Below are 72089 nucleotides of genomic sequence, written 5' to 3' on the forward strand. Positions count from 1 at the left end.
TGCCATAATTTATTGAACAAAATTTCAGTTATATACTAAATTGTACCATACACTTACGGTGTGGCTTACGTCTGTAATTTCCAGAAACTATATAATAATGGGGTACACCCCTCCATTCCGAAACATCGCCTTTTCGAAGATTGACTTCCATTATTCGAAATGGCGGGGTTTACCCCTTTTCGGTAACACCCTGGCATTCCGAATAGGCCTATAGCCAATTATTTATTATTATCTAATATTTTGGGTGTTTTAAATCCCTCTTAACCCCCCCTTTTTTTTCTTTTTTTTTTACAGTATAAAGCTGACAGGAAATTCTGTTTTTGTTATAGAAGTGTATATTTGTACGTCTCTAAATGTTCTGATTAATTGAAAATGGCCCTTGTGTAAACAATGCTTAATTCACTAGTAGGAATAAACACACCATTGGGGAGGTTTAAGGGATTTATTGACAGTGAAGAAATGGAGGGATGAAGGAAGGATGTGCAGATGTGTAGGTTCCGGGGGGGGGGGGGGGGGGAGTCTTTGGGGAGGAGGTCGTATGGCACTCGTCGTATGGCGTTCGTCTTACGGTGGACGATATCCCCCAGCGGGAACCTGAGAAGGAGAGGAGAGAGTTTTGTTTTAATCGTTTGATCCACTTTTGGCGAGGTGAATGTAGTAGTTCTAGTGCCGAAAAAGCTCCTTTGGGGGGAGCGGGGAGAGGAGCTGCTATGGAGGTGAAGGGATGGGGGTGGGTTGCGAGAAGCCTGTAGGAAGGCGGCTAGTGTGCGACGCAGCAAGGCGGGCGAAACATGGAGGATTCTGGGTGGTACTGGGCAGGTATAAATGGGGACAGGTAGATTGACGTGGAGGGCGGAGACTGGCATGAAGGGCAGGGCCAATGAGCGTTTCTCCTCCTCCTGAACATATGTTGTTCCAACTCCATTCATGGTGTCGTCCACAGTTCTTGTATTGAATTGTGCTTTCGTTTCAAATAAAATTACCCAAAAAAAGTACCCAGTATGCATACCGTGAATACCATTTTCAATCAATCAATCAATCAAATGGGAGGAGAGAGATGTGGAGTGACATGCAGCAAAGGCCGTCTGGATCGGGAGTCGAACCCGCGACACTGTCAGGCTGAATTAGCAGCCTAGGTGCCCGGACCGCTAGGCCGGCCCGGGCACCTAGGCTTTTTTTTTTTATCTCCTTGAATTTTGTTGTTTGATTACCGTTTTTGATTGTTCAAGCACTTTGTAGCATTGTTTAAAAAAGTGCTAAACAAATAAAGTTTTATTATTATTATTATATGTATTTAGCAGAGGAGGGTATACGACACGTCACACAACAGCATTTGTGTGTGTGTGTGTGTGTGTGTGTGTGTGTGTGTGTGTGTGTGTGTGTGTGTGTGTGTGTGTGTGTGTGTGTGTGTGTGTGTGTGTGTGTGTGTGTGTGTGTGTGTGTGTGTGTGTGTGTGTGTGTGTGTGTGTGTGTGTGTGTGTGTGTGTGTGGTGACGTCAACATGCCATTACATCGTCGTAAGGCTGTCTGATGATACCTACTGTAGACAGAAACCAGCGCATATCTCTTCCCTGTCTCTTTCCGTACCCCCCCCACCACCACCACCCCCGTCTTCCTCTTCAGTTGTTTACTTTTGACATCTGTATTATGTGTAGCTTCTACACACCGCCTCTGCTTTTCATGACTCATCCTCTGTAGGAATGCAAATACTGTAGTGGGTTATACTGAAGGGCTTCCCTTTCTGTTATCTTCTGGTTATTTTTAGACCACTGGGCTGCTTTTCATTCATACTGTATGACTTTAGGTAAAGCGTATGCCTTATTTTACCTGTAAATCAGGGTGTATTTATTGAGTAAATAATTTAGCAGTAATAATTTAGCAGTTTATTCACGGTCTGCAGTATGTAGGTGGACATATCATTAAATAGCATTAAATCATTCAATTATAGTCACTGTATATTTGACTATTTATCTCTTGGTTTATATACGTTAACTGGTGTTAGTGGACCTGTAGAGCCCTGGGTGGGGGGAAGGCTCTGTACTATCTACACACATTTTACCAATGATAGCAGATCTACCAGTAAGAGGGTGAGAAGCGACCTCATCCGCCTGATGGATGACGGCAGGGTTTGATGAGGTCAGATCAACATATGGAATGTCAGAAGAGGTCAGCTCCATATATGGAGATCTACGGGTGGCAGCAGGGGCAGTGTCTTGAGTGTACAGGGTTTGATGAGCTCTGGTCATATATGGAGTGTTTTGAGTGTACAGGGTTTGATGAGGTCAAATCAATTATGTAATGTCAGAACAGGTCAGCTCCATATATGGAGATCTAAGGTGGAGGTGGCAGCGGGAGCAGTGTCTTGAGTGTACAGGGTTTGATTAGGCCCCAGGTAGGACCAGGCCTGTTGAGAACTCTACTAATAACTGGGGCGGGCCCATCTAGAGTTTGAATGGACAGGTATCAGTCAAAAGGCAGACATCGAAGAGTAAGGACGCGTGGGGTAGTGATCTTCATATACAGTCTTCTCCATGTATGGCTATCCAGGGTTAGATGAGGTCATTGTCGTGATCAAGCTCACAATGCATCACAAGTTCACAACACACAACATGTCACGTTGTAATGGGGCTACTATACCGCTTGCGTAATGAGACTCATGGAAAGCGTATGCTGGAACATGTTTATGTCTGTAATAACAAATATCAAGCAGAGCATATACAGTTGAATCATAGTCCCAGTAAACAAAACATAAAGCATAATGCGTATTGCGTGGTGGTGATGGTGTGGGAGTGTTTGGACAATCATGCTGGGTTTCCTTGGGGATATTTTGCACTGACAGGGAAGTGGAATCTATGGATACATTTTGTTTTCCTTATTCATGTATCGAGCATTGTTTTACTCATCTCATTCTGTAAGTTGATAAAAGAACTTCGCTAATATATTAAAGTCTAACTCATGTTGATTAGGTGATGATGTAATGGTGATGTAAAACAAACCCAAACATTAAACGCCATTAACAATAAAGAGACAATATGACGTAAATGACACATTATGACGTAAAATTTCCCTTCATTGTCAATGCGTTTACAAAACAAACATTGAACTAAAGACAAACATTAAACATGTGTATAGGAGGAGCTGGCGCCCCTCAAAAATATATGTATATTTAATATTTATTTAAGAATGCATGATTGCCCCCTCCCCCCCTCGCTGGAAATCAACACATAATTGTGGATGGTTATGGTGTGTTCAGAACAAGCACTTTACTTTCAAAAGCTACATACAGCATACAAAACTAACTACAAGTAATAGTGAAATTGAAATTTTGACTTGTGATTAATGAACAATTCATTTATACAATTTTGTTCTCATAGTTCTCTGACAAGGTCTGTTAAATAAAGATGTTTTAGTGTACTTTTCACACTAAACAGTTTGTTACTTTAAAAAAAAATCGAATTGCTGTCAAAGTGTAATAATTTCATTATAATGCTTGTCCGATAATGTTGGTGGGAATCCATGCACTACAGTACGTTGAGATATTTTGTTTACAATCAGACAGACAAGGGCTGACGTCAAATTAATACTATAATGAGACTGCCTTTGGTAATGTGGGTGATTCACCTTAAATCATATTTAGTCAAAGCTTGTGCACGCACGCACGCACGCACGCACGCACGCACGCACGCACGCACGCACACACACACACACACACACACACACACACACACACATACACACACACACACGTTAATTGAAGTTACATGCCGAACTTTGCCCCAAATTAAGCATCAGTTTGCTGCTTGTGGATGCTGAGGCACTCACTCTGAGCCAGTCTACTGCATTACTGCCAAATGCTCAACCTCCAGGGATTTCTAACAGAGCCAAATGCGTAATTTCAGTCAGAGGGGCCAAGAGAAAAAAACAAGTCTTACACTGAGAAAAGGAAAAATACTGTGAATTGTGAGAAAAGGAAAAATACTGGTAGTGGGGGGTTATTTATTTGTGTTTGTGTAGAGCAGTGTTGTTTTTGGCAGCAAATTTTATTTTAGTTTTAGTCATAGTCTCTTGAATAGTTTTCATTTAGTTTTAGTCACATTTTAGTCACCTGGAATGTCTTAGTGTTAGTCTAGTTTTAGTCAACTAAATATCATAGGATTTTAGTCAAATAAATCTACAGTTGATTAGTCTGAATCAGGAAACTGGGGGTGTCAAGTTTTTGTCAGTGTGCATTTACTGTAGATCATGTTTCATCTTTGTCCTATATTCCAATGTGTGAGCTGCCTGTTACCTTGAATTACTTTAACATAAGTTACCATTGAATCAGCTGCTGTGTCTTGATTTTATTCATATCAACTATATATGTGCAAACAGTACAGTATACTGATACCGGGTGAAATCTTATCTCTGTTGGTGACTGTGGTTGTCATAATAAAGTACAGTATAAACAAAGGATACATTATTCATACAGTAGAGCGGAAGAGTGCTATTAGCAAGGTGTGAATTGTTAATGATGTATGTGCCAATGACATGACAGCTCACAGAGACACGGTATTAGTATCATGTGAAATATTTAGAGCCAGCACCATTAAATGACCTGTAGCTGATAAGATCACTGTCCATATCATTACTCACTTGTGTGAGAAAAAGGTAGGGCACCGCGATTTTGTGTGTGTGTGTGTGTGTGTGTGTGTGTGTGTGTGTGTGTGTGTGTGTGTGTGTGTGTGTGTGTGTGTGTGTGTGTGTGTGTGTGTGTGTGTGTGTGTGTGTGTGTGTGTGTGTGTGTGTGACTGTGTGCGTACAGTTGTATGTCATGTGATGTGAAATTAAATGGAGTCACATAAATGTATCCTTAGGCTAAATCTGACACCAAGTCATTACGTTGGTGTCAGTAGGATGGCTGAGCTTGAAGAATTCCTACAGCATCTAAAAGTGAAGAGCGAGACAATGCCAGTGGTATGCCATTGTGAAGATGCTCATCGCTGGGTGGCACATTATCACTTTATACGACTATGAATACCGGTACACTCCATTGCTGTTGTACTACTGTACATGTTTGATTATCTACTGCTAAGGGAAGTCTACTTGCACAAGAGACTGTTAATTCAGCTCATTTTTATTTTCATTTTCTTATGACTATATTTTGTAACAGAAATATATTTTTTGTGTTTGTGACAATAAACCTGAAGTTGAAGCATGCTTATGAATTATATGACACAACATGATAACAAATTGGAATTCATACTCCTGACGGTAGTTTCTTGTTTTTCGGAACTACATATTAGTCTGACTATATTTGGTATCTATGCAATATGCATCAAAGGCGTGACCAGCACTGAAACAACTTACCAGTATTTTAGTTATTAATAAGGGAATGATTTTGAGCTCACAGCTCAGTAATTTCTCAATGATGACAATCCTAATCCCAGTGTTTATCTATCCCTTTGTCTTGTCTGTGGTGTTAGCTAAATATAAATCCAGCTCTAATATCTTTGGAATGCATCTTCTCTACTCATCTTCACTTCTTCTTTAGGTCTTCAAATGAGTTTGTATGAAACAGGTGCATATATTTATTATGATGTAGTTGTGACCTGTGACATAGGTAAGTGTGATGCACAGGTGTGTATCACAGTATCACCATCTGTTTGTATGTCATCCAGTGGCAGTGACACATGGCATAGTGAGTGGAGAAGGCCCAATACTCTGTAAGACCATACATGGTACCTCAACCAGAAAGGTAATACTTGTCCTTCGAACGCTCAATGTACAGTTGTACACGTCACACAACATGGGTTGAATGGAAATTATAAACACAGAATCAGATGCCAGGCATTCCTGTTTGGAAAACGCTATGGGGCATTTTAAACAACCACACTGTGGGTGACACAACACAACCTCCCCTGTCTCTTTCTTTCTTACTTTGTGAGTATTCACTGAGATGACACGTGGGTTAACACCTTTACTCATGCTTCCTTCCTGAGCGGACTTCTTTTTAAAATGAGTTAAAATTAGTATGAATTATTGATGTCATATACAATCCATATACAGGGATTTGTGGCTGTATCTATTATTTTTGGGAGATCAGTCTCGGCCCATGACTTCCACAATAAAAACAGCAGAGCCTATTCAACCAGTGTGCAGACTTTATTTATCGTTATCTTGAACTGTTTGTCCTGAGACTCCTGAACCTTTGGTGGGCACTAGTGGATGTGAGTGGAATCCGTGCATGCCTTTTGTGACAGAAGTCAAAATTACATACAGTAGGGTAAAGATTGTCAGGACGTGATGAGACTGGTAGTTCATTACCGGGATGTTGCGTCTTCCGTGCATCTTTTGTTTAAACTTCGCTACAAACACACCTTTTACTATAAGAACCTATGACCTAACCAGTCATTGTATAGCCTGCCATACAACATGCAATCCTTTCATTGCTTCTGGGCTTTTTTTTGTCCAGATTGGCAATCCGGTAATTCAAACTATGCCGTTTTTGTGTTGTTACCAAATATTACCCATATTCTTATATTTGCCTGAAAACATTCCAGCGGTTTCTGGAAGTATCTCTCGCTCTGTCTGTTGAGTTGAATTATCCCTATTAATTGAGCCAGTTGGTGCCAGTGGTCCCTCGTTTCTAGGAAAAAACACAGGGCAATCTTCTGATACTCTCCCACATCAGGGCCCACGGACCTGCTCATGCTCATTACACAGGCACAAAGTGAGATGTGTTCCCCTGCTCCATGCATCTCATACCGCTTGATCCGAGCATACCACACATTGCTGCACAAGAACAGAATAATACTTACCCTCGGTCATGGATGGTGGGGAAAACAAATAATGTACGCCGCTATGCGCACAATTAGGTCACTTTCCTTCTAGGCAAAGTGTCTCTGACAGGCCATCTTACGCCAGTCCTTTAAAATGGACAACAACAATGATGAGAGGGACTGTCCATCAGGTTCAGTTGAGATGACAACTGATCCACATAACTCAATTAATCCCATTTACCGGCACTGTTGACTTGTGCTGCTCTGTACTTATATGACTATTTACTGTACTGTATTGTTTGTTGACTAGGGATCATGCATACTCTACTTACTCTGATCTCGCACTTGTAAGTCGCTCTGCATAAGAGCATCTGCTAAATGGCTAAATTATACATTGTATTTTGTGTGTGTGCATGCATGCGTGCGTGCGCGAGTGTGTGCGTGCGTGTGCGTGTTTGTGTACATGTCATGCATGTGTGCGTGTGCGAGTGTGTGTGTGTGTGTGTGTGTGTGTGTGTGTGTGCGTGTGTGCGTGCGTGCGTGCGTGCATTTGTGCGTAATGTGTATAAACTATTCCATGGGAGGTGACAGAACATTCTTTGTCTTTGCCCCTGTGTGGACAGAGAAGTTGATGCTTTCTCTCTTGATCAGTGTGAGATGTGTGAATGGATGGGAAAGTTTGCCTTGTCATTGTCTGTGTTTAGAGCGGATGATGCACAGCTCTCTGACACACCACTCACTGTGCCTCTAAGCACGTAAGCCTTTCTTCAGGGGGTCTGCCAACCTCTGCTGTGCCGCCATGTTTGTTTTGGATGCAAAAATAACCATGATCCAATTCCTCTGTTGAACTTAACCACTGAGGCAGGATTTCCTCTCTAGCAGTAATGTGCTATGCATTGCTTTTACGCCAAGTGCTGTTCTCCTCACTATATTAATTTTCCTCCCGTACTACTGTATTCCCGACAAAGTCGACGTCAGTCCTGCATATGGAACGTTTTTTTCACAGCTTATTTTCACTCAGCATGCTCACCACAGCATTTCCCATAAGCACTTTGTCATTTCTTGTACTGTACGCGCAGCGTCATATTTGAGTGTTAACCAAAATATCTATGAAGGAATAACAAAACAATCCTGAATATTAATTTATTTTACACTACTACTACACACACACACACACCTGTACACAAGATGTAACATTGAAGCACAACCTTGGGCAATATCTGGTTGAATGTTAATGTGCTCTATATAAAGTTGTCTGGTAAAGTATACAGAAATACGTAATTATTTATTCAGATAATTAAATTAAAGAAATGCACATTGTTTGCACATCAAGCTCCCAATAGGCAATAGGCAAATTGCCTATTGCCTATTCTTTCTCTGCCAGTGGGCTCTGCTCTGCTATGGCAACAACATAAAAATAATAAAAGATTTATAAAAAAGGAGAAAAAGGACACTTTCATGGTCAGTATTTCTGGGCTACCAGGCTACCAGGTTGCTACTAGGTAGCAACCAGGTTGCTAATGATTGTGAAAACTATGGAAAGTTAAAAGGATAGTATTTATGCTATGCCATTGTCATCAATGCCAAAAGTTTATTTGCAATAATAATAATAATAATAACTTGGATTTATATAGCGCCTTTCAAGAAACCCAAGGACGCTTAACAAGACAAAAAACAAAAAACAAAACTAGTTGCCAAAAGCCAAAGTGAACAAATGTCTTTTCAGTGCAGACTTGAAAGAGTTTAATGTGGGAGTCTGGCGGATCTCTAAGGGGAGAGAGTTCCAGAGGGCAGGGGCTGCCACGTAGAAGGCTCTATCGCCGAGAGTCCGCCGTTTTGCGTGACGGATGGTGAGGAGTTCCATGTCTGAAGACCTCAGGTTCCGCTCAGGGGTGTAGTCCTTGAGGAGGTCCGTCAAGTACTGTGGGGCAAGGGCATGGAGGGATTTGTAGGTGAGGAGGAGCAGTTTGTAATGAATGCGGAACTTAACCGGGAGCCAGTGGAGGTGTTTGACAATATTATTGATGATTGATGGCACAGTTTCTATCTGCCTCAGTATACCTCTAATATACCTGTAACTATAGTGCTGATGAGGTCTGGCCCAAAACGTCCACACTCTTTTAAATAAAATATATGTTTTTGCATCCCAAGAGCCTCAACCTTTGTCTGTCAGTATGTCAGATATTTTTCCCAGTTTTTTTGTGGACTTGCTTAGTTGCTGGCATCTCGCACCTTATTCTTGAATTTAGAGCTCAAACGTTTGTACTTTATTAACCAGGACAATTCTACAAATCAAATTATTCTAAATCCTGACAGTTGTCTGAAAAACCCTATGTGTCTATGTCAGTGGTTCTCAAAGAATGTTCATGTCACGGACCACCAAAAATATATATGTAATTGACCACCGACCCCCATCTGAAAATATGTTGTTCCAGAAGGGGTTCCCATCCTGAATGGGTTAAAATTAATACTATGTTTTTATAGTTATAATAATTTATCAATTGGAACACAGGAGGAGAACAATCAAGTTACAATGTACTTTATTGTAGATAATATCAGACAAGAACAGTCTAAAAGTTTACTCAGCAATTCAAGTTTAGGTAGGATTAAAAAAAGAAAGCGGTACAGTTACATTCTAATTCAACATTGAGACTGAAGGTATTATGTGAGTGAAATTGTAAACTAAGGCATGTTCAAATTCAAGTATCGAGTCATTCAAAATATCAGTGCGATTTCTGAGGTCATCAGTTAACGTAGAAATAACATGAAACACATGAAACAAGCCTTTTCAATAAATAAAAAACAAGGTCTTCTTACAAAACGTACGAAAATATACAAAATTCCTTATAAAATAAAGTTGTTTCCAGTACATAATAAATAGAATAATAAATATGACAAATAAATAAATATATAAATAGAATACATATACTGCCCAAAATGTAACAGTAAATTAGAGCTCAGTAGCCCTTTCTTTCAGAATGACGGTGGGGTTAACATCACTGCGAGAGTGTGATGTGCTTGAGTTGATGGTAAACGACCCTGTGTCTTCTATGTCAGGCACATGGAAGGACGCCACAGGGCAGGGGCCTTTGACGTTGTTACACACCAGCCTTTGTAAGGAGGCGGTGTTCACTATGTCGAAACCAACATTGCCACCAAAGGTGCTGGGCTTCCAGTACTCTGGGGAACAAATGGCGTTTCCCATGAGGCCCTTGAGAGAGTACGGGGCTCCCATCTCCACCATTGTCTCCCCAAATATGGCATTGGGCCTGGGCTTCTCCACCAGCAGACCAGGGTAGAGTTCCACAGCATCGACATGTCCGTACATCTCTTCCAGTATTGCTGCCATCTCCTTCTCTCCTAGTGGAACACACAAGAGGAAACAGGTTAGTTCCTCAGCCTGGCTTCTCTCACTGCCTCAGCAGTTATACAAATTGCATGAGCTCTAAATATGTCCACCTGTATTTTGTCTAAGTGGAATCCAGAAAACACATACTGAGCTCTCTTCCAGCCTCTTCCTTTTCCCTCACTCTCACTCACAAACTATTATTCCCTCATAAATCACAGATCATATTAAAAAACAAAACTCTTCCGGAGGAATGCAAGTTTCCCTCTCTGAAGCAGTACATGTTTGTGGATCCTCCAGGAGGCCACTGTGCCTGTTTATATGGTACTCTCTTCCATGCTAAACTGCTTACACTATCTCAAGCTGAAGTGAACATCTGTTTCGTGCAGGAGGCATGGTGCCGAATTCCTAACTACATGTAGCGGAAACCAAGAGCTGAAGGGAATAAATGCTTGTTGAGACCAGTTTAATGGTTTTTCAACATGACCCATCCATATATTATGCCCATATTTTATAGCCAGGCACTACGCAACTTAAAAACTACACTACAAGTACCCGGTGTACATGCCAGAGACAGTTCCCCGTTGTGTTTTTTGCATCTGTCTTAATTGTTGTGTGTGTAATCTCGACAGCATTGCAAGTGAGGGTAAACCCCAATGCTCTTTCGAGAATAAATAAAGGTTTTAATCAATAACATGTCAATAACATGTCATGTGTGTTAACATCTATCTTTGGTAGATCTATACTTTTTCTTACCTGTGAGGTCTTCAAATGAGCTGTAGGGCTTCATGTTGAAACGTTTCTTGTAGGCATTGAGAGACTGATAGCGCATTTTTCTGCTGTTCTCAATTGACTGGATGGCCACAGGCATCAAAGCCCCAGGGACATTTCTACCACCAGCAACCTAAACAAAGGACAGGAGGTCAGTTGAAGGGTCTTTATGCAACAATACTACTACGTCTTTAGGAAAATACTGCTCCTATTACAATTAATAGTAGTTCTTACCCGTCCTGCAATCTGCGTGCTGAAGGAATGCACCAGATGGCTGATACCATGTTCTGTGACCACAGAAGTGTTGAAGACAAACTGCTTATAGTTGTATTCTTTATCCTCAATGTGAAAGGTGTCAGGCATCAGTGGGTGCCAGTGGTACAGGGTGTTGAACTCTGATGCGATGCGGTTCTGGTACTGAAAGCGCTGGTTGAATAGCAGCTCAGGATCGAACTTGAGCTTGAAGTTATAGCCACTTAGATGCTGCACGTAGTCCTCAATAACTATCTTAATGGTCTCGCCTACAGGACAAATAACATTCTGATTAGATGACAGAATATTACAGGAATTTTCATTCAGACTATTTGACATTCAACTCCATAAGAAATTGTGCTTCCCCTAATCCCCTCTCTGAGTTCTACCATGTATTTAGGGTAATTTTAAACTTTACTGCAATCATTCTAAAATGTCCTTTTTTCCTTTTAGATTTATTTTCACCTTAGCGAGCAGCTGAGTTTTAAACGTTCTGTTGTATTTTTGGCCTCATACACTCAATACAAATATCATCATCTCGCACACACTCACCAATCAGGATGAGTCGTGTGGTCTGGAAGAGTCTCTCGTCGTTCCAGTCGGGGTGGATCTCCTTCAGGATACCACAAACCCTGTTGTGCTCCCGGAGGAAGATGGTTGCGTACATCATGAGACCGGGGACCAGTCCAAAGGCCTCATGGCCCACGGCGAAGCGGTGTGAGTCAGGAACGTGAGGAGGGTAGTGCATCTCGGCGCCAACGTCCTTCACTGTTGGAGGGTACACCTCTCCATCCAGAACCTGTAAACGGAGCCATGGGAAGGATAGAGAGGAGGAACCACTTGTCAGAAGGTGTTGTGGTCTTCAAGATACATGTACCAAAACATGAATAAGAAAGACCTGTGTCTGCATTCTGAACAACAATAATATGTCCTGTACCTGGAACTTCATCTTGCCGTCCTTGAAAAGCCTGAGCTTGTGTTGTCTCTCTAGTGTGTCTCCGTAGACGTGGGAGAGGTCCACCTGATTGCGTAAGCACAGTCACATTAATACAGTGGTTCATTTCAGTTCATCTCATAACATCAACTATACATCTACCCTCTATAGGCTACCTCTCAGCTTTCGCTCACATTACCATAAATAATGCCCGTGATCTGCACTCACCCCGTGGCCTTGAGCTTTGGTGAAGGCAGGTCCTTTCTTCATGTCAGATTTGAAGAATTGATGAGTGAAGTGCTGTGCGAAGAACCCGAACATCAAGCTGGTACCCTGAGGATCAGGAATAAACTGCCTCCTCATCAGAAGCTTCTCAGCCAACAACTTGGCATCAGGCAATTCCTTTTTACCTGGAAAAGTCATACAGAAAAATAAATTGTCACGCTGAAATAAATGTGCTAGATCAACATAGAGCCTTTTTTAATGTAATATTGATAAATACAGCTTTTTAGCTGTATTTTCTATGTGAAATGTTCGGAAAGAAAATCTAACTTTAAGTTTCAAGAGCTGTTTTTTTTGGCCGGGGCCAGTTTTGTGAGTAGTTTAACAAGAGAGACAGAGACTGATATACACTTCCTCTTGTGAAAGTTTTGGCTGTTGAGAGTCAGTTTGGACTGTGGTGAATCCAGCGCAATGCATTGCATAAGTAAGCTAACTCAAGAGTCAAGACGGAGTCTTTGGCATGTTCTCACCATGGTGTAATGGGACCATTCGATTCCTGCTCAGTATTCAAGAATCTAAGAAAACAGGTTTCCCAGAGGCAGTAAGACTTTTGCACTCACCTACTACTCCCATAGGGGTTGGGCAATCCTTTGGCACTGGGGGTAGGGTGCGTGTATAGTAGGAGAGGTTGGAGTAGGCTTCCCAGCTTTTGTATTCATAGTCTGCATTGAAGGTAGGTGGACTGTCTATCAGATGGGATCGGGCTGGAAAGAAATGAACATAATTAATTAGGCCTGTTGTACTTGTTTCATAATTAACATTTGATTGTTTCAATTAATCAATAATTAATGCATGGAAGGTTTCATATACTGTTTGGGTTCCATTTCACATTGTTAGCTTACATGAGGTTTCAGTTAATTCATGTATAGGCCTACTTACATGTCAGTACATATCTCATGATAGCGTCCCTAAGAAATGAGATGTTGTTGACAATGTTCCAAAATCCCTTGAAGTGTGTAAGAATGTGATGAATGGTGTTTGGGGATGGCTTCAGGGACACTTTCAGCCATGTGGAGAATTCAGCTGTAAGACAACATATTATTGATCATCATTGATAAATGTAATACATTTAAATAGATTAATCAAAAGAGACATATTAAAATGATAATTTTTATATATAGGCTACACGTTTTAAAACAAATTTTACTTACGGACTGTGCAATTTGATCCATGATATCCAGTTCGTGTGCAATCACATTCAAACGTCTCTCCAAGAGTTGTACATACACCCCTGTTCTGGCATGGCTCCGAACAACACGGATTACCTGTTCAGACAAGTTGTGGCGTTAACTGGAGTAGTAAATTAAATATGCCTATATAATGTATAGCCCTACTAAATGTATTCTAAAATCTAAACATTCTGTAGTATAACCCAACATAGATTATTGACCAGTACGCATGCCTACCCTCAACTTTATGATGTTCTACATAGTCCTACTACTACACAAGAATAACCAGGCTATACTAAGCAGCTTCTCTTTCATGCTTACCTCCTTCGCAGACAAGTAAACCCGCCAGTGCCAAAAGTAAAACCACAGCTATTCTCGTGTTCATACTCCTCTGCCTTTGAGTGGTCCTGATTGTAGTTTTTTTTTCTCCGCTTCTCTTCAGAAGGATGCAACTCAGGTTGTGAATGATCTTAGCGGTGCGCGCAGCAACTTATATACATTCGAGGTGTGAGGCAGAACGTGACGTAGGCTAAGCCTCCCCCATTCAGCCGGTGCCAAGCACGGCAGTCTGAGGATGAAAAGCAATGCCGAGAATCTTTATTCTTACCCAATCTAGAAGTCTAAAAATAGTCTGTTTATATCAGTCATATTTGTTGGTCACGCACAGTCATTTCAGGTTCACAACCCCTATATGAACAGATAGGCCTAGAGGCTATAGGAGTTCTATAACCCATATGTTTATATTTTTAGTTGGTGATTCCATCCTGCTCAAGTAGGTTTTTGGCCTAGGACATATTCAAATAATGCTGTTTTGGATAGAAAATAAACACGTAGCAAATATAGTCTACAATATAAGCCCAATGGCCTATACTACTATGCCTACTACTACTAGGCTGCTGCTGCTGTTACTACTACTACTACTACTACTACTAATAATAATAATATTAATTATATTTTAATGATATTCTATATGTAACCTAAACACGGACCCATCAGTGCCTGGCATAAAGTTTTAATTTAAATGAATTTTCGTGAGGGCAAACACTATTATTATATTAGGAACACTTCTAGATTATTATAATGTAGAACTGATGTAGCCAGTTGCATTATTGTTGTTGGCTAAACTAAAATTATAGTCAAAACTAAAGAAATGTGATTTAAGAAGACAAATCTTGAATACCGGTAGGTTTGCGTCAGTATGGTAAAGCTGAGTAGTCTTTCAAATCACTACTCAAATCAATGATTGGTCACCACATGGCAACTCAACTCTGACTAATTGATAAATAAACTATAGTCTCCGCTTGTACGCAGGTTTCAGTGATTCGTCCGTCTGCGCCCTCAGGTGGAAACGCCACGCACGGCCCTGTGGCATGTAGGCTATACCCTGCAGCGCATCACGGAAACTGGAGTGCGCCTGGGGAGAGCAGTGTCTCTCTAATGGAATGCGGTGCAGTCAGATACAGGTTCTCTATCTAAGATCTAAGTCCTTTAGAAATTCACTTTTTTGCGACTCGCCCTTTTATTGTCGGAATTTTAACGCGGTATATAGCCTACATATAGCCAGCCCATTTTATTTATTACAGACGTCAGATAGGCTACTCCGTTTCCTTGGAGCTTGAGTTTTTAGACCAGTTTCTTAACTTCCTATTCCTGCATGTCCTGCTTGTGTGAGCGTCTTTCTGGAGTAGCACCACAGCGCGGAACCGTTCTAACTTTTCGCACAGCATGTCACATTTTTCAAACTTTGTCTGAATTGGTAGCAAAACGTCTGTAAAGGTATGTAGGCATTTTATTTTGTTCAAAATGAATCGAAAAAGCCTATTCGTGTCATCGTGTGGTTGGTGCTGCATAGCCTTCGTCTCGAGTCTGACTGTGAGAGGGTCGTGCGTAACGCGCTCCGACAATTTATTTAATCTGCATTTTGCAGATATAGGCCTTCATCATATGTAGGCAGTAGGCTATAGTCACCTATACATATTTCAGCAGGAGCCGACAGTCTCCATGGAGCTGTATGTGACTGGTACAAAAAGTTAAAGCACCTACAGCTAGAAGAAGTAGCCTATAAACTGCCCTGGCTGGCTAATAGTGGCTAACCCATCCCAGATAAGTTTATTGCTTTCTGCTTATTGCAGACTCATAGCTTATTGTGCATGCCTGGTCACTGATCTGTTTTTTAATGAAGCTATAACAAACGCCATAACCGGTTACATAAAGCCAATCCACTGTTCGATGGTAGCTAGCTAGCCTACTAATGCACAATTTAGCACCATGTTAAGTGTCAGAATGTCCCTTTACATAGAGCTATTTAGCAATACTTTCATGTGTCATACCATTCAATTGACTAATGTGGGGAAAAACAAAAATTCTATAGGCCTAGTGCAGCAGTGGTAAAAATCTATATGAATCCCATGTCTATATATGCATTATAATCCACGTATAACACTATCTAACTGCAATTATACAGTGCTAAATATAGGCTAGTGCAAACATTACCACTTAAATCGTTATACAATGCATGGGCTACTTTATAATGTGCTATAGAATTATTGTTATAAAGAATTTGAGTAGCCTACTTGAGAGTGCTTATTATATAACTGTAGGCTATACTTATACAGTTTTATAAGCAGTTAATGCTTATAAAACATAAGCATTAAGCATTATCATAAGCATTTATAACTTATAGTTATAAATGGTCATCATAGTAAGTGTTACTAAATAGTCTCCCCACAAGTCTAAAATGGAATGTTTTACAGAGCAGCCTGTGGACTTGCAGAAATGCTTACATTGCATGTAATTCAATTAAAATGTAAACCTTTTCTGACCAACAAAGCATATAGCACTTTGACATAACCTGCTGCCTGCTGTTTACTGTATATGTTGTTGTATTGCCTTCCATTGCTTGTTGTTGTTTTGTGTTTATCTTGTGTGTGTTAGACTAGAGGACCACAATGGTTTCATTCTCCATATTAAAGTTTTTGATGTAATGTTAATGTATGTAATGACTCTACCACAGTCTTATATATATTCTAATCATCAATTAAATAAATGAAAGAATGAATTCATTCATTCATCCAAATCTACTGTTCTATACATATTAGTTCCTTATTCACATTCACATTATCTAATTAGGCGACAAATTTTATTTTGATCTAGGTTTATAAAGTAAACATTTTGGCCTATTTTTTATTGCTGTTATTTTAATAATAACATGCAGATTCATATTTCCCACCACGCACAGGCCTACTCACAAAGAAAATACTATAAGCTTTTGTTTTCACAGTAAACCTTCATGTATTATAGTTCAAGGAATATGCTGGTGCATCAAAATGAAAATTCTAATGACAATGAATGACCTCCACAAAAGCAGCTTCTGTGAGTTTTTTTTGTCATTCATCACAAGTGACCTGATGGTTTCGAGGGTGACCGGAATTGGCACATTCAGAAGTTGGACCATTTATGCAAACTACGTGACCAGTGCTGCGAACACACTACGTGCCTCAAGTCCTCTCACTCGCAGTGTTGTTATGCTTTGCTGAACAACAGAGACAATCATTTTTAACCGTGTGATATCAGCTTCAGAGGACATCAAAGTTTAAAAATACATTACATTTTACCCCCTTTCCCCGTTTTTCACACAAACACAAAAGCCTGAGATATATTTAGTTGCACAGAAGTCATTCTCTGAAAATAGCCTACTAGCTTACAACGCCTTGACTCTCTCTATAACAGATAAAACAAACAAACAAAAAAACAAAAATACACACACTATCTGCCACGACTCTGGACTGACTATATCTATTGTCTGTGGCGCCACACACTTCCCCTGTACATTACCACAAACGCCAAGATGTCAAAATGTTTGAAATTATTTCCCCCCCCAATGAACTGTGTGTATAGTTCACATTGAGGCCATGCTATGTTTATGCAAAGTCTGACTCATCAGACTTTGGTGTGTTAATCTATGGTATGGCAGTTTTACTGATGTTAAATGCTTTGTTTCTTTCACCAGTCTTTTAATGCTTCCTTTAATAACGGAAGGATCTTCCTGAGTTCAAGTTCGCATCTGGACCAAGGCTTTTTTCCTGGAAGCTGAGAATTACCACCACGACAGCCCCCAATGGCGTCCATAGACCCTTACCAGTACATCATTGTAAGTACACTGACAACAACCCGTTCTGACTATGTGGAAATTGGGGATTCTATCTTTGGGCTTGATCTAGGCTTGAGAGTGTTTATCTAATGTTAAGAATGTATGTGTTTATGACCTTGCCCTTTATATTTTGTACCAGTTGCCGGATCTGGCAGCAATAACTCAAACAAATGATAACTAGTAAAGGCCAATTGTACTAGTACGACAGTGTCACTTCAGTGAGTTCTTGTTGGCAAGCAACACTGTCATGCTGCAATGGATTATAAACCAGTGGTTCTCAAATGTTCTCAAACTGATGGACCCCTAAAATTATATGGATTTGGACAGGGACACCCATCTGAACCTGTTTTGACGCTCTATAAACTAAGCTTTTTGTTCACGCCCATTGAGGAAGTAGGAAGTAAAAAATGTTAATGCAAACTAATGGGTAATGGTTGCGAAACAAAAGCTCCTTGTCATTTTTACAAAATACTTTTATCGTGGAGACAGATGACGTGTGGAAATCAGTCAAGTCAGCAGTGTAATGATTCATGAGTGGATTGCGCAGACTAGAGAGTGTATTGTAACATACATGATGGAAAAGATGCAGAAGTGGGTGAGGTGCAAAAATCTAAGCAACTGAGCAAAGGACTGGGGAGACAGGCTTTTAAAGTGGTGTGAGCACTCGGGCCAATTCATGGCCAAGACCTGAAAACCAATCAGAAAGGATAAATGAGGGGTAAAGCAACAGTCAACACCTGACTCCATTATTATGCAGCCACAGTGAGAATCTAAGGTACAGTCACTCAATTATTTTATTTGCACAAGTATCTGAATTATAATTCATGCCGAACACGTCCATCTGTCCTTCCATCTTCAACCGCTTATCCGGGGTGGGGTCGTGGGGGAGAACAGTTCCAGCAGAGAGCTCTAGAGTAGACTTATCCGGGGTGGGGTCGTGGGGGAGAACAGTTCCAGCAGAGAGCTCTAGAGTAGACTTCCCATTCCCGGGCAACATTAGCCACTTCCTCCTGGGGGATTCCGAGGCGGTCCAAGGCCAGCATGGAGATCCTTGGTCTGTCCGGGGGTCTCCTCCCAGTGGAACACAAACACAAAAGCTGGGATCAAAAAATTGAAAAAAATAAAATAAAAACATTATTGCAAATATCACAGTCAACGCTGATCTGACAATCACAATACTCAGAGAGGGAAGCTACCGTATGAACTCCAGCATGATTGTCCCTCACTGCAGAGTGAGCTATCAGCTGTCCTTGAGAAATATATATTTTATTTAGACTGGGGGAAGTTAAGAGATACCACAGTATGCTCACTTAGACATAATTTGTTACTACTGTACTGTATTTCTTTATTTCTGCAGTTTATGATTTATGGGTCATTATGAGCTGAAAAATGTGTTTATGTTTCTCCGCAGGTGGAACAACAGTTTTCTCACACTTTCAGAGTGACTGTAGCGCGGGCTGAAGGTGTCACCAAGGGAACTCTGGGTGACCTGTGTGAGTGTTGATGCTCTTGATCCACTTACCCCATGTTATTCTGGTTGCTACCATGTGTAATGAGTACGACACACTCTGCATTCATACTGTTTTCTGACCAATTGTCCACAACAGAAAGGTGTTTGTATGCATGTCTGCATTAACAAAACATTTATAAGGCTAAATGGAAACTGACGTTTCCCTAATACAAGCCCCTAATAGCGATAAGACCAGCATAGTAGTGGTCAGATTTATGGTTGTTACAGTCTGATATACACATTACTGTGGTACATGAATAAATAAAAACATAAAAAGTCTAGAATATATATCAAATAGATAGATTACGTGGTAGAGATTAGAGAAACAGACAGAAATGAAAATAATATAATAATAAATATATATATTGATACATCCATCCAAGGACCCATGTACAGGCCCATTTCATCCATTCAATGATCAGGAATCAATGTGTATTGTTCTCCTTACAGTGGACACCCCAGACCCATATGTGGAGCTGTTAATTCCCACGGCCCCAGAGAGCAGAAAGAGAACTCGGCATATAGACAACAACATAAATCCACAATGGAACGAGACCTTTACCTTCATACTGGACCCCAACCAACAGAACGTCCTGGAGGTGAGAACTCCATCTGATCAGAGTCCGTTTTGCATAGGATGATGATTGGATATAAGGGTGATACTCGACATCAAGACTGTAAACCATGCATATTGAGAAAGTGTTTATATATATAATTATACAATGATCTATTGATGTAATTTTATTTATTGCTTTAAATGAGTGAACATACACAAAATACCCATGATGGTTCTCCATGTTTTATTATACACATTGCTTATGTTTGTTTCAATCAGTTGACATTGATGGACGCCAACTTTGTGATGGATGAGACTCTTGGAACTGCCACCTATGACATAAACAAGCGCATTAAAGTGGCTCATCCAGAGACGGTGATTTTCCCATTTGGCAAAGTAAGACATCAGATTTGTTTCCCCATTAATATTTTGTTAATATTAATATTAAGTTATCCTTCACCAGTTTAGGCTCTGAGTGCCAATTCTCCCATTATAAAGAAAGACGTCCTCCAAAAAAATAATATATATATATATATATATATATATTATAAAAAAAAAATTATATATATATATATATATTTCTTTTTATTACGTCTTGTCGTCTGTGGCACCCATTGCAAAGACGTCCATAAGACGGGATTACGGTCCTGGCACTTAAAGGTCAATAGCATACAGTAAAATGGATGAGAATATTAATTTTAATATGAAGTAAGAATGCTGAGAGTTGGAGTTGTTTAGCAACATGCTAAAAATAAAAGAGTGTCTCAAAAATACCTGCTAATTATAACTAACTGTTGATTGTGTGGTGCAATGTGTGGCTTCGTCTTTCATTGCCATTTTACACTTTTATTATGTGCGCTGCCACTCCTTGTTATCAATTATCCTACATTACCTCTAATCCTTTGCCTCTCTGTAGTCCCTGCTCTCTTCCATCTTTACTCATTCTTGTATTGTTGTGGATTCTTCAGTGTGACCCCGGGGGTTAACAGTCGACAGGATAATCAACATTTATCAGCAGTCACTACACTGTAAATTAACCACACATTGTTTCAACAGAAAACCAAAGTGTACTTGGAGATGTCCCTGGAGGTGTGGTACGTACAACTTTTTAATCTGCACTTTCCCACACCGTAGCTTCTCACCGTGGCTGCATAATAATGGAGTCAGATGTTGAACAATGCACAGGAATTCACCCTGAGGAGGACAACCTTAACGCTTGCATAGCAGTGCTTATCTCTATTGAGATGTTTGTTGGCCCAATGTATTGTATTATGAAGCTTGCTTCGGATAATGTAGGGTTTTAAGTAAAATGAAGTGCTGTTCAGTGGGAGGACAAGAGAATGTCTTTTATTGTTGTAGATTAGGCATCATTTCAAAGGTGAAGGCTTAGAGATGAAAGGTTAAGTGTTTGTCTGTTTACTGTTTGTCACAGAGGACAAATCACCTCACAGATTACTGTGCAAATGACATGAATCTATTTTGCGTCTGAGCATAGACATGGTAACACCTCGCCTGCCTCTGATTGGCCTACCGACACTGCCCGACTTGACTGTCATCCGAGGTTACTCCGTGGTGGGAAATAATACAAGAGAATGACAGCTTGGTGCGACAGAACGAAGCCTTGTTGTAACTAACTTGTAACTTTTTATTTTTGTAGAAGAGGTAAACTAATATTGTTTATGCCGTTTGCTTTGATTGAATAATTGATTGAACACGAAAGCTGTACTATGATTTGATTTTGGTGTGTTCTAAATAAAGTGTTGATTATCGTGTATTAATCTAATTATAGTAAACTAATACTATTATACTAAGGATAAAGATGAAGGGAAAAGAGACCTTTTAACAGTACAATAATGTTTCAAGTTTACACATAGGCCTACAAATAAATTACACAATAATCAACACAAACACTTTATTTAGAACACACCCAAATCAAATCATATTACAGCAATCAATTATTCCATCAAAGCAAACGGCATAAACAATATTAGTTTGCCTCTTTTTCTTGTATCATACTGTACTTGTATTATTTCCCACCACGGAGTAACCTCGCATCAGACTATCCAGCATAGCTATATCCACCTCGGAGGACAGTCGAGACGGGCAGTGTCGGTAGGCCAATCAGAGGCAGGTGGGGCGTTTCCATGTCTATGTTCGGACGCCAAATAGATTCACGTGTGAAAATGTGTATGAGAGTATGACCGTGTGTGCGTGTCTGTGTGTGTACCGTATGTGTATGTGTATGTGTATGTGTGTGCGCGGCTGCATGTGTGTGCGTGTGCAGGTGGCTGCATGTGTGTGGGTGTGCAGGTGGCTGCATGTGTGTGCGTGTGCAGGTGGCTGCATGTGTGTGCGTGTGCAGGTGGCTGCATGTGTGTGCGTGTGCAGGTGGCTGCATGTGTGTGCGTGTGCAGGTGGTTGCGTGTGCAGGTGGTTGCATGTGTGTGCGTGTGCAGGTGGCTGCATGTGTGTGCGTGATTGCGTGTGCAACCATATTTGTACTGTACCCTGTGTTACAGTAGAATGCACTATGCATTCAAATGTGAGAGAGGAATAGAGAATGTCCACTGATTATTATTTGTTCGTGTGTGTGTGTGTGTGTGTGTGTGTGTGTGTGTGTGTGTGTGTGTGTGTGTGTGTGTGTGTGTGTGTGTGTGTGTGTGTGTGTGTGTGTGTGTGTGTGTGTGTGTGCGTGTGTGCATGCATCTCTAGCACCAAACTGGACCTGCGGTTCAGCCTGGCCCTGTGTGAGAAAGAGAAGCTCTACAGACAGAAGCGCAGGGACAGAGTGATGCTGGGCATTAAGAAGCTGCTGGACATGGAGAAACCACGCTTCCTCCCCAGCTCTCCTCAGGAGGTGGGAACAACAGACCCTCTCGTTTGTATCAGTCTGGCATTCTCACTCCTCTCACCACCCCACACAGTTAGAGAAACTCCCACCGGCGCTGACTGAATGTCTCTTACATCTACTGCACCATATTGTATGCTGAGCTGCAAGAGTTGTGCATTCCTGTGCTGAGCTGAAATACCTTCTCAGCCCATTGTGGTTATGGGTTTCTGCCGACAGCCCCTTGGGCTCAATGTGAACTCTCTCTAACCTCCAGTCATAAACAAAATAACCAGCGATATGCAAGAAGAAATGGCACTGGATTTCCACTGCACGGCACTAGAACAGTGGTTCCCAAACCTTTTGAGCCCGGAAATATTGAAATATGTCAGATCTAAAGGCTCACAACCCTTTGCTTCATGTCACACTGTGAGCTTGTAGATCTGCTATTTTCACTACTTCTTGAATGTCGTTTTCATTTATTTAAGGAAGTTATTTGGATATAATATAATGTTTAAATTGTTTTTAATTTATAAAGTTGTGATTTGTTTTGCTTTAACCTTTTAAAATCTATATATTATGTAGGAAATTAAAAAAGGGGGATATTTACTTAAAACAAGTGGTCCAAACATGCATCCCTCCCGAGCCACTGTTTGTGAACTAGAACATTCCTCAGCTCGCTCTCCAGTGTAGACTCCTGGAAGTAGCGCTGTCAGACTGCCAAAACATGCAGATAGGGCCTTGGCTACAATTCAGGGAGGAAGAGATGGGATGAAAAAAGCATGAAAAGGTTGAAAAAGTGAACTCCACCTGGGATAGCGTTGCAAAGGGGTGATGTAACCACCGTTGTAAAACGAGTGTCAGTGCAGAGAGATGGCAGAGGACGTTGTTTATGCTGAAAGAACAAGATTCTATCAATGAAAGCGAGGCACATTGAGATCTAATGATAATTATTCACCCATATGAAACATTATGCGACTTGGCCTAATTGATACTTTGTCATGCGAAGAACGCTGAAAATAGTCGATCCACAGGCTCACAACTGGTCGCAGATGTGACTTGATCTGCTTGTAGATCTGCTATTTTCTGTGTGACATTTTCAGTGCGTGTATAATTCCAGCATTACTGTGTGTGTGTGTGTGTGTGTGTGTGTGTGTGTGTGTGTGTGTGTGTGCGTGTGCGCGTGTTATTGTTGGTCCATTACAGGTGCCAATCATAGCCATTGTAGGTTCAGGGGGAGGTTTCAGAGCAATGGTAGGTTTCTCCGGAGTAATGAAAGCCCTGTATGAGTCTGGGGTCCTGGATTGTGCCACATACGTCGCAGGACTCTCTGGATCCACATGGTCAGTTAACAGTAAACACACATTTGTGTGTGATGTGACCTCTCTTTGCTTCTCTCTCTCTCTCTCTCTCTCTCTCTCTCTCTCTCTCTCTCTCTCTCTCTCTCTCTCTCTCTCTCAGATGGACAGTCTCTCTCCTAAAGGGATACGCATACCGGTACTTCAGTTTTAGGTGATAAGCTACTCACCTTTTCGGTGGGAACATTTTCACCTAAACGACGGTTTTGATACTAGACGCTCATAGTCACCTAAACAGTGGTTTAGGTGGGCCCCGCCTCCCTCCGGAGAGAGCCAGGGTGAACGTGGTGATGTTGGTTGCGTATGAGTTGCTTATCAACGCAGCTCAGTGACATGTTGTAGTTTCCCAACCACTGCAGTTTTCACCTTATCACCTAAAACTGGAGTATGTGTGGGCCTTTAGTCTTTCTCAAAGCCTATTCATACTCCGGTTGTAGGTGATAAGGTGACCACCGAAAACTACAACATGACGTCACGCCACGGTGAGTGTGTGTGTGGTGCTTCACCACTCACCCAAACACATCGGTGGTCACCTTATCACCTAAAACTGTAGTATGTATGAATAGGCCTTCACTCTCCTCTCTCAGGCTGTCTCTGTACTCTCTCTCTCTTTCTAAACCCTCTCTCTTCCTTTCTCTCTTCATTAGCAACCATAGACTGTAAAAAATATGGACAAAGCGTTCCCCGGGTCTAACATGAACGTAAAATGAAGCCTGTAATAATATGCTAATTCCTGATGTAAGTCGCCATCTTTGGTACCAGCTGGCCATTGGCTGGCTCCGTTTTGTATACCAGCTGTTCATTGGCTGCCCAGACAACGAGGCGGGACTTCCCCCCTTCTTCTCTGTTGGTTTTTATTTTGACTCGAGTGGGAGGGGAATCCCGATCATAGACTGTAATGGTAGCCACGCCCCTCAGAACATACGCGATGTTTTTTTTCTTTATGGTCATTTTTTTAATTAATGGGACCATCATTTTCCAAAAAGAATATTATGACATTAGAAATGGGACTTTAAACTAGTGACTGGAAAAAGAAAGTATTCATGACCATGTTTATTAAGGTAATACAGTCTAGGTGAAGTTGGGCCAAAATACATGGGCCTCTATGGAGCTATGGGGCTTTTTGGGTCCGGTCCAGCGCCACAACAGGCCATTATATGAACTACCGATTTCAAATGAGGCTTCACGAAATATCTGGCTGACTGCCCCCCTGTTAGCAACTTAGCACTTCCCAATCTGCTGCCCCATCTTGTCTTCCGCTTTGAACTTCCCTCACTTCTCATTTATCAAGCCTTTCTTACACATTCTGTCCACTTCTCTCATCCAATTCACACTTTCCTGCTAGCCTGTGATTCTTTTTTAGTGTGTTAGATCGGTCATATTTCAAACTCTTTACTTAGTTTTGGAAAAGTGGTTGTGGTTTGATATTAATTGAAGGCTAAATCCTTTTATGGTATCCCCTCTTGGTTTTCCCCAGGTATATGTCCACTCTCTATTCCCACCCTGAGTTCCCCACGAAAGGACCTAAAGAGATAAACCAGGAGCTGATGAAGAGTGTAAGCAGTAACCCACTGCGGCTGCTGCTACCCCAGCACGTCAGCAACTATGCCCAAGCTCTGTGGACCAAGAAGGCTGGAGGGCAGCCTGTCACCTTCACCGATATATTTGGCATGCTCATCGGAGAGACGCTTTTACCTGCGGTATGACGTGTTTACCACATGCTTTTTTGGTTTAGTGGTTTAACCTTATACGTTGTATATCAAATAGTGAAAATAGACAATCTACAAGTTCACAATGCGATGCATTGCGACATGTTGTGAGCTTGTAGATCTGCTAGAATATTTCGCTTACATTTGCCTATTTTCACAGAATTTCCACTTATTGTGATATTCCCAGAATAGTGGCGCTAGGGTTCATGTGGTTTATCATGATTTTTCCTTCCTGTTCTTTGCTTATTGACCTGCTATCCTCTAGCTGTCGCCGCCCAATGCCCCCATTACTCTCTCTCTCTTTTGTAAAATGTGACCTTCAGTATTTCACTGTTCTCTTTCAAAGTTATGAAACAAAAGGGAAGAGGAGCTACACTCTCTCAAGGCCAGTTTCATTTTCTAATAATAAAAATAACTTTCAGTCTCTCAACCTTCAGTTCTGATGAAGGTCGAGAGAGACTGAAACGTTTTTATTTTATTATTATTATTGAAGAGACAATTTGGTCTTGAGAGTTTATAATTATAATTATAATTTAGGACCACTCCTTGAGTTGCTTTGGGCACAGATATTCTTTCAAAATTATGCCAGCATCACAATTAAAATTGTGAGGGCATGCAACCAACTGACATTGATTTTCTCTTATTTCACCTTAGCTATCACCTGCCAGGGTGAAGGCAAAGGGGGAGATTATGTTTTTGTCTGTTTAAACCATGGGTTTTCAACAGGTGGTCCGTGGACCACTGGTGGTCTGTGAAGGTGTTGCATGTGGTCCCTGACCATGCATTTATTAATGTCGGAAAGTGAAGATTCGTATTTTAATTTATTGTATTGACCACAAGTTGAGAAACAATGCAGTAAATGATCTGGTGACAAATGATGACGCGTCGATGTTGTCAGTTACTGGGAAGTCGGATGTCAAGAACTTCCTCAGAAAAGTGGTAAACCGTACCGGATTGCGGAAATGTGCCCATAATCAATCGCAAGTGTCTGCTTACTCATAGAATAAGTTACAATGAACAGCAACATGAGTTTAATATTTCACCCACACCACGACCATATCCCCCCCCTCCCAACACAACAATGGTCCCCAGGTTGATTCTCAGTCAGGGTGGTGGTCCCCAGGTTGATTCTCAGTCAGGGTGGTGGTCCCCAGGTTGATTCTCAGTCAGGGTGCTGGTCCCCAGGTTGATTCTCAGTCAGGGTGGTGGTCCCCAGGTTGATTCTCAGTCAGGGTGGTGGTCCCCAGGTTGATTCTCAGTCAGGGTGGTGGTCCCCAGGTTGATTCTCAGTCAGGGTGCTGGTCCCGGTGCTGGTTCAGAATTAGGCTCTTCACTGAGCACATGCAACTTTCTAGGTTGTCTTGCAATACAGTATGTGACGTAAACATTTTGTTGTGGTTTCATGATGAGATTTTGTTTTGTTTGTCTCATTTTTTCAGAGGATGGATACCAAGCTGAGTCAAATGCAGGACAAGATCGATGAGGCTCAGTGTCCACTTCCTCTCTTCACTTGTCTGCATGTCAAGCCTGACGTGTCTGAACTCATGTTTGCAGGTAAGCCTGTGTGTGTGTGTGTGTGTGTGTGTGTGTGCTAGCGTGCGCGTTTGTCTTATGTGCCGTTTGTTTTTGCATACATAATGAGTAACTAGAAGTGCTCAAATGAGCTTAGCCACATGCAAAGTAACCAAGTAGGACATATTTCCTTATAACAGAAACTATGTACCATGGTGAGATAAGCTGATATGCAGTGGCAGCTCTTGGTTGGTGGTTTTAGATATGAACTCTTGCTGCTACATCAAGGAACTGAACTGTGCACAAGATCATGACTGATTCTAGCTTTGAAGTGGAACTAATAAGTGGTGGAAATTCTTTTCTTTTTCCGATTCAAGCTTCCCATTTTGTACTTCCTCATTGTTTGCACATTTATTTTTTTGTAGTATATTTAGTATATTTGGAGAGAAAATCTACAAGACAATGTATTATACAAGTGTTATTCAATGATTGTAGAATGCATAGTTGCTGTCTCCCAAAACATTTAGTATATTTACCATCAAGTGATATTTTCTGCTTCATTGGAATTGAATAGTAGACTGACTTTATAGATTCCTAGAATGTAGGATCTTCTGCATTAATGTCAGGCACACATGGAAAGGACTCAGGATGCAGACACAAAAGTCACTGAAAGCAGGTTTTTATTCCAAAACGTCAAAACAGGCAAGGGGCAGGCAAAAATCAAAACAGTAGAATGCAAAGGTCAATATCCAAAGGCAGTCAGCAAGGGCAGAAGTACCGGCAAGGGCTTGGCAAAAATCGTGGTCTAGGAGAAGCAAAACAGAAGTCAAGTCAGTAAGGCAAAGGCTTGAATATGGCTTGGCTGCTTGGAAGGTCACAAGACAATCTGGCAGAGATTGCAGAGAGACTGAGACTTAAATACTGTGGGCATGATTGCAGGGGATAGAATGCAGGTGGTTCAGACACACCCACACTCCCACTCAGACTGTGACAATTATACCTATTGCCTACATTCTGAACAGCTGAGCACTGCTGTCGTTTTCACAAGATTGTTACATCGTGCAATTCTAATGCAGACAAACAATTGCTCATGAATCAAGACAAAACTGTGGAAGTCATAGGATAGATATTTATTCTGTTACAGGGATCTTTTACACTGTTGGCAGTTGAATGATGGTCTTTCCAATGGGAAAATGACAGAAATCTCATTAAGCGAATACCACTACTGGTAGTTATCAAACTCAACCTATTACAATTAAGCAATATCTTATACCAGGAGTGTCATAAGCATGGTTCATGTGCATTGTTTAATGCAGGATGTTATTGTAACACCATTCAGTTTAAAGTCATAAATTAACTGCAGATTATTTAAATTATATATAAATTCAGAAAATCTGCATGTGCGAGTGCATGTGTGTGTATCTGTTCCCATCATATCTTGAGAACCGACAGACCAATCGACTTCAAACTTGGCATGCGTATCGCAACATCATGCAATTGTCAAAATATACCATTTCCACATCACGTCTGCTGATGGGCATTAGGCACAATGTTAGGTGCAGCTATTCGGAAGTTATATGTTTTTACGATAAGCCACTCCCAGAGATATCCTGCTAACAGGCAGAGACACAAATGGAATGGGGTGAAAAGATAACCCCTGTCCAAATGATAAAATTGCTATCCTGACCTGAATATACATATTTTGTTTATTTAAGAGCTCCAGAGACATGGAGACTCCCACTGAACAAACACTCCATAGCAGAATTTAGAGCTATTTCACACTTATTTTAACATGAAGAAAATCCCTTACCCTACCCTTTTCAAGTTAGCCAGGTCTGTCAAGCCATATTTATAATTTCCAGTTCCAAAAACGGGGCTTACAGATATTATGTTTATGAAAAGTATAATTACATTATAGGTACTAGACCGGTGAAGGACTGACCTCCTGCTTCCTTCAATGCATGAGGAGTCCAAGCCGCTTCTCTTTACCTGACAGGGGCAGTTTCCCCGGTTGGATGTAGCGCTGTTTTTGCACTGTTTTTTATTTTGTTTTCATGTCAGTGACATTTTTTTGTATCACAAAGTGTGTAGGTCAGTTAGAAACATGTAAGGTTAAACAGTAACTGCACTTTACATTATTGTGGTAAATACAATATTACCTGTCTTAATGATGTTACTTAAATTTCACTTGCTGCCAACTTCATTTAAAGCCCCCAGGGTTATATCACATCTGGATATGCCGGATCTGGCTTGATCAAGACATAATGCATGCAGGTTTAAGTTTAACTTGAGCCAGCTTTCTGGAACAAATACATTTATTGCATCCATGGCATGCATGTTTTTCTCAAAGCGTGCATAGAATTTCTAAATTCACCTGGGAGTGATCATGCAGACACTTCTACCACATGTTTTCTCAATCTGTAAAGATATAGTCCATTCCACATGTTCCTGGTATTGGAGCAGTGTTCATTTTGACAGCTAATTTTGATGTAGTTTTAGTCTTAGTTTTAGTGTCTTGAATACAATTTCATTTAGTTTTACAGCCTACCAAAACATATTTTGGCTGGCTGTAATGGCTGATTCTTCAATGCTGAAAATAGAGGGTATGCGCATGCATAAAGTGAATGGCAAATCGAGTGGCAAAGCGACAGGCAAAGTGAGTTTAACATTGTTTAATGTAGTTTAATGCAATCAGATAGGACTTTTCTGTTTGCATGTATGGGCTGTTAAGGCCAGAAAGTATAGTTTTTTGCCACTCACTACTAGGCATTCTGCATAACTTCCGAGTTTCATGATGATGTCACACGCATACCCAGGGGCGAATAGTTCTTATAACTGTCAGGGGTGCCCCCCATATTAGCATTTGAATACCTGTTCTGTGAACAGGGAACAGGCAACGACCACCGCCCAGTGGCCCCAGCCCCCACCAGCCCCATAAAGGTGTGAGTCGTGTGACTACATATTGTACCTTTGCAGTGCTAATCAAAAAAAATGAATTTCCAAATAATCCCAATTGCAAGCAGCAGTTCAAACTTTTAGCATGGTGCAAAAGTCCCTGTTTCAACCATGCCTTCTGATTTGGGAATGTTTGTATTGTGATAATCTTTACAAATTACAATGTCATTGATCCAGTGACCTGATTCCGTGAATGCGACATTGTTGTTGTTTCCATGGCCCGGGAACACAAGCCACTCTGTCGTGTTGGAAACCACAGAGCAATAACAAAAGAAAGTAAAAATAAGCCAGATTTGTAAATTGATCTCTTTCATAGACAGAAAATAATGGAATAATAGGTTGCAGAGCTCTGAGCTGAGGAAATCCTTGGTGGTTTGCGTGTGTAGTGTGTGTGTACTTGCACGATAGTGACGATGTGTGTGCACATTTTTCACTGCCTTTTATCACAACGACTAAATGCTGCATATCTCAAGGCTTGTGTTGTTACTCTACTGCTCATTCTCAATAGCAAATGAATGAAAAATGTCTTTATTCAATAAAGACAATAATAATAATAAAGTTTATTGACCCCAGATATCAGGGTTGATGTAAAGAGATAATGATGTTGTATGGCAATTATGGTTGATTTATGAATTCTTCTGCTTTTAATTTGTATTTGATGCTCTGTTTCAACATGCAGATTGGGTGGAGTTCAGTCCCTATGAAATTGGGATGGCTAAGTATGGAACCTTCATGACCCCTGACTTGTTTGGAAGCAAGTTCTTCATGGGAACGGCTATTAAGAAATATGAGGAAAACCCGCTGCATTTTCTCATGGGTAAGAGAGAGACGCCATGACATAAATTATTGACAACAAATAAGGTACACAGATATACTGTGCATTCACACAGAGCATTGTATGCACACATTTATATTATTTTCCTGTGTCAGGTGTGTGGGGCAGTGCCTTCTCTATCCTCTTCAACAGAGTGCTGGGGGTAAAAGACACAGCTGGTGGCATCACCATGGAGGAGGAAATAGGTAATTTAAATTCTATTCCTCTGAAAATCGTTATTGTTTTTTAGTTTTTTCTCTCTGCCACTGAAGGGTATAGTACAACCTGAGCCTATCCCTTGAATCAGTGACTATGCTTGGTTTCCCATCCAGGAAAATCAGGTTTGAAATTTAATCCAAGTGGTTACTGTGACAGGCTCAATTGAAGGACGGATGACATGGAAAGTTTTAGGTCAAAAGTTATCTTTGTTGGAATGATTTGGTAGATAGTCACAATGAAACAAATGATAAAAAGACAAGCAAAAGCATGATAAGCATAGGCTCTTCCGCTCTTCCTTATCCCGCTCATGTTGTGTGCATTGATTCAATTGATACACAACAGGTGTGTAGTCACACCTCGGCTAGCACTGAGTCCAGTGACTTTGACTGCTTATATACTTTACACTAACAGTGGACACTGCTGAAATCAGGATGGTTTTCCAGTGAGTGTGTGGCGGAATTAAAAGCCCTTGCCTGAAGCCCAGTAGCCCAATATCCTCTTTGGCCAATGGGGGATTCCTGTTTGGATGAGAGTGGTAGATGTTTGGTTTCTCGTGGCAGACACCATGGGTTTGTGGTTACACTAAGACAACTTTAGAAATACATCATAATACACAGTTAGAGATATTATACTCAGACATTTTAAGCCTTTTTTAGTATGCAACACTCGCACACGTGCTAAATATAACTATAAGGCTTTTACCTTCCAGACATCAATGCCTCAGCACTGCACCTCTCATTGTTGTCAGTGATGTCTCACCTTCGTCATTGTCTGATAGTAGATTGACTTTGGCAAACTTTGACACCTCAACAGTGTAAAAGATTGCCCTTTAAATAGTCTTAAATGCTTACATAGGATTGGGTGTGTGTTCATATGTGATATCCACAGACAAAAGAAAATATATCAGCTTCCTGTAGTTCTCTCTGACAGCTCATCAGATATGTGTTTAGCTTGGGGGCTTTGTTTGGTTTCTCACAGGAACAATGGCGTGGGACGTTCATAAGTGCTTAGAATGTCTCTGCCCAGTCAAAGAATGTATTAGTTTATTAGGCGTATTGTATTACTATCCAAAGCGTTTCATATCTATTGACAGAATCTCTGTCTGTCTGTCTGTCTGTAATGTTGAGTGTGAAGTCAAGAACGCTTCTCGTATATTGCTGCAGTCCCGTTCCAAACACGTTCCAAACTGTGTGTAGTAATATATTCTGTTGTCACAGATACTGTGTATGTTATATGTTTCGATATTGATTATAGTAAATTGTGTGAAATTGTTAAACGTCAAGAAAGAAACCATCCTGTCTTTCTCGCTCTGCACTGAAAATTGTATCCGGAAGTAGTTGACAATTTGTTGTTTTTGACAATTTGCCTGCCAATATAAGACGGCAAAGACGCATGGCACTGTTTCTAGGAATGTTTTTACACAGGGCGCTGTTTGTTATTTTATGGCATGGGCCACTGAAAAATTTCAGTAGGCCAGGCCTATACCCACTTCCCCAGATGGCAGATGCCAGTACATCACTGGAGATAAATTATGAGCTATATCGCTATAATTATGTGGAGAAATTATAGCAGATACAATGTCGATCTATAGATGTTCTACTGCAAATAACTCTTGAAGATGGGTCCTAATGACTCCATGTGTTTTCCTAACAGAGCAGATCAAGCCGAAGCACATCCTTGGAGAGGACAGTCTGGATAATGATGAGGAACCACTCAAAAAAGGTGACGAGAACTTAACATTGTGTGATTCACAGGCGCATTTTGACACTGTTGACACTGATTGCCTTCTTAGCCATGTTTAACCATGTTAAATGCTGTGTAAGGCTATTATTATAATAATAATAATAATAATAATGGATTTTATTTATAACGCACTTTACATTCGTAAGAATCTCAAAGTGCTACAGAGTGAATAAAAGCAAAAGAAACAACATACCATTAAAAACATCTAAAATAATTATGGCAGTGCTGTGGGCACTAGCAGGTGTCATGACTGAAGGCACCTGCCGTTTTTGTTTTCACGGCTCTGTAGAGCCATCTGTAGAGGTTCTTTATTTTTATTTATTTTTAAACTTTTTTTGAAAATATTTTTTTCAACCTATGCGAGTCATGGATAGAACATATGTCTAATGACTGGTCCTGTAAAAATGTGCGTGTCTGATTTCTTTTTAATCTTAGATGTCAATGTGAAAAATCATTGTCTATATGATGCACCTTTCCGCAAGTATGTGGCATGCAAAAAAACCAGACCAGAAGCGTATTGTTAGCGGGGCATGCCTACTGATATCGTGCAAGAGTTATCTGATAGTCCAATAAACAGGCTGTAAACATAAGTCATGGAAGAACTGGCATATTTTAATGATTGGGAACATTACTGAGTTCATTCTATGATGAATTGTGGTGTTTTTAATGGCGCCAGTGCAACGTAATTTCGTTCTGCTGTGCATCTCTGATGTAAAGTAAGTAATGAGCAATAAAGATGAACTTGAACTTGCGCATCAGGTTTTTATATATTTATTATTACTATTACATACCAGAAGTATAATTTAAATACGAAAAGGGGAATATTTCTCAGTCAGTGGACCTACTGAACCATATATGGTAATTACATTTATCTTGCTTGCCAGGAGGCACAGAAAACCCGGAAACAGAAGATGAGATCCATCAGGCCAGCTGGGTCCAGAGAATGATGTCCTTTTTCTCAGACTCTACTTTGTTCAACACACGAGAGGGTCGGGCAGGGAAGGTACACCTTTTTTCTTATTCTTATTTTTTTTAATATAATATAGTACTAGGTTGGGTTGTCTGACAAAACAATAGTACAATAGTATGAGTGCATTAGTGCAAACGTATGAATAGTCCATGAAAAGGAGATACATTTTGAGATTCATTTTGGAATAAAATCTCCACACCGAAACCTACAGGTACACAATTTCATGCTGGGTCTGAACCTGAACACAGAGATGCCCTTCTCCCCGTTCAGTGCCAACATCCTCAACGAGTTTGGTCCTGCAGAGGATGAGGTGGATGCTGTTACAGGTAGGAGTGGTGGAAAATGCTATTTATTTCTTTATTATTACTGCTTTATTATTAGTTATTCCCCGATCCCTCTGTATGTATGTGTGTCTTTTCGTAACAGATGATGTAAATAGTGTAATTTTAGTTGTGTTTTTAATTGATTGATGGTGAAATAAACAAACAAAACAAATAAAAAATAGATAACTTCACAGTGAAAGTATAGCTAAACTGAATCTTAAACATCATCCTTCTTCCCAAAACGTGGTTCTCGATAAACCAAATATATTCTTATCTGTTCTGTTCTCATTCAGACCCAGATGAGTTTTCTGGTATCTATGAGCCTTTGGATGTGAAGAGCAAGAAGATCCATGTGGTGGACAGTGGTTTAACCTATAACCTTCCCTACCCGCTCATCCTGAGGCCGCAGCGTGGTGTTGATCTAATCATCTCCTTTGACTTCTCTGCCAGACCCAGCGACTCCAGCCCACCCTTTAAGGTCAGTTGACCTGAAGGCTAATCACTGTTACCCCATACCTGGTTCACTAATTGGTGAAGAGGTTTTGCATCCTGTCCGCCCGCCGTCTGTCTGTCTGTCCGTCCTTCTGTTAACTGCCCGATGCAGAACATTTATTTTTTATTTTTTATATATTACTCCTACATATTTTATCTGTAGGAGTAATATAGCAGTGACACAGCATTTTACATGATATATCACACAAATCAGTATCTCTATAGTCATGTGATCAAGATGGATCTGTTAGATTTCTTCAGATTCTATCCTGATTGACTAAGATTGACTCTCAAAGTTTGCAGGATTGGTCCGTTTTGAACAAAATGCCTCAAATAATAAACACTGCGATTTCCGATCAAGACAGAACCGGCAGATTTGTCATATTCCATCCTGATTGGCGAAATTCCTAACATTGCTGGCCCAAAATAACTATTTACACAATGAAATCTGCGGTGTTAATGGAACACTGAGTAGGCTGAGGCCCTTTGTTGTGTGTACAAGTCAGGATGCTACAGGTGTTCTATCAGTCTGTTCTTTACGATTGCATGTTGGGGGAGTTATGAGCAACGTGAACAGGCTGGTCAGGAAAGCTAGCTCCCTCATGGAGATTGTGGGAAGGTTTAGCAACAGAGGTAATGAATTTATTTTAGGTGACTGAATTTCCCCAGCTTGATCAATAAAGGTCTTATGTTAACACTCCCATCATTTTAAACCTTGTTCATAACATTTGTCCTCACTATGCTAATTATAAGATGAAACATTTCTGTATTTACCCACTCTGAAAGGACGAATCACATTTTTCACAAGAACTGGTACAGGTGAACAATGGCTTCTATTTCAGAGTGATAAAACCTTTTAGGAAAGTTTAGCTTCCCATCGATGATATCATTGGAGGAAGGTTTCTGATATGAGCATTATTGAGGTTATATTGAGATAAGGTTGAAAATGGCTGGAATGTATTTTAATTTAACTAAGATATTGTACAAATCGGCCAGTTGTTAACATTTGTACACTCTTGACACTGAGGATTTCACTGTATATAATATCATTATATTGACAGACCCTGGGACAGACCCAGGGATTGGATTGAAGAATAAGGAAGTGAATTAGGAAGTGGTTAAAATTACACACGTAGAGGAAACATTTTTCAGTTTCTTAAATTTGCACCCTAGGAACTTCTGCTTGCAGAGAAGTGGGCTCGGATGAACAAACTGCCCTTTCCCAAGATCGACCCCAAAGTTTTTGACCGAGAGGGTCTGAAAGAATGCTACGTCTTCAAACCAAAAAGGGGGGAAAGGAATTGCCCCACCGTCATCCACTTTGTGCTGGTCAACATCAACTTTAGGAAGTTCAAAGCCCCCGGTAAGTATATACACATGTGGAGGTTTTCATCTGTGGAAAATATTTTTGGGGCTCTTTTGTAGGATTATAATGAGGCACGTTTACCATCACAGCATATGAGGCATCTCTTCCTCCAAGTAAAACAGTGGAATTCCACCATATTAGGTCATTTCCGTTGTTTTACACATACGTAGGAGAAAGTTGGGCCCCTTTGTTTGCGTGACCCCAGTAAATCATCACCTTAAAGCCACAATCCGTAGGTTTTATGTACAGTAGGTCCCTCTCCCAGTGGAGGGGGGTAATTGCAACAAGGTCCAAACTACAATGACGCGATCAAATTAGATCTCCACACACTAGATATTGCCATAAACTCTTGGCCTGTGGCGTGCGTGTGTGCGTGTGTGTGTGTGTGTGTGTGTGTGTGTGTGTGTGTGGATCTCCACACACTAGATATTGCTATAAACTCTTGGCCTGTGGCGTGTGTGTGTGCGCGGGCGTATGTGTGGGCATGCGTGCTGGGGGGGACACCTTGAGTGCGGGTCCGGTGCCTTGGGGCCTCTCTCTCTCACATCAGTGGGAGAGATCTGAGTGTAAACAGACCGCATATCTTCAGCCGTACAAAGTTACACACTAACACCACATCCATGAAGGTCCCTATCCACTTTAAGGAGGGGTACATCATACCTCTTCACATACAGGTCATCCACCTACATACTTCCTCTGTCTGTTTATTATGTTACATAGGGTTGAGTTTTTTACACTGCAAGGATTTTACACTGCAGGAAATTTGGGAGAAAGGGCATGTTGAAGGGACTAAGTAAAAAACAATATATACTTTTATGAAGTTACAAATTGTGCTTTCATTGCACACCATACATTGAGACATATTCATAACTTTGCATGTGCTAAAGATACCCTCCTGGGTGTGCATGTTATAACTGACCGCCATAACGTCATTTCTTCATCTTTTATCTGCCCTCCATTTCTTGCAGGAGTCACAAGAGACACTGAGGAAGAGCTAGAGGCTGCCGACTTTGACATCTTTGATGACCCTGAGACGCCATACTCCACCTTTAACTTCCAGTACAACAACAAGGCCTATATTCAGCTCCATGACCTCATGGAGTTTAACACACTCAACAACCTAGAGGTCAGTTTTATCTTCTTGGATTACCTAGACAGGATGTCCTTCGGGCACCAGTACTGTGTACTCGGTGCCCGAAGTACACAAGTTGGGAAGTACACAACTTGGGAAGTACAACTTGTACAAGTTGGGAAGTACACATCTTGCATCGGGGACCGATGCAAGTTGGGAATGCATGCTCCGCCCAGTTACAGGTACAACACCCGTTGTACCTGTTGTCAGAGTAGTTGCTGTATCCGTTGTTAGAGTACCCAGTGTGGTACCCAGTGTGGTACCCAGTGTGGTACCCACTACCACAGATGTGACACAAAGCTCAGCCAATCCGTGAACCAATGGCAAATCAGGGAAGCTAATGCCTACATCCCTCCCACATACAAAGAGTTTCTGTGTGTGTCCTCCCGAGACCCGCAGACAGACAGATATAGACATTCGTGGTTTTTCGCTTAGAGTATATATGAATAGAGAAGGCACCCAGAGGAAACCCTGAGGCGAAATGGACATAATGGCCGAATGAAGGTATTGCAGCCTGGCCCCAAACACATGAACGCGCTGGTCCGTTGACTATCATTGTGCACGTTCACGACAGCAGCAAGCTTGTGCGCGTTCGTGCGCGTTCGTGCACGTTCAACGGCAGCGCGTTCATGTGTTTGGGGCCAATCCATCCCAGAATGCTCTCTGTTCCTACCCGGAAGGAGGAGTGAAATCGCCTCATGCGCTTTTGAGCAACTTAATGCAAGTGGATGGAAGGAGAACTCGGGTGCCCTCTCTATTCATATATACTCTAAGGTTTTTCGGCTCTGGACAACAGCCGGTCTGACTGACGCACAAACGCACGCACGCACGCACGCGCACACACACAGGTCACACAGGTTTTGTGAATTCATCAATAGATAGTTTTGTCAAATGGCATAACACAACTGCCTACTTGGGAGTTATGCCATTCAGTGAAAGCTATGAATGTTTATACAGGTACAGTCACCTTTGTTCATTAAGTGCATTACATGTACAAGGAATTTGTCTTGTTCAGACTAGTGATGTGACACTCATCAAAATAACAATGTCATGAACAAACAAGCACACACAAAATTAGCCCACACACTCTACTGCTTGTTTGTTAATGATTAATTCATTGATTAATTAATTTGTCTTAAATGCATTTGTGTCATTTACTTGTATCGCAAGACTGCAATGTCCAATTTGAAAGGCTATATCTGGATTAGGATTACGCAGGTTTTGACTACACAGAAACTGTGTTACAGATAACTGTAGGAATTTACTTTCACTTGCCCTGCCCTGTTTGTCAATAACATTGTAGTAGTGTATACTGTAGGTATGGAACTGTTACTCAAAGCCTTTAGAGATATTGATGGAGGCGAGCTCAGTTAGCCAGTGCTGTTGTTGTAAAACAACATTACCACTAAATGTCGCCAGAATGAACATGATCTAAAATGTGTAAAATCTGCCCAGCAACATCAAAGTTGGCCAAATGATCCAGCACTAATGGGGTCTCTCCCATAAGACTTCAAATGAATGTTTATATGCTGATTTCTATATCTATGTGCCAACCACGTTTCAATCAAGATTAACAATGGACTAATTCAATGTGGGCTAACTGCGTGGGTTGAAGTTATTCAGCCACCCTCGGCATGAAGAAGTTTATTGCACCTGGGCCCACCTATAAAGCCATGAAAGTAATGCATAATTAAAGCAAATCACATTAACACCGGAGATATATTTTCTTAATAATGTATTTTACCAGTGTTTTTTTATTCTAACATGATAAAATGTTCCCCCAGATAATCAAAGAGGCCATCAAGGAGAGCATTGTGTACCGGAAGGACAATCCCTCACGCTGCTCGCTGTCCCTCTCCCTCAACGATATCCAAAAGAAGAAGTTCGGCAAGAGAGAGACCCGGACGAAACCCCGGAAGTGAAAAGCTGAGGACTCAATAGAATAAGTGATTCTCAAATTTGGAGACAATTGTTGAGGTTTTTCCTATGTATATAATGTGAAACACTGTGGGTCTGATAAAAACCTGTGGTTCTGATCTAAAGGCTGAGGGTTTTATGTAAAAGATTCTTTGAGTTTATAAGCCATAAGGACTCTCACGGTCACCTACTCATTGTTTGGAACTTTCCATATAAGACTCTCCGACCCAATTATTTAAATATTCAGCATCTGTGTTCAACACAGATATCATGTTCCCCTGCTATCATGTTTGGCTCGTCCAAATATGCTATATCATGTGAAAACATGAAACGGCACCTGATAACGATTGGGTTTGTTTGATGGCAACTCCTAAACATGCTAGGTGCACCCCCTCTGGGTCTGGATACCTGAAACTTCTCAATGATGTTTAACCACCTCATGGCATGCAGGGATGGTCTCTAAAGCCACCAGTTTTAAAAAACAAAACAAGGCTGGAGCCGTGGCAACGGCCCTGGTCTTTTGCCCTGGTCTTTTGCTCTTACTGACGTACTGAGGTTCATCCCTCTGAATTTATAGGGTAAATGATGTAAGGTGTGGTTATTTTCCTGACCATGTTATTTCAGGCCTCTCTATTTCTTACTGGCACACATTGTTTTTATCAACTAATTTCCTCCTTCCCCAAACCCACTGCTGTTGGACATCTCAGAGGGGAGGAGGGGTTGGATAGGGTGATGGGAATTACAGGATTATTAACGGCACAACTGTCCATTTTATCTCATCACTTTCTCTCTCTCTCTCTCTCAATCTCTCTCTCTCTCTCTCTCTCTCTCTCTCTCTCTCTCTCTCTCTCAGAATTTGAGTTGAGGTGAGAGAGAGGCTAAGTTTGAGGCGGGGTGGGGAGAGCATGATCGCGTGATCACGACATCCTGTAGCTTTACGTTGCCTCTCGGCTGCGCTTAGTGGAATTTTACACACTACACCTATACCTGCAGCGTTGGAGGCCTGGAATCTGACACACTACACCTATACCTGCAGGGGGGCCTGGCCGTACAGAGAGAAGTGGAATTTTACACACACCCTAACCCCAGCCTCATAGGATCACATAAACTCAGAAGACAGTTCTACTAAAGCGGACAAAACCTTTGTTGCATTTAAAACCTTTTATCAGAATATTCTCTTGTATTTCATGACTGACTTGAATTGATACTCAAAGCTGAGTGCAACAAAACACGACAAGCAATGCTGGTCTTATGAAGACTGTAGACATCTCTATGTTGAAACAAATTCATTTCGGAGCATAGTGAAATGATGCAATATGTTAAATACTTAACATTACGTACCTATTTAGGTTTAATGACTATATAATACATATTTGTCAAGCACTGTTACAGTAGCAAAAATATGTTTTCATTATTTGTGTTAACGTGCTACCTTTTTTGTGTCCTTTAACATTGTTTACATTATGGAAGTAAGGTTTTTCAGGAAATCAAATCAAGGGGACCAAGTTGTGCACATAAACACTCAATAGCTTTGATGGATAAATAATGTCATGCATATTGTTGCAAAATACACATCATTGAATTAAAACATGGGGGGAAAACTATGTACAGTTGTTTGTCTTTATTTGATACCCCTCCCTGAAAATTTTGAAAGGAACGCAAACTGAACTTTTTTTGCATTCTTACATTATTAGCTGTGCATTTTAGAATTGATTTAGAATTTACTGACCAGCTCACCTGGCTATATTTCTGAATGCAACCTTTGCTCCTCTGACAGGACCCTTCTGGTAGTTAAACTAGTCTAGACTGAAGACCAAAGGCAACCGTTGAGGCTTTGGAACAACCTGCCTGAGGAGAGCTAGCCAAATCAGTGTCTTTTTCAAATAAACATACTTTTACACTACCCCCTGACCCCCTCCCATTGATTTTATGTTACATGTTATGTTAATTATACTGTGATACCGTGATACCATGCCATTGTTCTGTTAATTGTAACTGAAGCAGCAGACAGGTAGCCTTACACATATTAATAAAGGTAATTCATTATTCAAATGTAGGCTGCATAATGCTTCAACAGCAATATGTATACATATCTCTGCTGTCGGGAGGAAACTCTAAAATGTTCATTTTTCAGGAAATGAAAAATATACACTTTTCAGGAAATTAAGAAAACCTTATATATTTAAACAAAGTAATACAGCCTCATCAAAGTTGGTGTTGTAGTTCTTTATATATTGTAAATTACTTCCATGAGAGGTGGTGGAGTTAGTTGCTTTAGCAGACATTTTGAGGGTCCAATGGAGTTAAGAGGTTTTGTCCAAAGAACTTTTTACTACTTTCCATTGGTTCAATATTTTCGAAACAACACACAGACGTAAAGGGTGTTCAATAGCACTGATTTATGCAAAAAGAATAAAAAATAAACCCTCAAAAATGGAGTTATGAGGTTTCCTCCCGACAGCAACAAATTATACTCTTGTGTACTGTACTAAAATGTAGCTTTCATTACAGGATCCTCAAGAGATATGAAAGAAGATTCCTAGTCCTTTTGTCTGTATGACCTCAATGGGGCCATACAACTTTCATAAGGTTTATTCTTCCCTGAGAAAGCTGTCTAAGCACTGGCAAATAATATAAAGTATTCTGGAAAAGATTTCTCAAGCCCCCTGAAAAGTATTACGTTCACTTTGTTTGAACATTAAATGTTATTCCCTAATATTAACCATTTTCATGCAAATGGTTGCTTGATATTGCGTTCAAAGTTGTTTGTCAAATCTTTGATTCAGAGTGTTAGTGTGTTGTGGATACAATTTGTAACATTTGTGAAAAAACCTTAAATCTAAAACCTTAGATATTTGCACTACATTATTTTAATTATGCTCAGCTCTATGACAGGGTCTTTCTGCCGTTTTGCTACTGTCTTCTAGCTTGTATAGAATCTACCTGTACATGTTCTATTTCTAGATTATGGCAGCACTCATTGAAACCCCGTGTGGATGGACAGGCGATAAGAAGCCCATGAGGCCTGTGGGTTTGTCTGCTCACTTGCTCACTCCCTTTTGTTTGTAAAGTATACATCCCTTTTGTTTCCATTTTGGGGTTTATGATGAAATTGGTTACTGTAAGTGCATTTGATCCGTTGGTCCACTTTTTCTTATGCTTGGTGTCATGAAGATTTATGGCTGAGGAGTTTTACAAAACAGCACAAGTCTCTTAACTGCTTCTTTCACCTCGACAAGGGCAGCATGCAGCCACACACAGACTCTTGCAAACTTGCTCCAACTCATCACCTGGTAAATCATTATATTCCCCAATTAAAGAATCATGCAAGAGCAATATTCCATCATATGAGAGTACTAATTATGTACTTAGGATACTTTGCTGCGGTGCAAGTCTTGGAGGCTCTTTTCTCTGGGTAGGAAATGTCTCGCTGTGTTTGTTCTTCAGTGAAACCCCAGCAGACATTCAATGCCTGCCTGTCTCGATTGACTGTATAGGCGGTCAAATGTTTTCCATACTTGTTAAAGTGCACATTCACGTGATTGCCCTGTATGTGCCTGTATGTTTGACTTTTTATGTGTTGAGTCATACACATAGCACAGATGGGCTGTGGCAAACCACAAATCCTGCAATGAGGACACTCATGACCAATGCACGCACGCATGTGTGTGTGCACATGCACCTCAGATACAGAAGCTTCTGAACCCAGGTGAGTATCAGTAGAGGTCAGGGCTTGACATTAGGTTTTTGAAGTAAATTTCCCATTCACTGTGAAATGTAGGCCTATGTAAGATCACAGACATTCTAGGGCTATTACCAATATTGGAAAGGTGATTATTTGGAAAGCCAGACAATATTGTTGGCTGCTAGGAGCGTCGCAGAAAAAGTGAAACCAAGAGTCACTTGTCCAATGGACAAGTAAAATGTTGATGCACTTGTTGGGAAAGATTTATTACTTGTCCCGGACAAGCGGACAAGCCTTAATGTCAAGCCCTGGAGGTCATTAAACAAGTACGGTATGTGGGAGGGTTTATTGCCCTCCCTCCTTTTCTGTTCCTCGCTGACACCATCCTACTATTCTGGTTGTATTACTGCACTTCAAATACGTCCGCTGGAATGTCCAGCATAGTGAGCAAAAGTTTCTCATGACGAGAGTTGACACAACCCGGACAGGCCGGAACCTGCCTGCCTCAGGGAGATATGAGGGCCCGGGGGCGTTCCAGTATGTCTTGACCAGATGGGAAATAGTGTGTTTGTTTTATCTTTGCACCTCCTAAGGCAAAGTGCCAGTAGTCTAGACAGTGTGCCATCAGGAAATATGAAAACTTACAGTAATATAGAGTATAGCAGGTGTGTCACTTCCCCCAGAAATCCTGAGAACAAGGCTCTGTCTTTGAAAGTTTTTGGATCTGATTTCTTTAACCAGACTCTAAATAAATAATGAGCCTATTGCCAATAGCTTTTCTGGAAGCGATGTTTTTCAATGAATAGGGTCTCCGGTTGAGAGTGCATTTGTCATTTTAAGTTCTAAAGCTAAAAGGGTTTCAAGATCACTGTTGGTTATTTATCCATGATGTAAAAGTTTGGTCAAGAAGATGCAATGATTTGTTTATGACAAATGATTACAGTTACGATGAGTACAGTACATTAGCAAAGTGGAAATTTCAGCTTATTTCCCGAAAATGCTTTCATTGGCGTAGGCGTTGACCTGACATCATGAGTTAAAGCTCTGACTTAAAAGCCTATCTGTCATGATGGACCACCATGGATGACCAGCAATCTCTCACCCATAACCAACCCAGTAAAATAAATACATCCACTGCAACCTTTATTTTAAGTATAGTGAATGAGGTGAGTCACACACACACACACACACACACACACACACACACACACACACACACACACACACACACACACACACACACACACACACACACACACACACACACAACACAACACAACACAACACAACACACACCACACACGCACGCACGCACGCACGCACACACACACACACACACACACACACACACACACACACACACACACACACACACACACACACACACACACACACACACACACACACACACACACACACACACACCTTCCAAAAACACATCCCTTGTCCTATCTATGGTACACAAAACCGTACACAGTTTGTGGATATACTGCAAGCCAGGCCTTGCTTTGGGAGAAAACATCTGTGAGAGTCTGGTTGCACTACACACATTTACATTCAAACAACTTGGACTGTCTTGGGTATTGGGATGTTTCAACAGAACTCTTTGACCATCTGCAGCAGTTCACTTGTAGCTGTCTGGGACCACCTCCAGGGACATGAAGGAGCTTTTCTGTTCCAGGAGAGTGGAGGCTGTTTCCAGTCAACTCCCACCATATAGAGAATGTCTATTTCTCTATGCCCTCCGTGCCAATGCTAATCTGTAGACTCACCCATCTGCACCAGATCCCATACAGAGTGGATGGACAACTGTTGATGCTCGACAGATAGCAATTCACTGGATGTGCACAGCCCCTGCACCAGATGTAGTCCTTGTGTTTTTGGCTTGTAAATGTGCACGACTATGCAAGATCAATCCTAGTTGTCTCAGCAATTGTGAGCAATTGTGAGTTGTGCACACTCCAGAACTGTACAAAACTGTGTACTAAGATCCACAGTTAAACAGGACAGTTCTGATGAGGAGGAGATTGCATAGTTAATGTCAAATGTCATATTATTGGAATATTAAGACTGTTTAGAGTAGACTGTAATATTATATTTGTGATTATTGTGATAATAATTGAAAAACAAAAACAATAGAACAACATTTGTTGTTTATTTGCTAGAAAACGGGTATTGTTGAGGGCACGGTCAACATAGACCTCAAGGCCAAGATATGCCAATTTGGGATCCAAAATGACCTTGACATTGACCTAAACATATGACACTAAACTTTAATTGCTTCAGTCACCTCTTAAATCAATGTGTATCAATGTGATAATAGACTATATATTTCCTGGAGCCCAGTGCTAGATTCAGGCTGTCTGAGCCAAGCAGGGGTAAAAACAACGGCATCAGCTTCAATCATGAGGGGTGAGGGCACTCGCACGTAGGAGCACATAGAGGCCAAATACTTTTCGAGCATGCAGACAAATATGGCACTCTACACTGCCAGGGCACCCGGCCTAGTGGACACGCCAAGTGTTCTCTACTGGAAGAAGGGCAACCTAGACGGCGCTCGCCGCTTATATGTTCTCTGCTGTAAGAGCGAGATCGTTATCTTGCACATTTGGCAAACGCATGAGCAATTTGGGCTCTTTACAGTAATCATTTAGCGCAGGCCTGGGTAAATAGAGGATAGCAGGAGAACTCACAAGCACATACAGTCTCTCTCTCTCTCTCTCTCTCTCTCTCTCTCTCTCTCTTATATTAAACTTGCTAAAACAAATCACACCCGTGTGAAGTGCTAATATATTAAAGTCTAATTCATGTTGATTAGGTAATGTAATGTTGATGTAAAACAAACGGTGCCAACACAAACATTAATTAACGCCATTAACAATATAGAGACAATATGACGTAATGAGGCACATTATGACGTTCCCCCCCCCTTCATTGTCAATGGCGTTTACATTTAAAAACACTTTAAATATTTTATATATCTTAAAAATAGTTATAACAATAACAATCTTTTAAAACCGTATCTCCTCTGTACATCTGCAAACTGTTCTTAGTGCTTTTTCTGTTTTTATCCTTGTACCAGTATATGTACTTTCCTTGAACTGTACCCATTCTACAAACTGTGAATACAAATTTCAATCAATCAATGAATCAATGAATGAATGAATGAATGAATCAATCAATCAATCAATCAATCAATCAATCAATCAATCAATCAATCAATCAGTCTCTCGCTCTTTCTCTCTCTCTCTCATGTCCTAGGTTGTATTGTCCTCTAGTGGGAACATACTGTAACTACAAAGCAAGAAAGCGCATTTTCACATTTTGGCCACTGGGGGGTGTGGTGAAGGCGGAAGTGCAGGGCAGGCAGAGTAAAGGGAGGAAGGGAGCTGGTGGCCATAGAAAGGACTATAGCGAAGGCCGGGATTCTAGCTTAAATTCTCCTCTTTTTACTCAAAATAAAACACCCAGACGTTGCAACATGTCGAAGAACACCGTGTCCGACCGCTTCAGGCGAGTAGACGTGGATGAATACGACGAGAACAAATTTGTGGACGAGGAGGACGGAGGAGAAAACCAAGTGGGTCCTGACGAAGCTGAGGTTGATTCACTCATCAGACAATATCCTTTCAATGAATTAGGCTATATGGTTTGCAAAATGGCACACTATGTATGCCTACGTAATGTCTTTGTTTACGTTATTATTAGACGATAGCTCTTTTTTGATACATTGATACTTGATAGCGTCTTGTTGTACATCCACAGCTCTTGCACCCAAAGGCCAATCACTGTCCAGACTTGTCTAGAAAAAAACACCCCACATTCCAAGGGTTGCTGCTGCTGCTGGAATAATCTGAATAATATCGTTTTGCTTCTACACATAATTGTAAACAGCTACATGGACGTTAAATATGTAAACATTTGCTTTCTAACAAAGGGGTAGCCTGCCAATTATTCAGGTTGTTAATCGATGCATAGGTCCTTTTTAAAAGAGGGAGTACTGTAGCTTGTAGCTATTCCATATATTGCCTTATAAGTCTGTATCATATCATACCTTAGCCCTCCAAGCAGAACCCAATGGTACTGAAGTTTCTGACTTTTTGACGACGCAGACCATGGGGTCCTGTTCCAGCAGTACCATGCCACCTGGTACGCGGACATACATAAAACATAAACAACGTGTTTACGGCCTGTCTGCGCTCTTTGACGACTTTTTTTCGTGTGAGGGCTTCTGAATCTGTGAAGTATAAGTACCTATACATGCCGCTGCGAATATCTCCTGTGGCGCGGAAGCCGTTAAGTATTTTTAATCTTTGTTTGCCAGATTTGGTCGCTTTGATTCTTCTCTTCCTCTAGCTAGTGGCGCTATAGCTATGACAGAGCAGATCAGAGGCAGGGACGTCACGTAGCCGCACAAGCCAACTGCACACCGGGAGGCGGTACAATAAACGGTAAACAAACAAGAAGAATCAAAGCGACCAAATCGGTCAAACATAGATAAAAAATACTTAACGGCTTCCGCGCCACAGGAGATATTCGCAGCGGGATGTATAGGTACTTATAGTTCACGAATTCAGAATAACTCAAACTAAAAAAGGCCGTCAAACGCCGCAGATACGATCTTAGCGAGCATATTTATGTCCGCGTTCCAAAATTCCCATACGAAAATATAGTTATGAACAGCGACCCTACATAAAACTCATCAAAATTTCAGAAAAGCTTTATGGAGGGTTCCGAGAGGGGCTAATCATACCTCAGTTCAAGTTCCTGCATCAGAAAGAGGAGTATTTTGAGTAGAGAGAGGTGCTACAGGTATACTATGCTAGCTTACTATAAGCAGGCTCTGTACCCAAAAATGCCTGTATTTAGCCTGTCCCCAGCAAGTGGTCACAATTTCAAACAGCCAAAAAAGTGTCTAATACCGTCACAATCACATAAATATACATGCTAAATGAAAGTAGATTGTCAACAACATAGCAAACAATATACACAGTTAATTTTCCAATAAATATCTCATATCAAATGTGTGTCCCACGTCTCCGTCAACTCCAAGTTTTTTAAAAGTCTTAAATTAATCAGAAAATATTGTCGACAGATTTAGCCTGAAGACTCTTTTTCCAAGTCCTGTTTATATTTGTTGCAACAGTGGAGCACCTGGTCTGACAAGCATTCAATTGTTTGATATTTTAAACAAACAATGTTATCAATGTGGTCACAGCTTTTACATGTCAACTCCGTCAGGACATTATTATGATCTTTGTTAAGAATTCCAAAGTGTTTAGTATTTTAGTTTAGGGTTAGGTTTAGCTAACAACTGGAGAAAAAACTAAATGGCTACATTGTACTACAGAGGGTTAAGATGAAAACAAATGCCATTTCGTCAACTCCGTCAGATACATGTCAACTCCGTCAGACACAAAACCTGACGGAGTTGACGTCTACATTTAGACCTTGATTAGCCAGGCTAATCAAGGTCTAAATGTAGACGTCTAAATGTATACAGACATCTAAATGTAGACGTTGAAACAACGTTGTTTCAACGTCTATATATAGACGTCCACATTTAGACCTTGATTAGCCAGGCTAATCAAGGTCTAAATGTATACAGACGTCTAAATGTATATAGACGTCTACGTTTAGACCTTGATTAGCCAGGCTAATCAAGGTCTAAATGTATACAGACGTCTAAATGTAGACGTTGAAACAACGTTGTTTCAGCGTCTATATATATATATATATATATAGATAATGTAGACGTCTAAATGTATACAGACGTCTATATATAGCACTCATTCTTGAGATGAGGGACAAAAGTGGAAAAAACATGTCCCACACATAAGAGCCTTTTTATGTTAAAAATAAATTAATTCATAAAAATAAAAGCACTTGCAAAGTTATATGTAATACAGTTGTGTATTCTTATTAGGGCTGCACAATATATCGTTATCATATCGTTATCGAGGTATGAACATGCACAATATCAGTATCGCAAAAAGGCAACGGTATCGCGATATAGATATATCGTCGACATATCGATATATTGTCTATATCGACAATATATCGTCCACTTCTAAAGCCAGCCCTCTATTTTAGCCTGTGCCCCTCGGAAAATAAACCATCACTCGTTTGTCCCTCTGTCCTGTTGTAGCCTGGCTCCAGCCCTGCATCACTAGCCACGCCCATTAAGAAAATATGTTCTGGCGATTCAGGTCTGGAGTCTCTCCCGACGACGGTGTCAGCTAGGGCTGCACGATATATCGTCATCGTATCGATATCGAGATATCTGCCATATATATCGTGATATGAATTTTTGTCCATATCGTGCAGCCCTAATTCTTATGACATTAATTTCATTATATTTCTTTTCATATTCCATCTGAATTAGTTAAAAGTAAGGCTGCACAATATATCGTTATCGTATCGTTATCGAGGTATGGACATGCACAATATCAGTATCGCAAAAAGGCAACGGTATCGCGATATAGATATATTGTCGACATATCGATATATCGTCCACTTCTAAAGCCAGCCCTCTGTTTTAGCCTGTGCCCCTCGGAAAATAAACCATCACTCCGTTTGTCCCTCTGTCCTGCACTCACGAACAAGCACACACACACACTAGGGCTGCACGATATATCGTATCGTATCGATATCGAGATATCTGCCATATATATCATGATATGAATTATATCGTATCGTATCGATATCTCTGCCATATATATCGTGATATGAATTTTTGTCCATATCGTACAGCCCTACTATATATGCAAATATTGTTTACTTGTTTACATTTGCTATCTATGGAATACTAATGTTATTTAGATATGTTCAAGACAGATGCTAGGTTTAATGTTTAATACCTGGTAATATCCCAGTAACTTTGTTTGTTGCAGTTAATTGTTTTCTTTCCAGTACTTGACCATTTGCCATGTAAATGTCATTCATGATCTTTGTAAGTTACTCTAAATTGTATCTACAGAATTATGCTTCCTTAATGTTCTTCGCACAGGGAATCTCACAGAGGCTTTACATGCTGTTCTGAAGAACCCACCCATCAACACAAAGAACCAGAACGTCAAGGTTAGTTTATTACCGTATGTCTGCTTCAAGCATCTGCTTGGGCCTACTTGTCCATATCTGTTTGGGGTTTACAATACGTATGACGGATAATTCTAACTTCTCCTCCATTGTCCTACCTATTGTTATCAAAGTTTCATCTCTGATATTCCCTAATCCCTTCTGCATGTAAATTCTAATCACAATGTATTATTTTCTACACTATCTTTTGTGTCTTATCCTGTTGTCTCAGATTTTACCAGGTTAGCCGTCTCTGCATTCCTTCTTCGGCGTAGTAGAGTTTTTTTTTTTTTTTTTTAGATATTTATTTGCGGCTTACGCCTTTATTGATTTTTTAAGGGATAGAAAGTAGGCTGACAGGAAACGGGAGAGAGATGGGGGGATGACATGCGGTAAAGGCCGTGTCGGGTCCGGGAGTCGAACCCGCGGCACACCGCGACTGGATCACCAGTCCGGTGCCCAGACCGTTACACTACGGCCTGGGCCGGCGTAGTAGAGTTTTGTCTTGATATCCCCTCTTTGATTTCTGCTTAGCCAACTGAATCTTTTTGAGGGGCCTCCTATATACAGCTTTTCGTCCTGTCACGTCTCACATTTGCCATTGACAATGAAAGGAGAATTTACCTCATGTGTGCCTGAAATATGATGTCAATTTGTGCATTAAATGCCATTGACAATGAAAGGAAAATTTATGTCATATGTAGTCTAGCAAATCGTCTAACCAAACACATAAATTCAGTTGTCATCTTACATGATCATGATGAAAAGATGAGTTACAGCTATACAGCTTTTTTGTCCGGAACTCTTGTCACATTTACCATTGACAATGAAAGGAGAATTTACGTCATATGTTTCTGAACAAATCGGCTTTTTGTGGACAGGAAATACGAACATTAAATGCCATTGACAATGAAAGGAAAATTTACGTCATATGTAGAAGAGCAAATCGGCTATTTTGTCCTAACACAAACATTAAATGCCATTATTGACAATGAATGGAGAATTTACATATGTGTCTGAGCAAATTGACATGTTAGGTCATGATGATATACGATGATAAGAATGCCCCTCACTTCACACAGGTGTGATTTTTGAGGGGCGCTAGCCTCTCCTATACAGTATACAGCTTTGTGTCCCCACACGTCTCATATTTGTGGCACATCGTGTATGTAACTAATCTTGTTTCTTATTGAAGTATTGCGTTCTGTATTTGTTTTATTTTTCCATTATTGTTATGTACATATGTGCAAGTAAACTAAACTAAATTGACAATGAAAGAAGAAATTAGGTCATATGTCCTATTGTCCTTCAAATATGATGTAAATTGGTGGCAACACAAACATTAATTTACATTGACAATGAAGGGAAAATTTACGTCATATGTAGACGAGCAAATCGGCGAGCCAATCGCATACATTCAGTTGTTCATGAGATGATGTATAATGATAAGAGCGCCCCTCACTTCACACAGGTGTGATTTGTTTTCCCACTTCACAGCATCCCGATGCTTTATGCCCACTTTTAATTGATCACCAAGATAAATGAGAGATCCAATATATACATAACATCAGTGTTTGTGTCAGAGGCTTTTGTCATCATGACTTAACATGTCTATTTGCTCTGTCCTTGTCTATTGCTTCATAGTCAATGGCAGTTAGCAAATATCCGATTTACTCAGACACATATGACGTAAATTCTCCATTCATTGTCAATGGCATTTAATGTTTGTGTTTGTGTGACAGAATCTACACTATACAGTAGTTGTATATAGGAGAGGCTAGCGCCCCTGAAAAACAAAAAAATGAATACCGGTACACTTCTAAAATAATTATGTTGATGTAAATTCTCCATTCATTGTCTAAATGTGTTGATGTAAATTCTCCATTCATCGTCAAAGGCATTTAATGTTTGTTAGCCGATTTTCCCTGACACATATGACGTAAATTCTCCTTTCATTGTCCACGGCATTTAATGTTTGTGTTAGGACAAAAGGCTATATACACTATACAGGAGGGGCTGGCGCCCCTCAAAAATCACACCTGTGTGAATACATCATCATACATCATCTCATTCTGGCCAATCACAATTTGCGTCCTCACTTATCCGTCTTCACTTTTATCTTCAATGTGTGTGTTTACACAAACCTGCAAAGCTGGGCATAGGAGGGGCTCAAAAATAAAATGCCAAGAATTCTTCTGCACACTTTATAGAAAAGAAGTAGATCCTGTTTACTGTCTTGCAGCATTTACTTTCAACTCGCACAGCTTCTTCCTCTGGTCTCTCAACGACCAGAGAAAGGTACAGTGTGGCTATAAATGTCTCAAACTTGTATTTGCGATTTTGCGTGCTTGAGACGGTTTGCGGGATCTGCTTCTTTGAAGAAATTGTATTCAACTGTGGCCCCTCGTTGGTTAGATCTCAATCTTAGTTTTTCTTACTTTTCTCACAGGATCGTGCTGAAGGTTTGGTGCTGAAAGTGCTCAGTGCCTTTAAAAGCAGTGACATAGAGAAAGGAGTCCTGTCCTTGGACAAAAACGGTGTGGACCTGCTGATGAAGTACATCTACAAAGGCTTCGAAAAACCATCGGAGAACAGTAGTGCAGTCCTGCTGCAGTGGCATGAGAAGGTAGGCCTTAAAGATTAATTAGGATAACTGAAAAATCACACCCGTGCTCTAATTATCGTACATCATCAAGAATGGTGGTCCCTTATTGGCCATGGCTTCCCACCGACATACTGTTCATATGCCAATTTGCTCAGACACAAATTCTCCATTCATTGTCAATGGCATTTAATGTTTGTGTTAAGACAGAATCTACACTATAGCTGTTTATACAAAAAAACATATCCACTTCATCATCAGAAATGTGTTTTTTTTCCTCTCTTGCAGGCACTGTCAGCAGGTGGAGTGGGCTGCATCGTCAGGGTACTAACAGCCAGGAAGACTGTCTAACGCAGGAGCTCTACACCCAACTTACTGAGACTGCAGTGGTTCGGTACACAAAGTAATCTAATGTATACGTAGCAAAGGGACATAAAGGAAATCTGATTCTCAACCCAATGTGACTTACGGCGGGGCTCCACCGGGCGCGTTGCGTCTCCGTCGCGTGCGTCAAAAAACTAACCGGGGCAATTTTAATGCAGTCACGCAACGCAGGCAGTGGAGCCACCCTTCATTGATTAAAAAGGGAACATTCCCTGACGGTGACGGAGACGCGACGCTGACGCGCCTGGTGGAGCCCCGGTGTTAGACAGTAGACATGAAACGACAAATGAAATGAGTCACTTTTTGCAAAAAAGAAAACAGATTTTGTTTATTACCCCCTGCGTGATCCAGTCTATCAAATGTTATTCCTCACAGGGTGTGTTTGTGTGTATTACATACTGTACAGTATGTATAAATATGCACCTGTACAGTATACAGTCTCATATGAACAACTGTCATTGTATGTTTCGTATTTACAACAAACGGAAAACAATAGTTTCAGCACAGTAGCTAGCTACTGTACACACACACACACACACACACACACACACACACACACACACACACACGCACACAAAACCAACCACAGATGCTTAATGTTTCTCTCAGGAAAACTCCCAGAAAACAGTATTTGTTTACTATCACTATCTATTCTTTGTGCTGAATGAGGGGGGGGGAGCATTCATCTATTTCATTAAGATACCGCATTAACATACACTCATTGCCTATTCCTGGCCATCTAGCAGTCTCCTGAAAATCTGTCCCTGTGAGGTGGATTTTCTATTGGGGTCACCATTCCCTCGAGGGTGGGGGGGGGGCTTCCATCTATCTATCCACCATGCCTGCCCCACTTAAGGATTATTATTACCCATGATGCAGCACAGTCTGCTATCTCCACCCCCTTTAATCCCACTTTACTGTCTATTTTCATCACTATTGTGTCCACTCAAAAATATACTGTACAGGGCACAACTGGCTCTGCTATTCCATTTAATAGGTGATGCATTTTCCCCCCTTCACTTTCAGGAAAGTTACGTGTCAGCATGAGAATTGTTTCTTAGACTATGTTTAAGTCTGATTTCTCTCCCCTTCAATATTTCATTCCTTGTATAGCTATATTTGTGCCATAGCCATACTATTCAGACAATATTTGAGTCCAGTGCATATGGAAATTTAACTGAACAAGAGCATGTCATACCTGTCAAATACTTGCATGATCCTTTTATGCATGTCATGCCCGCATGCATTTGTTCCTTTTAACATGCTTTGGGTCTTTGCCGCAAAATTCCAATCTTCTGCATTGAAATGGAGTTTAATTTGATATTCTGTTTGTGGACATACTACACATTCATTCATTTGCTTTATTTTTTTTATAAGCAGGGGGAGACCTAGACCATTAGACCATTTACTTTGTCTGCCTTATCTCTGGTGGATTGCCTTGTTGCCAAATGAGTTACCGTATAACACAGTAGGCTTGTCCATGTGTTTTGCTCACATATTATAAATGACAGTTTCCGAACAGCTCATTTCCAATGAAGCACTTGTGCTTTCTGATAAATCATGAATGCATCAACAACATGTTTTAATAACAAATTAATATATAATCATTAGTTTATATCAGACATGGAATTTCATTGTTAAATACTCTTGTCAGTGGTGATGCATCAACAATTTCTAATGAACTACTGGCTAGCTAAACACAAATTACAATAATTTGTTTGTGTGAATATCAATCGGAAACCAGTGATTGAGAAAGATTATATATATAATACGACACTGATGTAACTGATGCCTTACTCATATTCTTTTTTATGTTTGTGCTTTTCAAATGAAATAAAAGATGAAAGCCGTTTACATTTTGTCATATATTCATGCACAAGCATAATTGTGTCATAGTATAGCTAAATGTTTATGAATTGACAATGATTGAACACTTTTCTAGAGGCTGTGTTGCAGATACTAATGCAGAGTTTGAGTGTATATTTGTCATTTTATTACGTTTTTATTTAAAAAAATGAATACAGTACAATATAGCAATACATTATCAGAAAACAAACACCTATATACACATAAAAATAGAATACATCTTGGTAATTGGATGGAATAAGACAATGATGCTTTAACTACTTTCTATCTGATCCCATTGTGCAACCTTGTTATAATGGGCAATTACCTGAGGATGAGTTTTTTTCATTTTTTTTTCAGTCAAGTTTTCTCTTGCCAAGATGAGCACCATATCATACTAATGAAACGAACAGCTCCTTCACCTCACATTGTTTCTTTGTGTGATGTTTCATACAATGGCATTGGCAAAGGTGGGACTGCCACGTTTTCACGTTCAAGCACTTCCCAATAAGTTAATCATAGGTAGATGTAATTATAGACTATATTGAGTATTATTTTAGTGTTGTGTCGGTTAAGGAGGGTTGGACTTACATTCTGGGCCAGTGGTGGATGTATTGGCCCTGAGGACTTGGTCGACCATAAATAACTATGTAGGGGCAAGGGGGACAAGACAAGAAAAACAACTTCTGAATGACAAAGTCCTGAATAATTCAAATGAACAGGATTCCAGGGGATGGGGCCAATAAATAACCATTTTCCTCCAACCAAAAGAGCCTCTCTCTTGCGTTATTCCCATTCTATATCCATTCTCAGTTTGCAGTGTTGTACTCCCATAGTGACCTCTCACACTCCAAACAAGTACGTTTTTTTTTCAGTCTGTTGACTGATGCAGCATATTTTTCAAACCACAGCCAGCCAGTTGCCACTAACACTTGCTTGCACTCAGTGGTGCTTTGCAAGACCCCTCACGGTCCCCTTCTTTTATGTCATGTAAAGTGCACTCAGTAGGGGTAGGCGGACACGGCGATGTAGACAATGAAGGTTGTCTGGTACTCGATGCCACCGTCCTCACTGAAGGACAGAGCTCGGACCTTCATGCGGTAAGTGTGGGGCTCTCGTAATGCCCGTGTGGTAAACAGCACTCCCTTTAGGTTCTCATCTCGCAGGGCGAAGGGTAACGTGGTGTCTTCGTCCACCGCTAGGAAAGTGGTTCTGGGGTGCATCACACCGTCTTGGGTGTAGGCCACCAGCCTAATCAGGTCCTGATTGGCTGCAATGCCAAAAGGGAGTGACAGCAGCTTGTATTCCAGGGCATAGGGGCTCAGGGCACATTCCACATCATTTGGAGGGCAGTTCTTCAGACAGAATCTACATAAAGACAGGATTCATAAACAAATGCATCCATTCAACTCAGAAACTACAAAACATTTCTAAGTAAAAAGTTCCTGCATGTGTGCCCACAGTAAGCTGAATTATACAAAGTGTGAATGGAGTTTCTAGGTGAAAGTGATTTTTGACGTGCCTATATAGGTGCCATTGAGCCCCATTATAAATGTCTTAAATTTTAAAGCACTATATTTCTAAAACTATGAAACATTTCAAAGATTCCTTTTCAGGCAAACATGTCCACCGTAAGATGAACCTAAATAGGTTTGTTTGGGGTTTCTATGTGTAAGTATGTAGGAATAGTAGCATGCCAAAGTTTGTGCTATTGCCATAGAGAATGCATTGGGCGTTAAAGTTAAATAACTCAGAAACTATAAAACATTTCAAAGTAAAAAGTTCCAGCATGTGTCTCCACAGTAAGCTGAATAATAAAAAGTGTGAATGGAGTTTCTAGGTGAAAGTGATTTTTGACGTGCCAATGTCTGCCATTGAGCCCCATTGTAAATTTGAAAGCACTATATTTCTAAAACTATGAAACATTTCAAAGATTCCTTTTCTGGCAAACATGTCCACCGTAAGATGAACCTAAGTAGGCTAGAATGGGGTTGCTAGGTGTAAGTATGTAGGACTAGTAGCATGCCAAAGTTTGTGCTATTGCCATAGAGAATGCATTGGGCGTTTAAGTTAAATAACTCATAAACTACAAACCATAAAAATAAAAAAAAGTTCCAGCATGTGTCTCCACAGTAAGCTGAATAATAAAAAGTGTGAATGGAGTTTCTAGGTGAAAGTGACTTTTGACGTGCCTATAGAGCTGCCATTGAGCCCCATGTTAAATGTCTCAAATTTGAAAGCACTATATTTCTAAAACTATGAAACATTTCAAAGATTCCTTTTCAGGCAAACATGTCCACCGTAAGATGAACCTAAGTAGGCTAGAATGGGGTTGCTAGGTGTAAGTATGTAGGACTAATAGCATGCCAAAGTTTGTGCTATTGCCATAGAGAATGCATTGGGCGTTTAAGTTAAATAACTCATAAACTACAAACCATAAAAATAAAAAAAAGTTCCAGCATGTGTCTCCACAGTAAGCTGAATAATAAAAAGTGTGAATGGAGTTTCTAGGTGAAAGTGACTTTTGACGTGCCTATAGAGCTGCCATTGAGCCCCATGTTAAATGTCTCAAATTTGAAAGCACTATATTTCTAAAACTATGAAACATTTCAAAGATTCCTTTTCAGGCCAACATGTCCACCGTAAGATGAACCTAAGTAAGCTAGAATGGGGTTGCTAGGTGTAAGTATGTAGGACTAGTAGCATGCCAAAGTTTGTGCTATTGCCATAGAGAATGCATTGGGCGTTTAAGTTAAATAACTCATAAACTACAAACCATAAAAATAAAAAAAAGTTCCAGCATGTGTCTCCACAGTAAGCTGAATAATAAAAAGTGTGAATGGAGTTTCTAGGTGAAAGTGACTTTTGACGTGCCTATAGACCGATTCCGTACCGGTTTCATGGTCGCAGCCTACGTATTTCCTGTAGGCGGACTCGACGTAGCTGCGGGGGTAAAACCCTCACCAGGCGCATCTCTTCCACTACAGTGAACGGCAGAGTGACTGATGTTAGTTTGCCTCAAACTTTACTCCTTTACCTGCTTTTTTACTAACACTAACATTACAAAGATGCCCAGAACATCGAGATGAACCTGTGTAGTTTATGGCTGCTCCAACAGTAGTGGCAACATAACAAATAAAATAAAACGGAATGTCTAATATCCACCGCGATGGCTGAGACCAGAGCCATTGAGTAATGGTTGAGACAAAGCAGTGAAGAATCCTGCAAGATACATAATTTCAGTCTTACCCAATACCCAATCTTTCTGTTTTATGAACACAAGGCTGCTGTATTTTATACCTCATACTAAGCATTTAAAGTGTGAGGTATAAAGTACAGCAGCCTTGTGTTAATAAAACATAAATATTTGGTATTGGGTAAGACTGGCGTTATGTATCTTTCACTGCTTTGTCTCAACCATTACTCAATGGCTCTGGTCTCCGCCATCGCGGTGGATATTAGACATTCCGTTTTTATTTTATTTTTATGTTGCCACTACTGTTGGAGCAGCCATAAACTACAAAGGTTCATCTCGATGTTCTGGGCATCTTTGTAATGTTAGTGTTAGTAAAAAATCAGGTAAAGGAGTAAAGTTTGAGGCAAACTAACATCAGTCACTCTGCCGTTCACTGTAGTGGAAGAGGTGCGCCTGGTGAGGGTTTTGCTCCCGCAGCTATGTCGAGTCCGCCTACAGGAAATACGTAGGCTGCGACCATGAAACCGGTACGGAATCGGTCTATAGAGCTGCCATTGAGCCCCATGTTAAATGTCTCAAATTTGAAAGCACTATATTTCTAAAACTATGAAACATTTCAAAGATTCCTTTTCAGGCAAACATGTCCACCGTAAGATGAACCTAAGTAGGCTAGAATGGGGTTGCTAGGTGTAAGTATGTAGGACTAGTAGCATGCCAAAGTTTGTGCTATTGCCATAGAGAATGCATTGGGCGTTTAAGTTAAATAACTCATAAACTACAAACCATAAAAATAAAAAAAAGTTCCAGCATGTGTCTCCACAGTAAGCTGAATAATAAAAAGTGTGAATGGAGTTTCTAGGTGAAAGTGACTTTTGACGTGCCTATAGAGCTGCCATTGAGCCCCATGTTAAATGTCTCAAATTTGAAAGCACTATATTTCTAAAACTATTAAACATTTCAAAGATTCCTTTTCAGGCAAACATGTCCACCGTAAGATGAACCTAAGTAGGCTAGAATGGGGTTGCTAGGTGTAAGTATGTAGGACTAGTAGCATGCCAAAGTTTGTGCTATTGCCATAGAGAATGCATTGGGCGTTTAAGTTAAATAACTCATAAACTACAAACCATAAAAATAAAAAAAAAGTTCCAGCATGTGTCTCCACAGTAAGCTGAATAATAAAAAGTGTGAATGGAGTTTCTAGGTGAAAGTGACTTTTGACGTGCCTATAGAGCTGCCATTGAGCCCAATGTTAAATGTCTCAAATTTGAAAGCACTATATTTCTAAAACTATGAAACATTTCAAAGATTCCTTTTCAGGCAAACATGTCCACCGTAAGATGAACCTAAGTAGGCTAGAATGGGGTTGCTAGGTGTAAGTATGTAGGACTAGTAGCATGCCAAAGTTTGTGCTATTGCCATAGAGAATGCATTGGGCGTTTAAGTTAAATAACTCATAAACTACAAACCATAAAAATAAAAAAAAGTTCCAGCATGTGTCTCCACAGTAAGCTGAATAATAAAAAGTGTGAATGGAGTTTCTAGGTGAAAGTGACTTTTGACGTGCCTATAGAGCTGCCATTGAGCCCCATGTTAAATGTCTCAAATTTGAAAGCACTATATTTCTAAAACTATGAAACATTTCAAAGATTCCTTTTCAGGCCAACATGTCCACCGTAAGATGAACCTAAGTAGGCTAGAATGGGGTTGCTAGGTGTAAGTATGTAGGACTAGTAGCATGCCAAAGTTTGTGCTATTGCCATAGAGAATGCATTGGGCGTTTAAGTTAAATAACTCATAAACTACAAACCATAAAAATAAAAAAAAGTTCCAGCATGTGTCTCCACAGTAAGCTGAATAATAAAAAGTGTGAATGGAGTTTCTAGGTGAAAGTGACTTGTGACGTGCCTATAGAGCTGCCATTGAGCCCCATGTTAAATGTCTCAAATTTGAAAGCACTATATTTCTAAAACTATGAAACATTTCAAAGATTCCTTTTCAGGCAAACATGTCCACCGTAAGATGAACCTAAGTAGGCTAGAATGGGGTTGCTAGGTGTAAGTATGTAGGACTAGTAGCATGCCAAAGTTTGTGCTATTGCCATAGAGAATGCATTGGGCGTTTAAGTTAAATAACTCATAAACTACAAACCATAAAAATAAAAAAAAGTTCCAGCATGTGTCTCCACAGTAAGCTGAATAATAAAAAGTGTGAATGGAGTTTCTAGGTGAAAGTGACTTTTGACGTGCCTATAGAGCTGCCATTGAGCCCAATGTTAAATGTCTCAAATTTGAAAGCACTATATTTCTAAAACTATGAAACATTTCAAAGATTCCTTTTCAGGCAAACATGTCCACCGTAAGATGAACCTAAGTAGGCTAGAATGGGGTTGCTAGGTGTAAGTATGTAGGACTAGTAGCATGCCAAAGTTTGTGCTATTGCCATAGAGAATGCATTGGGCGTTTAAGTTAAATAACTCATAAACTACAAACCATAAAAATAAAAAAAAGTTCCAGCATGTGTCTCCACAGTAAGCTGAATAATAAAAAGTGTGAATGGAGTTTCTAGGTGAAAGTGACTTTTGACGTGCCTATAGAGCTGCCATTGAGCCCCATGTTAAATGTCTCAAATTTGAAAGCACTATATTTCTAAAACTATGAAACATTTCAAAGATTCCTTTTCAGGCCAACATGTCCACCGTAAGATGAACCTAAGTAGGCTAGAATGGGGTTGCTAGGTGTAAGTATGTAGGACTAGTAGCATGCCAAAGTTTGTGCTATTGCCATAGAGAATGCATTGGGCGTTTAAGTTAAATAACTCATAAACTACAAACCATAAAAATAAAAAAAAGTTCCAGCATGTGTCTCCACAGTAAGCTGAATAATAAAAAGTGTGAATGGAGTTTCTAGGTGAAAGTGACTTTTGACGTGCCTATAGAGCTGCCATTGAGCCCCATGTTAAATGTCTCAAATTTGAAAGCACTATATTTCTAAAACTATGAAACATTTCAAAGATTCCTTTTCAGGCAAACATGTCCACCGTAAGATGAACCTAAGTAGGCTAGAATGGGGTTGCTAGGTGTAAGTATGTAGGACTAGTAGCATGCCAAAGTTTGTGCTATTGCCATAGAGAATGCATTGGGCGTTTAAGTTAAATAACTCATAAACTACAAACCATAAAAATAAAAAAAAGTTCCAGCATGTGTCTCCACAGTAAGCTGAATAATAAAAAGTGTGAATGGAGTTTCTAGGTGAAAGTGACTTTTGACGTGCCTATAGAGCTGCCATTGAGCCCCATGTTAAATGTCTCAAATTTGAAAGCACTATATTTCTAAAACTATGAAACATTTCAAAGATTCCTTTTCAGGCAAACATGTCCACCGTAAGATGAACCTAAGTAGGCTAGAATGGGGTTGCTAGGTGTAAGTATGTAGGACTAGTAGCATGCCAAAGTTTGTGCTATTGCCATAGAGAATGCATTGGGCGTTTAAGTTAAATAACTCATAAACTACAAACCATAAAAATAAAAAAAAGTTCCAGCATGTGTCTCCACAGTAAGCTGAATAATAAAAAGTGTGAATGGAGTTTCTAGGTGAAAGTGACTTTTGACGTGCCTATAGAGCTGCCATTGAGCCCCATGTTAAATGTCTCAAATTTGAAAGCACTATATTTCTAAAACTATGAAACATTTCAAAGATTCCTTTTCAGGCAAACATGTCCACCGTAAGATGAACCTAAGTAGGCTAGAATGGGGTTGCTAGGTGTAAGTATGTAGGACTAGTAGCATGCCAAAGTTTGTGCTATTGCCATAGAGAATGCATTGGGCGTTTAAGTTAAATAACTCATAAACTACAAACCATAAAAATAAAAAAAAGTTCCAGCATGTGTCTCCACAGTAAGCTGAATAATAAAAAGTGTGAATGGAGTTTCTAGGTGAAAGTGACTTTTGACGTGCCTATAGAGCTGCCATTGAGCCCCATGTTAAATGTCTCAAATTTGAAAGCACTATATTTCTAAAACTATGAAACATTTCAAAGATTCCTTTTCAGGCAAACATGTCCACCGTAAGATGAACCTAAGTAGGCTAGAATGGGGTTGCTAGGTGTAAGTATGTAGGACTAGTAGCATGCCAAAGTTTGTGCTATTGCCATAGAGAATGCATTGGGCGTTTAAGTTAAATAACTCATAAACTACAAACCATAAAAATAAAAAAAAGTTCCAGCATGTGTCTCCACAGTAAGCTGAATAATAAAAAGTGTGAATGGAGTTTCTAGGTGAAAGTGACTTTTGACGTGCCTATAGAGCTGCCATTGAGCCCCATGTTAAATGTCTCAAATTTGAAAGCACTATATTTCTAAAACTATGAAACATTTCAAAGATTCCTTTTCAGGCAAACATGTCCACCGTAAGATGAACCTAAGTAGGCTAGAATGGGGTTGCTAGGTGTAAGTATGTAGGACTAGTAGCATGCCAAAGTTTGTGCTATTGCCATAGAGAATGCATTGGGCGTTTAAGTTAAATAACTCATAAACTACAAACCATAAAAATAAAAAAAAGTTCCAGCATGTGTCTCCACAGTAAGCTGAATAATAAAAAGTGTGAATGGAGTTTCTAGGTGAAAGTGACTTTTGACGTGCCTATAGAGCTGCCATTGAGCCCCATGTTAAATGTCTCAAATTTGAAAGCACTATATTTCTAAAACTATGAAACATTTCAAAGATTCCTTTTCAGGCAAACATGTCCACCGTAGGATGAACCTAAGTAGGCTAGAATGGGGTTGCTAGGTGTAAGTATGTAGGACTAGTAGCATGCCAAAGTTTGTGCTGTTGCCATAGAGAATGCATTGGGCGTTTAAGTTAAATAACTCATAAACTACAAACCATAAAAATAAAAAAAAGTTCCAGCATGTGTCTCCACAGTAAGCTGAATAATAAAAAGTGTGAATGGAGTTTCTAGGTGAAAGTGACTTTTGACGTGCCTATAGAGCTGCCATTGAGCCCCATGTTAAATGTCTCAAATTTGAAAGCACTATATTTCTAAAACTATGAAACATTTCAAAGATTCCTTTTCAGGCAAACATGTCCACCGTAAGATGAACCTAAGTAGGCTAGAATGGGGTTGCTAGGTGTAAGTATGTAGGACTAGTAGCATGCCAAAGTTTGTGCTGTTGCCATAGAGAATGCATTGGGCGTTAAAGTTAAATAACTCATAAACTACAAACCATAAAAATAAAAAAAAGTTCCAGCATGTGTCTCCACAGTAAGCTGAATAATAAAAAGTGTGAATGGAGTTTCTAGGTGAAAGTGACTTTTGACGTGCCTATAGAGCTGCCATTGAGCCCCATGTTAAATGTCTCAAATTTGAAAGCACTATATTTCTAAAACTATGAAACATTTCAAAGATTCCTTTTCAGGCAAACATGTCCACCGTAAGATGAACCTAAGTAGGCTAGAATGGGGTTGCTAGGTGTAAGTATGTAGGACTAGTAGCATGCCAAAGTTTGTGCTATTGCCATAGAGAATGCATTGGGCGTTTAAGTTAAATAACTCATAAACTACAAACCATAAAAATAAAAAAAAGTTCCAGCATGTGTCTCCACAGTAAGCTGAATAATAAAAAGTGTGAATGGAGTTTCTAGGTGAAAGTGACTTTTGACGTGCCTATAGAGCTGCCATTGAGCCCCATGTTAAATGTCTCAAATTTGAAAGCACTATATTTCTAAAACTATGAAACATTTCAAATATTCCTTTTCAGGCCAACATGTCCACCGTAAGATGAACCTAAGTAGGCTAGAATGGGGTTGCTAGGTGTAAGTATGTAGGACTAGTAGCATGCCAAAGTTTGTGCTATTGCCATAGAGAATGCATTGGGCGTTTAAGTTAAATAACTCATAAACTACAAACCATAAAAATAAAAAAAAGTTCCAGCATGTGTCTCCACAGTAAGCTGAATAATAAAAAGTGTGAATGGAGTTTCTAGGTGAAAGTGACTTTTGACGTGCCTATAGAGCTGCCATTGAGCCCCATGTTAAATGTCTCAAATTTGAAAGCACTATATTTCTAAAACTATGAAACATTTCAAAGATTCCTTTTCAGGCAAACATGTCCACCGTAAGATGAACCTAAGTAGGCTAGAATGGGGTTGCTAGGTGTAAGTATGTAGGACTAGTAGCATGCCAAAGTTTGTGCTATTGCCATAGAGAATGCATTGGGCGTTTAAGTTAAACTAGAAAGCAGTTCCCTGCAGAAACTGCGTGGGCTCGCCAAAAGACGCAATGTATATAATGTACAGTAGAAAATGTATTAAAGCTGAAGGAAAAGTTTAAAAAAGAATGTATAAAAATTGGTAAAAAGAATAAGCATAAATAACTGCATAAAGCGGAATAAAGTATGTGGAAGTAGTATGATGCCCAAAAACTGGCAGAATAAAGTAAGTAAAGTATTACTGTCTACTAATGATTTGTAATGTATGAATAATGCTTTACAATGTATTCTTGATGAATTAAGAAAAGGTAAAAAAGAAAAAGAAAAAAAAGAGTCAATCCAATGGAGTATACATATAAAAGCATTCATGAGCTTAACAGAAATAGCATACTTTTACATGTAAAAAGAAGGTTCAAATAGCATATAGGCTTATCTTTAAAAGCATAAACACAATGATTATTGATAATGGTCTAAGATTTTTCTTTAAATGTAAAAAAATAATAATATTAAGTTCTTTATTAAAAGTTTTCTTTTTAAGTTAAAAAAAAAGTTAAAGTTTTTAATTTTGTTTTTTTTAATTTTTCCAATATTTTCATTTTTTTCCATTTTTTCAAATTTTTCCATTTTTTTTCATTTTTTTCATTTTCTTCATTTTTTTTCATTTTTTTAATTTTTTTCATTTTTTTTATTTCATTTTTTTTTTTAATTTTTAATTTTTATTTATTTTTATAAAAGTGCGTGCGTGCGTGCGTGCGTGCGCTTGCGAGAGCTGTGTAAAGGCCAGCCAATAGGAAGACAGGGTGTGTGTGTGTGTGCGTGCGTGCGTGCGTGCATGCTCTTGCGAGAGCTGTGTAAAGGCCATCCAATTGCACAAATAGCAGACCTACAAGCCCACAAGGTATCGCAGAGCAACTCATTGAGATCTTGTAACTTTAATTTCAGCCCTGTAATTAAGCCCTTATATGTCTCAGCTGTGGAAGTGTAAAAGACTGCCAGCACTATGGCTGGGAGTGGCGCGGCGCGATCTTGAAGATCGGCTATTTTACAATGATTCTGAATGGGGGGAAACTATGCCCGAACAAATTGCTCTATCGCAAAAAGTAAAAGTCGAATGCAAATAATTTTTTCGCTGTGAGTGGCCTGAGATATTGAGGTACACCATGTGCGATTGTGGTGTTGGTACGATCGAAAATGTGGTTATAAGAGCGAGTTAAGAATTGTCATCGCGTTAATTTCCTCGTAAGGATTTTACTATGGAGGTCAATGAGCAGATTGACTGTATTTGTGTCACTTAAAAGGCCGTAGTTCACATTCTGTATGTCTCTGTGTTTTGGTGGTCACATTGTGTGAAAGAGGACATGTGTGGCTACAAAATGACCAAAGAACATGCGTGTAAAGTGAATATTTTGGCCGGGACGGCAATTTGTTTGGTAAATTTTCAAGGAAAGATTTTCTGTTCTACGCACTCTAGTGAAAGAAGCCCGCACTCTAAGTTGGCACTAATTAGGCGAAACGGCCTGCGATTGAACTGCGATTTCGGAAAAACCGTTTAACGTATTCGAAAACGGTTTGAACCACGAAAAAGTCCAGAGTTGTGTGAGCTTTCTAAAGTTTAAATCACGTTTCTACGACAAAGTATGCCAGAGTAATGAGGCTGCAAAAGTGAGGTTGATTTAGAGATAAATCCCATACATTGTCGATGGGAGGAAAAAACTATAAATAAAGTTAAATATTTTAAAAAGTATAAACTTTTTCAAAACAACTTTTTCACCAATGAAAGTTCAAAGATAGATGAACATTATAAAGTTTGAATGAAGTTTCAAAGTGAAAGTATGACGGAGTAATAAGAGCTCAAAAAAGTTAACTGTGAAAAATGGGACCTTTCTTCCATCGACTCTCACTATAAAGAATGTAAAAAAAAGTTAAAAAGTTAAAAAGTATAAAAAGTATAAAACTTTGTAAAAATTCTAATTGGAGCAATAATAACTGCAAAGAGCTGAACAGTTTGAAGTTTGAACTAAATTTCTAGCATAAAGTATGTGGAAGTAGTAGGAAACCGAAAAAAAGGCGGAAATTGGAATAATAACTAGAAAGCAGTTCCTGTAGAAACTGCGTGGGCTCGCGTAAAATGCTTTGTATAAAGTTATTGCCGTGTCAAGTTTGAAACTCGGGGACCGGAGTAATGGTGTTACCATTGGTGTTCTAAATCTATAATCAAAATTTCGGGACTGTAGCATATTGTAAAGAAAAGTAGAAAATGCATTAAAGCTGAAGTAAAAGTTAAAAAAAGTATGAAAATGTGTAAAAACTATAGTTTAAGCAGAATAAAGTATGTGGAAGTTGTAGAAGTGTTTTTAAAGTTTTTCTTTAAATGTAACAAAAAAAAAAAAATCTAAAAAATTGAAGTTTTTTCTTTTTAAGTAAAAAAGAAAAAACAATATTTTTAAGTTTTCATTTTTTTTTAATTTTTTTCAATTTTTTTCATTTTATTTTTTATTTTTTTTATTTTTTTTATTTTTTTTAAAGTTTTTTTAAGTTTTTTTAATTTTTTCATTTTTTTTTAATTTTCTTTTTTTTGAAAATATTTTTTTATAAACGTGTGTGTGTGCGTGCGTGCGTGCGTGCGTGCGTGCGTGCACTTGCGAGAGCTGTGTAAAGGCCAGCCAATAGGAAGACAGGGTGTGTGTGTGCGTGCGTGCATGCGTGCGTGCGTGCTCTTGCGAGAGCTGTGTAAAGGCCATCCAATTGCACAAATAGCAGACCTACAAGCCCACAAGGTATCGCAGAGCAACTCATTGAGATCTTGTAACTTTAATTTCAGCCCTGTAATTAAGCTCTTATATGTCTCAGCTGTGGAAGTGTAAAAGACAAACAAGTGGCGCGCAACTTGAAGGTCTTGATCTTGAATGGTCTTGAATGGGGGGAAACTATGCCCGAACAAATTGCTCTATCGCAAAAAGTAAAAGTCGAATGCAAATAATTTCTTCGCTGTGAGTGGCCTGAGATATTGAGGTACACCATGTGCGATTGTGGTGTTGGTACGATCGAAAATGTGGTTATAAGAGCGAGTTAAGAATTGTCATCGCGATAATTTCCTCGTAAGGATTTTACTATGGAGGTCAATGAGCAGATTGACTGTATTTGTGTCACTTAAAAGGCCGTAGTTCACATTCTGTATGTCTCTGTGTTTTGGTGGTCACATTGTGTGAAAGAGAACATGTGTGGCTACAAAATGACCAAAGGACATGCGTGTAAAGTGAATATCTTGGCCGGGACGGCAATTTGTTTGGTAAATTTTCAAGGAAAGATTTTCTGTTCACGCACTCTAGTGAAAGAAGCCCTGCACTCTAACTTGGCACTAATTAGGCGAAACGGCCTGCGATTGAACTGCGATTTCGGAAAAACCGTTTAACGTATTCGAATACGGTTTAAACCACGAAAAAGTCCAGAGTCGTGTGAGCTTTCTAAAGTTTAAATCACGTTTCTACGACAAAGTATGCCAGAGTAATGAGGCTGCAAAAGTGAGGTTGATTTAGAGATAAATCCCATACATTGTCGATGGGAGGAAAAAACTATAAATAAAGTTAAATATTTTAAAAAGTATAAACTTTTTCAAAACAACTTTTTCACCAATGAAAGTTCAAAGATAGATGAACATTATAAAGTTTGAATGAAGTTTCAAAGTGAAAGTATGACGGAGTAATAAGAGCTCAAAAAAGTTAACTGTGAAAAATGGGACCTTTCTTCCATCGACTCTCACTATAAAGAATGTAAAAAAAAGTTAAAAAGTTAAAAAGTATAAAAAGTATAAAACTTTGTAAAAATTCTAATTGGAGCAATAATAACTGCAAAGAGCTGAACAGTTTGAAGTTTGAACTAAATTTCTAGCATAAAGTATGTGGAAGTAGTAGGAAACCGAAAAAAAGGCGGAAATTGGAATAATAACTAGAAAGCAGTTCCTGTAGAAACTGCGTGGGCTCGCGTAAAATGCTTTGTATAAAGTTATTGCCGTGTCAAGTTTGAAACTCGGGGACCGGAGTAATGGTGTTACCATTGGTGTTCTAAATCTATAATCAAAATTTCGGGACTGTAGCATATTGTAAAGAAAAGTAGAAAATGCATTAAAGCTGAAGTAAAAGTTAAAAAAAGTATGAAAATGTGTAAAAACTATAGTTTAAGCAGAATAAAGTATGTGGAAGTTGTAGAAGTGTTTTTAAAGTTTTTCTTTAAATGTAACAACAAAAAAAAAATCTAAAAAATTGAAGTTTTTTCTTTTTAAGTAAAAAAGAAAAAACAATATTTTTAAGTTTTCATTTTTTTTTCATTTTTTTATTTTTTTTTAATTTTTTTCATTTTTTTTCATTTTCTTTTTTATTTTTTTTATTTTTTTTAAAGTTTTTTTAAGTTTTTTTAATTTTTTCATTTTTTTTTAATTTTCTTTTTTTTGAAAATATTTTTTTATAAACGTGTGTGTGTGCGTGCGTGCGTGCGTGCGTGCGTGCGTGCGTGCGTGCGTGCGTGCGTGCGTGCACTTGCGAGAGCTGTGTAAAGGCCAGCCAATAGGAAGACAGGGTGTGTGTGTGCGTGCGTGCATGCGTGCGTGCGTGCTCTTGCGAGAGCTGTGTAAAGGCCATCCAATTGCACAAATAGCAGACCTACAAGCCCACAAGGTATCGCAGAGCAACTCATTGAGATCTTGTAACTTTAATTTCAGCCCTGTAATTAAGCTCTCATATGTCTCAGCTGTGGAAGTGTAAAAGACAAACAAGTGGCGCGCAACTTGAAGGTCTTGATCTTGAATGGTCTTGAATGGGGGGAAACTATGCCCGAACAAATTGCTCTATCGCAAAAAGTAAAAGTCGAATGCAAATAATTTCTTCGCTGTGAGTGGCCTGAGATATTGAGGTACACCATGTGCGATTGTGGTGTTGGTACGATCGAAAATGTGGTTATAAGAGCGAGTTAAGAATTGTCATCGCGATAATTTCCTCGTAAGGATTTTACTATGGAGGTCAATGAGCAGATTGACTGTATTTGTGTCACTTAAAAGGCCGTAGTTCACATTCTGTATGTCTCTGTGTTTTGGTGGTCACATTGTGTGAAAGAGAACATGTGTGGCTACAAAATGACCAAAGGACATGCGTGTAAAGTGAATATCTTGGCCGGGACGGCAATTTGTTTGGTAAATTTTCAAGGAAAGATTTTCTGTTCACGCACTCTAGTGAAAGAAGCCCTGCACTCTAACTTGGCACTAATTAGGCGAAACGGCCTGCGATTGAACTGCGATTTCGGAAAAACCGTTTAACGTATTCGAATACGGTTTGAACCACGAAAAAGTCCAGAGTCGTGTGAGCTTTCTAAAGTTTAAATCACGTTTCTACGACAAAGTATGCCAGAGTAATGAGGCTGCAAAAGTGAGGTTGATTTAGAGATAAATCCCCTACATTGTCGATGGGAGGAAAAAACTATAAATAAAGTTAAATATTTTAAAAAGTATAAACTTTTTCAAAACAACTTTTTCACCAATGAAAGTTCAAAGATAGCTGAACATTATAAAGTTTGAATGAAGTTTCAAAGTGAAAGTATGACGGAGTAATAAGAGCTCAAAAAAGTTAACTGTGAAAAATGGGACCTTTCTTCCATCGACTCTCACTATAAAGAATGTAAAAAAAAGTTAAAAAGTTAAAAAGTATAAAAAGTATAAAACTTTGTAAAAATTCTAATTGGAGCATAAATAACTGCAAAGAGCTGAACAGTTTGAAGTTTGAACTAAATTTCTAGCATAACGTATGTGGAAGTAGTTAGGTGCCAAAAAAACGGCGGAATAAAGAAGAATAAATATAAACTGGCAATATCTAGTGTGTGCTCGCTGTGGCGAGCCCACAATAATATATATAAACTGAGAGTAACTAGTGTGTGCTCGCTGTGGCGAGCCCACAATAACTCATAAACTACAAACCATAAAAATAAAAATAAGTTCCAGCATGTGTCTCCACAGTAAGCTGAATAATAAAAAGTGTGAATGGAGTTTCTAGGTGAAAGTGACTTTTGACGTGCCTATAGAGCTGCCATTGAGCCCCATGTTAAATGTCTCAAATTTGAAAGCACTATATTTCTAAAACTATGAAACATTTCAAAGATTCCTTTTCAGGCAAACATGTCCACCGTAAGATGAACCTAAGTAGGCTAGAATGGGGTTGCTAGGTGTAAGTATGTAGGACTAGTAGCATGCCAAAGTTTGTGCTATTGCCATAGAGAATGCATTGTGTTGCGGAGGATGAGAGGAATGCTCTCATCCTCCGCAACACCCATTCTCATACACCGCTATACACCGCGAGGATATGAGCTATAGCCTATATCGTACGGCATACTATACAATAATATATAATAATTTTTGAGGATTTTAAAAAAATGAAAAAAATGAAGAAAAAAAAACCGATGGGTTATAGCCCATCGTTTTTTTTTAATAATAAAAAATATATATCCTCGTTTTTCATCATTTTGGACCATGGGCTATAGCCCATATCGTACGGCATACCATAGCACGCCGTTTTTCATCATTTTTGAGGATTTTTAAAAAATGAAAAAATGAAAAAAACGATGGGTTATAGCCCATCGTTTTTTGAATTTTTGATTTTTTTTTTTTAATCCTTGTTTTTCATCATTTTGGACCATGGGCTATAGCCCATATCGTACGGCATACTATAGCACGCCGTTTTTCATCATTTTTGAGGATTTGAAAAAAATAAAAAAAACGATGGGTTATAGCCCATAGTTTTTTTATTTTATTTTTTATCCTCGTTTTTATTATTTTTGGACCATTATCGTACGGCATACTATAGCACGCCGTTTTTCATCATTTTTGAGGATTTGAAAAAAATGAAAAAATGGAGAAAAAAAAAAACGATGGGTTATAGCCCATAGTTTTTTGATTTTTTTTTATCCTCATTTTTCATCATTTTGGACCATGGGCTATAGCCCATATCGTACGGCATACTATAGCACGCTGTTTTTCATCATTTTTGAGGATTTGAAAAAAATTAAAAAATTAAAAAAACGATGGGTTATAGCCCATCGTTTTTTGATTATTATTTTTAAAAAAGAATCCTCGTTTTTCATAATTTTGGACCATGGGCTATAGCCCATATCGTACGGCATACTATAGCACGCCGTTTTTCATCATTTTTGAGGATTTGAAAAAAATAAAAAAATGGAGAAAAAAAAACGATGGGTTATAGCCCATAGTTTTTTTATTATTTTTTTTATCCTCGTTTTTCATATTTTTGGACCATATCATACGGCATACTATAGCACGCCGTTTTTCATCATTTTTGAGGATTTGAAAAAAATGAAAAAATGGAGAAAAAAAAACGATGGGTTATAGCCCATAGTTTTTTGAATTTTTTTTTATCCTCATTTTTCATCATTTTGGACCATGGGCTATAGCCCATATCGTACGGCATACTATAGCACGCCGTTTTTCATCCTTTTTGAGGATTTGAAAAAAAATAAAAATTAAAAAAACGATGGGTTATAGCCCATAGTTTTTTTTAATCCTCGTTTTTCATAATTTTTGACCATATCGTACGGCATACTATAGCACGCCGTTTTTCATCATTTTTGCGATTGAGCCCCATTGTAAATTTGAAAGCACTATATTTCTAAAACTATGAAACATTTCAAAGATTCCTTTTCAGGCAAACATGTCCACCGTAAGATGAACCTAAGTAGGCTAGAATGGGGTTGCTAGGTGTAAGTATGTAGGACTAGTAGCATGCCAAAGTTTGTGCTATTGCCATAGAGAATGCATTGGGCGTTTAAGTTAAATAACTCATTAACTACAAACCATAAAAATAAAAAAAAGTTCCAGCATGTGTCTCCACAGTAAGCTGAATAATAAAAAGTGTGAATGGAGTTTCTAGGTGAAAGTGACTTCTGACGTGCCTATAGAGCTGCCATTGAGCCCCATGTTAAATGTCTCAAATTTGAAAGCACTATATTTCTAAAACTATGAAACATTTCAAAGATTCCTTTTC

The 72089-nt window shown here is 39.6% G+C and overlaps 4 protein-coding genes across 6 annotated transcripts in view; 2 read left to right on the top strand and 2 right to left on the bottom strand.

Annotated features, from left to right (window-relative positions):
- Window positions 1–9281: 9281 nt before the first annotated feature.
- On the bottom strand, window positions 9282–14097 carry ptgs2b (prostaglandin-endoperoxide synthase 2b). Its single transcript, XM_083766519.1, has 10 exons — window positions 13834–14097; window positions 13495–13608; window positions 13223–13366; window positions 12904–13047; window positions 12290–12471; window positions 12065–12148; window positions 11680–11926; window positions 11110–11396; window positions 10861–11008; window positions 9282–10118 (listed from the first exon to the last, which is right to left on the bottom strand). Exons 1-10 carry the CDS (start codon window positions 13895–13897, stop codon window positions 9709–9711), a joined length of 1824 nt encoding a protein of 607 aa, XP_083622645.1. The 5' UTR covers window positions 13898–14097; the 3' UTR covers window positions 9282–9708.
- Window positions 14098–14840: 743 nt separating this feature from the next.
- pla2g4ab (phospholipase A2, group IVAb (cytosolic, calcium-dependent)) lies at window positions 14841–40671 on the top strand. Of its 2 annotated transcripts, none has more exons than XM_083766517.1 (19): window positions 14841–15288; window positions 17522–17662; window positions 19074–19155; window positions 19623–19771; window positions 20008–20124; window positions 20785–20822; window positions 22441–22585; window positions 23762–23898; window positions 25391–25613; window positions 27062–27176; window positions 30769–30906; window positions 31020–31109; window positions 32776–32844; window positions 33750–33868; window positions 34047–34161; window positions 34452–34636; window positions 35824–36013; window positions 36985–37142; window positions 38933–40671. In XM_083766517.1, the coding sequence occupies exons 2-19, from the start codon at window positions 17630–17632 to the stop codon at window positions 39068–39070; spliced, it is 2241 nt and encodes a 746-aa protein (XP_083622643.1). In that variant the 5' UTR covers window positions 14841–15288; window positions 17522–17629; the 3' UTR covers window positions 39071–40671. The 2 variants fall into 2 exon arrangements, with proteins under 2 accessions (XP_083622643.1, XP_083622644.1); XM_083766518.1 differs by having other exon boundaries at window positions 14841–15268.
- A 5440-nt stretch (window positions 40672–46111) lies between these two features.
- arpc5b (actin related protein 2/3 complex, subunit 5B) lies at window positions 46112–54665 on the top strand. Its single transcript, XM_083767917.1, has 4 exons — window positions 46112–46371; window positions 49758–49830; window positions 52277–52453; window positions 52718–54665. The coding sequence occupies exons 1-4, from the start codon at window positions 46232–46234 to the stop codon at window positions 52778–52780; spliced, it is 453 nt and encodes a 150-aa protein (XP_083624043.1). The 5' UTR covers window positions 46112–46231; the 3' UTR covers window positions 52781–54665.
- hmcn1 (hemicentin 1) overlaps window positions 54333–72089 on the bottom strand; it is a 236173-nt gene continuing 218416 nt past the window's right edge. For both annotated transcript variants that reach the window (XM_083767894.1, XM_083767893.1), the window contains one exon: window positions 54333–56026. In XM_083767894.1, the coding sequence (XP_083624020.1) occupies window positions 55660–56026 (367 nt within the window). In that variant the 3' untranslated portion in view covers window positions 54333–55659. The remainder of the gene's footprint in view (window positions 56027–72089) is intronic.

The sequence above is a fragment of the Protomyctophum parallelum genome, assembly GCF_964188405.1.
Source record: "Protomyctophum parallelum genome assembly, chromosome: 6".
In the NCBI taxonomy this organism is placed as follows: Eukaryota; Metazoa; Chordata; class Actinopteri; order Myctophiformes; family Myctophidae; genus Protomyctophum; species Protomyctophum parallelum.

What these genes read in the sequence shown, in the direction of transcription:
- ptgs2b (XM_083766519.1), bottom strand. Translation starts at nt 13,897, where the DNA reads ATGAACACGAGAATAGCTGTGGTTTTACTTTTGGCACTGGCGGGTTTA. An exon ending in GCACGCAGATTGCAGGACGG is followed by an intron (nt 11,009 to 11,109) that starts GTAAGAACTACT and finishes TCCTTTGTTTAG; the next exon opens with GTTGCTGGTGGTAGAAATGT. An exon ending in CTCATTTGAAGACCTCACAG is followed by an intron (nt 10,119 to 10,860) that starts GTAAGAAAAAGT and finishes GTGTTCCACTAG; the next exon opens with GAGAGAAGGAGATGGCAGCA.
- pla2g4ab (XM_083766517.1), top strand. Translation starts at nt 17,630, where the DNA reads ATGGCGTCCATAGACCCTTACCAGTACATCATT. An exon ending in ACCAACAGAACGTCCTGGAG is followed by an intron (nt 19,772 to 20,007) that starts GTGAGAACTCCA and finishes TGTTTCAATCAG; the next exon opens with TTGACATTGATGGACGCCAA. An exon ending in CCCGCTGCATTTTCTCATGG is followed by an intron (nt 30,907 to 31,019) that starts GTAAGAGAGAGA and finishes TTCCTGTGTCAG; the next exon opens with GTGTGTGGGGCAGTGCCTTC.
- arpc5b (XM_083767917.1), top strand. Translation starts at nt 46,232, where the DNA reads ATGTCGAAGAACACCGTGTCCGACCGCTTCAGGCGAGTAGACGTGGAT. An exon ending in GTTGATTCACTCATCAGACA is followed by an intron (nt 46,372 to 49,757) that starts ATATCCTTTCAA and finishes TGTTCTTCGCAC; the next exon opens with AGGGAATCTCACAGAGGCTT. An exon ending in CAAAGAACCAGAACGTCAAG is followed by an intron (nt 49,831 to 52,276) that starts GTTAGTTTATTA and finishes CTTTTCTCACAG; the next exon opens with GATCGTGCTGAAGGTTTGGT.